Raw genomic sequence first — 72089 nt, forward strand, 5'->3', positions numbered from 1 at the left:
AAGTTTTCTTTCGATTTTTTTTTAATTCCGTCTTAATTTAACCTCAAGTTTCTCCCTTTTGTATTTCCGACACGAGTTAATCATAATCATGTAAACCGTTGTAATTTCTCGTTTTAAATTCATTTTATGACTTGCCCGGATACGTATAATCGGTTAAAACACTTCAATTCGAGTCTAATATTGATAATTCATCCTAAATCTACCAAAGATCGATAACAATGTTGCGGTTCTGACTTCACAGCCAGAGCCCAGTTTAGAACAGACGCATGAAGTGTTGCGCCTCTTCCAGAGGACGCAGTAGATGCTGCGCCTGTTCTGGGTTGGTTTCTGTCCCTGAACTCTTTCTCGCCTTGACGTAGCTCCTAATTACGGTTTAAATCGACTATTATTCCTATTATCACCCCTAATCTGACGTATTTTCGTATTTTAATTCCAATTTTATTTTCTTTTTTAATTTCTTTTTTGAAATCCCGTCTTTGAGCGTGCTTTTGACGTAGATCAAATAAACCTTGTAATATTTGTAATTTTAATCCATGTAATTTCATCGTAAGTATGTATGATTTAATTGTATGGCATTCACAAGTAATTAATCTAACATTTACTTCGACCCAATTGAGTGCTAAAACACGTGTTAACCGACATAGTCTAATTTCACATGCTAGGATTAATCTGTGTTTGTTGCATTGCATGCATTACATCGACGACATATCAAATATGAACAATTTCCCTAATCATTAGTAGAGGTCGCTAACGAGGCGGGCGGGATTAGGTGTTCGAATTAAAGAGCTTCCTAATATGTACCCTCACCCCTTACTCCAGTTATTTCTGGACATCCGTGTCCATTGGCATCTTCGAGAGTCATTCTAGACATAGAAAGCTAAGGGTAACAAGTTCTTAGTGTTCATGTCACTACTTTTTGTCTTGGCATGACACGAGGTATTCGAACGGTTTCCAATTTTTTCCACAATAAATTGGTGGCGACTCCACAAATGCAGGCTTATTCAACCTTTCACCGATTTCAATGCCTCACAAATTGGTAACGGCACATGATGTGCTTTGGCAAATCAAGGTTCCGTAGGAGAAGTGTCGCCCCCTCGAAATGAACGCGCGGGTGGCCCATGTCCACAGTCACCACTTCGTCAATGCAAATTTTATGGGAATGGAGAAGCTATAGAAAAATTTAGTCCCACCCGAGGAGTCAGACACGGGGATCCTTTATCCTCTTATTTGTTCGTCATGTGTCTTGAAAAATTGCAGCAAGTGATAGATGAGCGGGTAAGGTATACGGATTGGATATCCATTCCTATTTGTAAAGGGGATCCTAAAATCTCTAATTTATTCTTCGCAGATGATATGATATTATTTGCAGAAGATAGAGTCAATCAAGCTTTAGTCATCAAATATGTTTGGATAATTTTTGTAAGGCTTCAGGAGAAAAAAGTTAGCGTGGTCAAGTCGAGGATTTTCTTCTCTCATAATACTCCAGAGGCAACTAGAGATGAAATCACGAATGCCATTGGATTCGAATCAATACTTGACTTTGGGACTTATCTAGGGATGCCAACCATCAATGGACGAGTTACTAAAGCTACTTTCGCCCACTTGGAAGAAAAATTAAATAAGAGATTAGCCGAATGGCAAACTAAACATCTTTCCTTAGTAGGTAGAAGTACTTTGGTGCAATCGACTTTATCCACTATGGCTAATTATAGTATGCAAATGGCCAAGTTACCAAAGTCTATATGCGACAATCTTGATGGGAAAACTTGGTGTTTCCTATGGGGTGATACCGAGGAAAAGAGGAAAGTTCACTTAATTAATTGGGAAATGGTTCAAAAGCCTAAGTCTTTAGGCAGTCTTGATATTCGTTCCTCCCGACAATCCTACGCTGCTTTTTTTGACGAAATTAGGATGGCAAGTGCTTTCCCAGCCTTCGTGACTTTGGGCTCGAGTACTACGAGCGAAATATTTTAACGAAAGATGTGATATTGACATGGTCCAACCTAAGGCGAATATGTCTAATGTATAGGCACGTCTTACCGCTCAATCGGAGTTTATTTATAAAGGGACCTCGATAGCTATTGGGAATGGTAGAAAGACGCTATTTTGGGATCCTTCTTGGGCTGATAAAGGTTGCTTATCAGATAAAACAATAGCACCTATTCCTGAAGATATTCTTGCAGTTTTGGCAAGTGAAATGTGGTCTTAACATGATATGGGACGAAAATTTGATTTTGTTAAATTTTTCCACTTTTTATAACTTAAAATGGCATAAAATTAAGTAAAAATGCATTAAAATTAAGGGTTATTTCACACCAATAATCCATCCTGTTGGTGGTCTGCATTAAACGCTCTATCCTATCAGTAATTCGAATTAAATCTAACCTATACACTACCCATTCTAATAACAAACTACGTAGACCGGCAACCTGAACAACAGGTTGCCCTTGTTGTGTTTATGTTAAAGAAGTGTGTTGAACACACTTTAAACACACATTCCCATTTTCAGAAGACTTTTCATCTTCCAAAACACAACTCCCCATACGGATTCAACCTCCAAATTCTCCAATATTCATCATCTTCTACTTAAAATCTTCAACAATTTTCTTCGATATTCATCATCTGCTTTTTACCATACGGATTGTCAGCGGCAATGGTTACTGTAAGTGTTTCCTCTACTTAAAATCTTTGTCTTTTGAGTTAAGAACTTTAAAAATCGAATTTATTTGAAGTTTAATTGTGTTATACTGTGTTAATGTTATATAATTTTGATGTTACATTCTTTTATAATCAAATTTTGGTTTAAAGCTTCAATTTTTTTATGCTTTGTGAAATGGGTTTCAAATAAAATGAACAATTTTAATCATCTCATTTGTTGATTGAAGTTCTGATGTTATTATAATATACAGTAGCTTGATTTGTTTTTTTTTTTTTGTTAATTTTGGTTTATTTAGGAAAATCCTTGGGAGATTGTTACAGTAAAACTTTGGTATGGTGGTTCCTTTAGGAAAGGTCAATTGCATATGGTTTATGGTAGTAGGAGTTTTAGGACGGTGGGTGTGGACCCAGACGAGATTTGCTGGTTTACCTTAGTTGAAGAGGCTGAGAAGTGTGGTGGTTTTAGGAGAAATGTTGATGCCATTTTCTATATGAACCCTGATACTGGATTGGTAAAGGTTGAAAATGACAAGGATGTAGGGGTTATGACTAAGGTGGCAGTTGGAAAAAGAATTGTTGAATGTTATCTTATTGATGAGAGGGATATTCCTGAGGTCATGGAGTTGGTAAATGATAGTTTAATTGAGTTTAGGAATGTCATCCAATTACCATCAAAGTTGACCCCAAGGAGGAAAGAAGAAAATAAGGGTAGTAGTGTAAATGCTCATGTAAATAAGGGACCACAAGTGAAAAGCACTTCTTCTCAACCAAAGATAAAGGCTCCTGAAACCCTAAAGGCATTTAACATCATTCACTCTTCAAAAGAAACAGCCCCATCTAAGCAAACTGCTCCCTCTAAACAAACTGCCCCCTCTCAAACTTATACCACATCAAAAGTACCTGAAAAACCAATTGAAGCAACTCCCATATGTTCTGAATCTTATAACCAAATCACTGAATCATTGTATGACTGCAATGACACAAGAATAGCAAATCTGTTTGATACTTATGAAAGCGTGGCGACATTGCAAATATCTGTGATGAGGTAGAGTGGGATGATTTGAGTGAGAGTGAGGATCCTGGGTATGAACCTGAAGAGGAAGATTTCAGTGATGATGAAGATAGTTCCAGTGAGCTGAATTTAACTGATGAAGAGTTAATTGAAATAGAGGTGTTGAATGAAGAAGTAGAGAATTTCATTGAGAAAGAAATAGAGTCAGGTGACAACTCTGATGAGGAGTTGCAGGTAGCTAGGGAGAAGGTTAAAACCTGGAATGCTAATGCTTTGAAAATAGCAAGGCAACTACAACTTGAAGCTGCTTCTATCTTGTTACCTGGACAAGATAAGGGAACTTTAGTAGATCAGAAGACTAATGAAGAGAGATATGCTGATGATGGTAGAATAAGTGACTATGACAATAGTGGGGATGAAATCCACACCCCTGGTGAAAATGAAGAAGAATCTGTGCCAGGTAAAAGAAAGAAGAGGGAAGTGCCAGTAGTAGATGAGAAGACTGATTTTAGTAAGTTAAAATGGCGTGTTGGGATTAGGTTTCCAAATAGAGATGTTTTCAGAGATTGTGTAACTAGGTATGCAATAGCTCAAGGAAGAAATCTCACTTTTGATAAAAGTGACAAAGCTAGAGGTCAGAGGCTTGGGGTGAGATGTGTTCCAGGATGTCCATTCAAGTTGTATTGTAGTTGGGATAATCAAGGAGCATGTATGTTGGTGAAATCTGTTGACCCACATCACAACTGCCATAGAAACATGGAAAGGAATAGGCAACTGAAGACAACCTGGCTAGCCAAACAACTGTTGGATGTTTTTAAATCAAGGCCTCATTGGCCAGCCTCTGAAATCATTGACACAGTTAGGAAGGCATACAAGGTAATTATAAAGAAGAATTTTGCATACAAGGTGAAGTACTTTGCTCATAGAATGCTCCATGGATCCATGAAGGAGCACTACAGCAAGATGGGTAGTTATATTCAAGCTTTGACTGAGGGAGATCCAAACAGTGTGTTCATCCTTACTACAATCCCTGGTAGGGTTCCTGTTTTTCAAAGGTTTTTTATTTGTTTTCATGCTCTGAGACAAGGGTGGCTTGAAGGGTGTAGGAGAGTGTTATCTGTTGACTCTTGTTTTTTGAAAACATTCCTGGGAGGGCAATTAATAGCAGCAACTGGTAGGGATGCTAATGAGCAAATGTATCCACTAGCTTGGGCTGTAGTCGAAGGTGAAAACAATGACAGCTATGAATGGTTTTTTAAGGAATTGAAAAAGGCACTAGGAGAGGAAGATGGTGATGGGTGGACTATAATCTCAGATCAGCATCAGGTATTTCTTAATGTAGTCTACTGTTAATTTGTGGTAATTGACTCAATAATTTGTTAATAATTTGTTAATGCACTCACTGATGTTATTTGATGCAGAGCATTGTTACAATGGTGGCTCAAGAACTTCCTAAGGCTGAACACAGACATTGTGCCAGGCATATCTTTGCCAACTGGCACAAGTCTTACAAGGGGGATAAGATGAAGATGTGCTTTTGGAATTGTGCCAAGGCATACAACCAAGCTGACTTTGATACAGCATTAAGTGATTTGAGAGAGGTGGATCACAAGGCAGCTGAAGCTTTCTTAGCTTGCAATCCTACACTCTTCTGTAGGGCATTCATAAGTACCAGATCCAAGACTGATGTCATTGTTAATAACATGGCAGAAACTTTTAATGCCTACATCATAGAAGCAAGATCTAAGCATTTGTTATACATGCTTGAGGACATTAGGACATCCATCATGACTAGGTTGGTGTCCAAAAAAGCTGAAATGGAGAAGCTCACAGTGACTGTATGTCCTAGAGTTCAGGCAAGATTAGAAGAAGCCAAGGAAAAATCTGCTGAGTACTCTATTTTCCCATCAACAACCACCTTATTTCAGGTGAGACAAGGCATTGATGAGGTCAATGTTGATTTGGTTGCAAGGACATATACTTGCAAGAGATGGGACTTGACTGGTATCCCATGTAGTCATGCTGTTGCTGCCATTTTTGAAATTCATGGCCAACCTGAAGATTATGTAGATGATATGTACAAGAAGGAGGCATATTTGAGGAGCTATAATGGTTCAATTGCTCCATGTCCTGGCCAAAGACATTGGCCAAAGGTTGAAATGACTCTAAATCCCCCCCCCCCCCCCAATAAAGGTTGGACCTGGCAGGCTAAGGAAGAAGAGAAGAAGGGATCCCCATGAGGATCCCAACAAGAGTGGCAAACTGACAAAACATGGGCTACTCATGACCTGCTCTATTTGCAAGTCCACTGCACATAACAAGAGAAGATGTCCTGATAAGGACAGAGTTGTTGAACCACCAGCAAAGAGAGGTAGGGGAAGACCAAGGAGCATCAATTCACAGAGGGAAGAAGTAGCTACCACATCTACACAACCTCACCATGCTCTAACTGCTCAGCCTACCAGAATTGGAAGAAGTGGAAGGATGATAATGGCAGGCAGAGGACCAACCACCAGAGGAAGGGGTGCTGGAAGAGGAATAACCCGAGGAAGGGGTGGTGGAAGAGGAAGGGTAAACTCTTCTACTTATTCTCTACCTTCTGCATTTTCCATTTTCTAAGTTCATATGCCTCTTCTGATGGGTGGTAAACTCACTCATATCTTTTTTTTTTCTGTCATTTAACCAGGTACCTCGTGGACTTGGTGTTTTATTTGATGATAGTGGAAATGCATACACCAATGTACCAGGAAGTAGAAGAGGACCAATTAGCATCAGTTCCGTTGAGGGTCCAAGTACTCAGGCCACACAAGCATCAATAAACCACCCATGAGAAGAGCACTAATATTTTCAAGTTTTAGGATCAGTGCATGGAATGAATGGAATGACTAGCTACTGTTTATGTAGTTTATGTCGGATTATATGATAGTTTTTGGACAACTAAGGTGGTATTTGTGATGTCTGTGTAATATTTTCAAGTTTTAGGATCAAGTACTTGGTTTATTTTTAAGTTTATGGACAACCTAGTTTATTTTGTGTAATAAAAAACAAGCAGCTTCATTTGATAGTTTTCGAATGAACATGAATGGAATGACAAAAATCTCCTTGTTTTGAAAACAGTCTCCTTCTATTGAAAACCCGAGTTCATTACATATTACATTGTTGGATTTGATAGCAACTCTACACATACATCAAACTTTCTTACCGATACACCAAATTGCAAAAAAAACCCAGGAAACTAACAATGCATGCAACCGTAATTTCTCGCTTCTTCTATGCTTCTTAATTTCAGAATGTAATTCATCAACCACCGTCTTTAACTTTTCATTCTTCATCTTCATCTTTTTCAATTTCTCTACCAACATCTTCTTCTCAAATACTTCATTTTCTGAACTCGCATCCACCAATTGGAAAAACCCACAAGGATTGTTCTACAATTCAATTAAAATAAGATATTGGATTAATTAAGACTTATTAAAATTCAATTAAAAAAAATTAGGGTTATCAATTAACATACCGGCCAAAGTGGACAACCGTAGAACCATTTACCCACATTTTCTCCCTTCTTCGCTAACTTCAGCACTGCCGCAATATTGTGGTTGCATAAAACCTTGTTTTCAAGCTTTGAACCCCATGAATTACATGAGGATGCATAAGAGCTTTTCCCCATCAATTTGGGAATAGTAAGGAGGGAGAAAGGAGAAGGGAGAAAAAAAATTGCAGAGGAAGGAGAAAGGAGAAGTGAGAAAAAAAATTGCAGAGGAAGGAGAAAGGTGACCGTTGTAGATGATGAAGGAAGGAATTTGCAAAGAGAAAATAACGCACTTAAATAAAGAAGAAGAAGCATACCTGAGGCAACCGGTGAGAATATTAAGTGAGTTTGTTATTAGAATGGGTAGTGTATAGGTTAGATTTAATTCGAATTACTGATAGGATAGAGCGTTTAATGCAGACCACCAATAGGATGGATTATTGGTGTGAAATAACCCTAAAATTAATTGAGAGTTAATTAAAATTGATTGAATGTTAATTTTATGCATATTTATTTAAAAATAACCACATTCATGTTCTATTTATGAGAAAAATAGAAACTTTAAATTAATGTGATTAATTTAGGTAGTTTATTGATTTTTATTTGATAAAAATTGGTAAATAATGGTTATTTTGCAAATAAATATTGATTTAATTTTAGGGCTCGAAATTTTTGAATTTTTAGCTCATGGAAATTGTTCCAAAATGTACAAAATTTTATTTTAAGTCATTTCAATTTTAATGGTTTGATTTAGAATTAAATCGTAAAAATTGTCGCTTTAGCGATAAAATTGTGAAATCGTTTTAAATAAATTTTAAAAAAAAAAATTTTCACTTGCATGGCATTTTTGGTGTAAGACCAGAATGTTCATGGCTTTGAAATTTATTTTTCCATAAATTTTTAAATTGAATGGAATTTTTGTATGATAATTGTGAATTATTATATCTTTTTTTGTCATAATTGTGTTTTAATTCCCATATAAATTTAAGATAATTTTTGAGAATAATTATTTTGATATTAGACCAGATTAGTATGATGAGTAAGTCTTAAAATTGTTTTAAGAATTGATTATGAATTTTTATTCCGTCAAGGCAAGCTCAATGATCATTGTTGGTAAGTAAGACGATTTGGCATGTCATATTTACATAATGCATTTTTATTATTCATTTAGATGAATGGTTTTTAAAATTATAATTATGTAATTTTTTCCTAATATGGTCATAGGTAGAAGTTGGTATTTCCCGTAATGTAAGGGAATATCGACTTGTTTTGTAATTAATTGCGATTTCGTATCGCCTAATTTGTAATTAATTAATATTTTTTTGTTTTAATTTTTTTACAAATTGTATAATAGGCTATTGTTATGTATTTTAATTATAAGTAATTAGATGAAGCATCTAAAGACGGAGTTTTAATGAAGACGGTGTTTTCGGAAAGGCGTTTCGAAATCCTAAAGAAGGAGGCCATTTTTATGAAGATTCTAGGGACCAAGGAGTTGGTTTCCAAAGTGTAATAATTTAAGTTAATTAGATTAACTAGGTGGCCATATTAGGACTTGTTTGTTTTAATTCTTATATGCATTCATGTCCAATCGTCACTACATGTTTTATTTTTGTTGTTATCGATTTAATCGTCTAGCATTCACTAATTTTGTTCACTTAAAAGTGATAGACAATTAAATTGATAAGATCTCTCACACTTGTTTAAAATTGAGATTAAGCCTTACCAAATAATAGCACCTATGAATCCCTTCTTCATTAGAGGTAGGTTCGGATCACCGAGGTACACTCTTTTTACGTTGGGTAAGTAGGGTAATAAAGGTTATTACACGTGAAAATTGGTTGGACTCAACGGGATAAATATGGGTAGAATCGGTCCACCGTGCCCATATTTATTTCTGGGGCTAAAAGATAGATTTTAAGAAAATCCGTCAACCAAGAGTTCTAGTAGTAGAATCAGTCAAAATGTTGACTCACCAAATTTATATAAATATGGGTTGAATCGGTCCACCGTGCCCGTGTTTATATAAAATTGGATCTTGGAATCATTTATATAATTAAGTGGGAGATAATTATATAAATGGGAACTTGTTAAATAGTTTCACAAGTTAAATATTTCTAGACGATAAATGTTAATCTTTCCTTTATTTCCTTTGTAGTAATCACGATGACTTCTACTAGTGAAACCGTCACCATAGCTAGAGATTCATGGCTACGTTCTTTTATGGACAAATATGTTTTAAAAGCCGATGGTAGTAATTTTAAAGACTGAGAGGAAAAACTTCGATTAGCTGCCGCAGGTGATGGCAAATTACGCTACCTTGTCGATCCCTCTCCCCCTTCGCCTAGTACTAGGGCCACTGCCGATGTAAGGGAGGCTTTTTCAAATTATCAAAAGGAATCCGCTGCAATAAAAAATGTTTTGATTTTTTCAATAGATCCTGCTTTACAAAGGAAATGTGTCAAGTTTCGCAATGCACATAAAGTATTCTCGAGGCTTTCCACTATGTTTTCTCAAGCCCCGAGGATAATTCAATATGACACCGCAGTTCGTTTCTTTGAGGCTAACCTCAAAGATGGTCAACCTATAAGTTCACACGTACTTAAAATGATTGAGTACGTGGAAACTTTAGAGGGGTTGGGATGTAAAATCCCCGACGAACTTGTGGTGGACCGAGTGTTCCACTCTCTCTCGCACGTCAAGGGATTTACCCAATTTAGGGTAAATTATAATATGATGAACATGAGAAAGATTTTACATGAGCTCCATTCTCTGCTTGTGCAAGCAGAGAAGGACATGGGATTGAGTGGGAGCACGAGGAAAGATGTGCTTGCGATTAACGTGAAGGGGAAGAAGCAGTTTAAGAGGAACGCAGGTAAGAAGCCCGTACAGGTGGGAGGCAAAGGTAAGGATATTGTGAATATCTCTACCAAGCCTAAACCTAAGAAGGGTAATCCTCTTAAAGATACTTGTAATTATTGTAATAACAAGGGACATTGGAGGCGTAATTGTACTAAATACCTGGATGACATAAAAGCTGGCATTGTGAAGCTGAAATGTAATTTCTCAACCGAATCTTTTATGATAGACATAAATTATGCTTCAAATACAACTTGGGTATTAGATACTGGTTGTGGTTCTCACTTATGTAATCATTTGCAGGGCCTATGATGTGACCATTATTTGAGCATATTTAGTCCCCTAATTGAGCCTATTTTGCATACTATTATATCATTCCATGGCCATTTTATCCGTCAAAACCTTCCTATTTGCTTTCCTAGTGCATTTCGTATGTTTTGTAAAAAAGAAGATAATTAGGCGGAAATTCCCGTCTTTCGTGCATATTTGGAAGCTTATTGACGATATTTGATGGACTAGTATGAAGAGGAAGCAAGAACTAAAGACCAATCCTACAAGAATAAAAAGAAAGTGAAGAAAAGGATTCTGAAGCAGAACCCGAGCGGCCAAACAGGCAAGACGCCCGTCCAGACTGACAATCCGAGCGTCCAAGCAACAAAGACGCTCGGATTCCTCTACTACAATCCGAGCGGATTTGCAGAAAGACGCCCGTGCACCCCCTCAATAATCCGAGCGTCTTCCCTTCCTGGACGGACGGACCGCAACGTCTTCAGCCGAGATGCTCATCCCTCCAAAAAGACTAGCATTTCCTTGCTTAAAACTCAAAAATGTAATTACTAATTTAGCCTTAGTTAACCTAATGAAGCTCTAATATATATACCCCATTTGTAAATAATCATGGTATGGAGTTTTAGATTAGATTAAGCCTCCACATTAGAAATTCCTTTTAGATTCATTTAGGAGTAGATTAGAATTGATTACTCTTTAATCCTTCCACAAATCTCACATTGATCTCCCCTTAATTATTGTTCAAGTTTGTTACTTTTGGGTAATTGAAGATTATTGGGTTATTATTGGAGGATTGACAACCCTTCATCAATCAATCAAGTTTCTTCTTTTATTCTTTGCATTATTATTTTGGAATCTACATAGGTATAATTCTCTCAATCCTTGTTTTAGTTGTTGTTAATCTTTCTTACTTGTTCATCATGTTTTACCTTGTTAATATGATTGACAAGCTTGTTAGCATGTTAAACTTAATGAGTGAGTAGTCTCTTAGCTAGGATTAGTGGGTAATTAAGGGAAACCAAACATGGGATTGATTCATGCTTAATCTAATATATTTCATAATTAAATTGCTTGCTTGTTGTGACGTCAACTTTATGCACATGTTATGTTTGATGAAATGCTAAGCCTATGAATCCTTGCATTTACAACCATCTCTTACCTATTCAACTTGACTTGTAAGATATAAACCAACTCGAGTCTTGTTAGACCACGCATAGAAGTTGATTAGGAGGAAAGTAAGTCGACTTGTAGGTGTTGTACAATCTAATCGATTCGGCTTCGGGACCCAACTCTTCCTAAGAACCGTAAGATATAAACCAACTCGGTTCCTCCACAACACTAATTGCTTGCTTATGATTGTAAACATGTTTGTATGATCAACACCATGACTCCCCTATGACCCCATGATATCCTAGCACTTTTAATCATTTGTTTACACCCTTCTTTTCATTGTTTACTTTACTTTATTGCTTGCATTAGTCTAGACACAACTACAAACCCAAACAAATTGTGACACTAGCAAAAATTGAGATAGATAGACTTAGAATCCAAAGCACACCGTCCCATGGATCGACCTCGACTTACCACTAACTAGTTGTATGTTGAGTATTATAAATGTGTTTGATTGGATGTGACCCAACGACATCACACTCTACATCAAAATGGCACCGTTGCCGGGGATTGTGCTATGTGATTAAGTTCTTACTTGTTTGTCTATTTTGATTTTGATTTCACCTTGAGGAACTTGTTCCTCAAGGATTGTTCTTACCAGTCTATTGTAGTTTCCATGCTTGTAGTTGTTTCCTTGTCTTAGCTATGATGGCTCAAGACTTGACATATGGAGTGTGTGGTGAATTTTTTTAGTATGACTATGGGTTTGGGGAGTTTGAGAAGCAACTCAACACAAACCTACCTTACTACTTGTACAATTAAAATCCTAACCACTACCCCAATTTTTCTCACCAAAATCATCTCATGCAATATCCACAACAACCACCCACCCAATACCCACTTCATAATGAGTTTCAATTGCCACAATACAACCACTTTCACACCTACCCACAACAAGAAGATAAACCCATTCAAAATGTGATTCTCCAAATGATGGGAGATCAACAAAACTTCTTCAAACAAATGCTAGAGGAGAGCCAAGAGAGGGACAATGTTCTTCGAGGCATTGTTGCCCAAGGTGAGGAATTGGAGATTCAAATCACCCAATTGAAGGAATCCCAAGCAACCACCCCACACCGTTCTTTAGACATTGATCATGAATGTGAATTTGAAGTAGTAACTTTTGACATGAAAAATGAAGAATGGGAAGAGCCAATCTCCGTGAGCTCTTGTGAGTATGAAAGTATTGTGTTCGATGAGGAAGACATGAGGTTGAGTAAACCAAATACTCATAGCCTTTGTGAGTATGAGGGTGTGTCCTTTGAAGTGAGTATTGAGATGTTGGAGGAAGAAATAATGAAGAAGAATGAAGCCCCCATTTATGATTCGTATGAAGATAGCAACAATGATGATGAACCTAAAGGATGGACTTGTAATATCACCATGCTTGAAGAGCCTATCCTTGAGACATTCGAGATACCCTATCATGAAGAAGAACGTCATTTCCCTATTCCTCATGAAGACTACTTGACACCTATCATGGAGCCAATGATCGTTCAAGAGGATATGGTAGACCTTCTTCAAAAGGCCAAAGCATCGTACAAAAGCTACTTGGTGAAAAAGCTCAAAGAGAAACTTTCTCGTGAAGCTACTTGTGGAAGTCTGGCACCCACAATGACAACTTTTAAGGAACTCGATCATCAATGCCATGAGAATTCTCCTTCTACTCTTGAAGGATTGACAAGTTCAAATGCTATCATCATTACCAAAATTGAAGAAGAAGTTGGTGAGTGGAAGTCTACGGATGAAAATGAACCATACTTCATGCCTAGTGTTGACAAGAATCATGGGCTTGTTTATTGGAAGCATTGGGAAAGCTCTAGTGCCGAGAACAAAGCGAGAGAAAGAACATATTACAAGCTTCCTTGGCCAAATTTCATGCTCAAATGGAGCAACCCATACTTGTGTTTATTTGGAGCTTGTTCACAAGCTTTTGATCTCCTATTAAGAGCCTTGAGCTCTATGGACAAGAATTTCTACAATTTGAACTAGTTTGGTGGAGTCCTATCTCAAACCACCATTTGTAAGATATTTCTTGGATTACTTACTTTGTATAATATTGTACATTTTTGCATTTGTATTTGATTTCTTGCATGAGAGTAGTGAGAGAGAGTCTTCTTACATTCTTATTGAGCAAATTTTAGAAAAAGATAAGGAGGAATAACAAATCGGTGAAAGGGTATGATTGTGCAAGGAAAAGAAAGAAAATGAAGAAAAGCAGCCAAATACGGCCGTCCCGAGGGCTGGACGCTCGTCCAGGGCCCTCGTCGCATTACTGTTTAGCACTGTCTCAGAATCCGAGCGGATTCAGCACAAGACGCCCGTCTTCCCCTCAAGACGCTCGTACTTTGCACGGGACGCCCGTCTTGGAAGATACCTGAGACAAAGTTTTGAAACTGTCAGGAAATCCGAACGGATTCTTGAGGAAACGCCCGTCCCGAGTAAGACGCCCGTCCAAAACAGAAGACGCTCGTCTTCTGCCTGCTCCTGAAATTGCTGAGGTCCTGTCTCAAAATCCGACCGAATTTCAACAAAGACGCTCGGATTCTACAGGCTAAAGACGCCCGTCCCGCATGAAAGACGCTCGGATTGAGGTCTTTTTCTCGAACCATCCGGCCAGGCCCCACTCTTATCCGCTCGGCTTCCCATTTTCTTCTATAAAATCACCCTCTTTCTCCCTCATTTCTTCACCTTATCTAACCCTAAAACACTCATCTTCATTCTCAAAAACACTCCCCTCACATCAAAAGCCAACAAAAACCCCATTTCCTCAACTTCAAGATGATGAACCTCAAGGGCAAGGCTAAGAAGTTTGTGGAATCCGCCGGAAGGAAACGCAAAGGATCATCCTCTTCAACCCCGCGAGAGGTAGTGCCACCAAGGAACTTCCGTCCCATCAAAAGAGGAGGAATAGAGCAACTTGAGTACTACCCGAAGGTACTTTTCGAATCTGATGCCCACGGCAAAGAGTTTATCAAATTGCTAGGTAAAAACTATGAACCCACTCAATTCATAGATACTAAGGTGTTGGAAGTCCTTGGGATAAGGTACCACACCGAGATGTTCTTTGATGGCTTAGGGATTGGAAAACTTTTCCATGCCCATGAGGAGACGTACCTTAGTCTCACCCTGGAATTTTTGAGTAGCCTTCGTATTATCACGAATACTCGAACCAATGTGGGCATGGAGTTTAGGTTGTGCAACCTAGACCATAGCCTTACACTTGATCAATTTGCCCACATTTTCGGTCTTGTTGTGCCCACCAACTTTACCGAAAAACCTGCTGATTTCGATGTGGACCTACTTTGGATGGCTATTTCCGGGAGGAATTTTACCAATTTAAAGCAATGTTATACCTTCGCCATCCAACATCCGGTGATTCGGATCACCGAACGCTTTGTGGCCGGTACCATCAATAGGAGGTACGAACAAGATAGGTGTACTCTCATTGATTTAACATTTCTTGAGTCCTATTTAAATGTTCGGGGGACGAGGCGTTATAACCTCAACACCCCCCTTTATCCCCAATACTATAACATGGCTCAACAAGGGTATATTGACCCCAATGGTCCTAAGCCCTCTTGGGCCCAACCACAACATTTGTTCCCTAATCAAGGGGACCAGGCTTGGAATCTCGGTGGTGGAGGGTATGACCAAGGAGGAGGGTATGACCAAGGAGGGTACTCGGGCCAAGGAGGAGGGTATGACCAAGGCGGGAGTTCTCACCGGTATGGTTACCCCCAAGATGAGGATGATGACGAGTGAAAGAGGCCTACCTCATCGCCTCTATTTGTATGATACTCCTCTCTCCCTCTCTCTCTTTTGTATATACATATACATTTAGCTTGCATTTGTATTATATCTCATATTGCATTTACATTAGTTAGTTCATATAGTATAGTTTGCATTGTATTATATCTCACATGATTCATGTAGATAGTTGCATATAAACTAGAATTCATGCATAGTCACTAATGACCAAACCTATTCATTTCTACACTAGAAATAGTGTTTAAATCGGTTTGGGGAGGTTTGATCATAGGTGACCATAGTCTACTAGAAAACATGCATCATCTAGTGTATATTAGTTTGCATTCATTTGTTATATATGTCATATCGAATTGCATTTAGTTAGAGCATGCATTCATTCATATCATATCATTGCATTTGTACTTTATTCCAAAAAAATCAAAAATCCAAAAACATGTATTTCTTTTTCATTCCTAGTCCTACATGTACATTGAGAACAATGTCCAAAATAAAGTGGGGGATGGGAATTTATATTCCAAAATGCATAAAAATTGAAAAATTTCGAAAAACCACAAAAATATGTCTTTTAATTTCATAAAAACAAAACCCATAAAAATTTGAAAAATTCAAAAAACCAAAAACAGGTTCTTTAATTTAGTAGTGTAGAATTGTATATACTTGTGTTTTTGTTCTCTTCTCACATAGATACAACACTACATTTGAGGCATTAGCAAGGGAAAATGAAGACCGCTTGGTATGATCGCTCTAATCTATATTTCCCTTCCATTTCTTTTTCATTATTCATATGAGGAGGATGGGCTTACATGTCAAGGAGGATGTGGTGTATTTTATTGTTGCGGTTTATGTATCTATGTGTTGTTAAGAGTTGCATTTAGATTATATGGCATATTAGTTGGTAGAATCATTTGCATTAGGATGTATATATGTTAGTTGCATCATGGCATGTAGTTTGCATGTTAGAAAAATTTTGCGAAACCGTCTACTTGGGAAGCTTGACAAGTGTATATAGGCCTTAGTAGATGCTTTTTCTTCTTAAGACTTTGCTTGTTAGAATACTTGTAAAACACCCTAGGATGTGTCATCCTAGTATCCTTTGACCCATGGATTAAGGCCTAGTCAAGAGTACCTTGTGGTGTGATAACTCCTTGGCTACCGTTTATTCCAAGGTGACCCTTGAAACCATGCAACCATCATTCATCCATGTTCTACCATATTTTTGTCATCAAAGGGAATGGGCACAAAAAGAAATTGTTCAAATTTGAGTTCAAGAAAAGAAAAGAAAAAGTTTGCAATTGCATCAAAAGAAAAGAGGAGCAAAAATAGAACTCCTATGCTTCAAAAATAAGGCACCTCCGTTACTAATTGGGGTGACTTTGAAAATGTTCAAAAGAAAATGCAAAAAGTTGCAAGTTTTCAAGTATTGAAATGCCAAAAATCAAAAGAAATGGCAAAAAGAAAGTGTTCTCAAAATGTTATATGCCACAAGAAATTGGGGGGAAAACAAACAACAAAAGCAAACTCCCAAAGTGAAACTCAAATTCTATCGATCCCTTTATCTATCGTATCCATTTTTGTGCATGGTAGAGAGGTGACGACCCTTCTTCTTGTCTAGGCAAGAGGGGGAATTCCGCGATCCTCCAGTATTTCTAACGCCATAGGGAGTCTACTCTTGACAAAAGCATTTAATGATTGAGGACAAAGGTACCCTAGCTTGACACAATTTGGAGGTGATTTATTGGTATCCTTCTAGGCTTAGTAGTTTGAAGAAATTGCATCTATGAAGGAGTGTGTACCCTTGAATTGCTTCCCTTGTAGATAATTTCCGCCACTTAGATGAGGAAAGTGGATATTCTTTTGTTGATGCATCCATTACTTGTTTTGTGTGCTTTAATGCTTGGATGTGTCGCCATTTTGGCAAGACCCACCTTGCCTTGCAAGAAGGCATCCTACCTCACGGTTGTCTTGTTGTGAGTTGAAGGGGCGGAGTGAGACCCGCTAATTTTCTCATATCGGCTATATTATTAAGATAGTTTAAATAAAGGTCTAGTTTTTGTCACCTCTTTACTCGGGACGAGTAAAGGTTAGGTTTGGAGATATTTGATGTGACCATTATTTGAGCAAATTTAGTCCCCTAATTGAGCCTATTTTGCATACTATTATATCATTCCATGGCCATTTTATCCGTCAAAACCTTCCTATTTGCTTTCCTAGTGCATTTCGTATGTTTTGTAAAAAAGAAGATAATTAGGCGGAAATTCCCGTCTTTCGTGCATATTTGGAAGCTTATTGACGATATTTGATGGACTAGTATGAAGAGGAAGCAAGAACTAAAGACCAATCCTACAAGAATAAAAAGAAAGTGAAGAAAAGGATTCTGAAGCAGAACCCGAGCGGTCAAACAGGCAAGACGCCCGTCCAGACTGACAATCCGAGCGTCCAAGCAACAAAGATGCTCGGATTCCTCTACTACAATCCGAGCGGATTTGCAGAAAGACGCCCGTGCACCCCCTCAATAATCCGAGCGTCTTCCCTTCCTGGACGGACGGACCGCAACGTCTTCAGCCGAGATGCTCATCCCTCCAAAAAGACTAGCATTTCCTTGCTTAAAACTCAAAAATGTAATTACTAATTTAGCCTTAGTTAACCTAATGAAGCTCTACTATATATACCCCATTTGTAAATAATCATGGTATGGAGTTTTAGATTAGATTAAGCCTCCACATTAGAAATTCCTTTTAGATTCATTTAGGAGTAGATTAGAATAGATTACTCTTTAATCCTTCCACAAATCTCACATTGATGTCCCCTTAATTATTGTTCAAGTTTGTTACTTTTGGGTAATTGAAGATTATTGGGTTATTATTGGAGGATTGACAACCCTTCATCAATCAATCAAGTTTCTTCTTTTATTCTTTGCATTATTATTTTGGAATCTCCATAGGTATAATTCTCTCAATCCTTGTTTTAGTTGTTGTTAATCTTTCTTACTTGTTCATCATGTTTTACCTTGTTAATATGATTGACAACCTTGTTAGCATGTTAAACTTAATGAGTGAGTAGTCTCTTAGCTAGGATTAGTGGGTAATTAAGGGAAACCAAACATGGGATTGATTCATGCTTAATCTAATATGTTTCATAATTAAATTGCTTGCTTGTTGTGACGTCAACTTTATGCACATGTTATGTTTGATGAAATGCTAAGCCTATGAATCCTTGCATTTACAACCATCTCTTACCTATTCAACTTGACTTGTAAGATATAAACCAACTCGAGTCTTGTTAGACCATGCATAGAAGTTGATTAGGAGGAAAGTAAGTCGACTTGTAGGTGTTGTACAATCTAATCGATTCGGCTCCGGGACCCAACTCTTCCTAAGAACCGTAAGATATAAACCAACTCGGTTCCTCCACAACACTAATTGCTTGCTTATGATTGTAAACATGTTTGTATGATCAACACCATGAATCCCCTATGACCCCATGATATCCTAGCACTTTTAATCATTTGTTTACACCCTTCCTTTCATTGTTTGCTTTACTTTATTGCTTGCATTAGTCTAGACACAACTACAAACCCAAACAAATTATGACACTAACATAAATTGAGATAGATAGACTTAGAACCCAAAGCACACCGTCCCATGGATCGACCAAGACTTACTACTAACTAGTTGTATGTTGAGTATTATAAATGTGTTTGATTGGATGTGACCCGACGACATCACACTCTACATCAGCCTAAAAAGCATAAGAAAGCTAAACAAGGGTGATGTCGATCTCCGAATGGGAAACGGGTCTAAGGTAGCTGTCATTTCAGAAGGAACTTATGTACTTAGTTTAGCTTCAGGAATGCAGTTGCATCTTAATAATTGTTATTTTGTACCAACGCTATCTAGAAATATAATATCCGTATCTGTGTTAGACACGGAAGGGTTTTCCTTTGTAATTAAAGGCAAGTGTTGTACTTTTTCCCTTAATGGGATTATATATAGTCAAGCTATTTCAATCAATGGTATTTATATTCTAGACACTTGCAACGATGTTTATCATTTATATAATAAAAGACTCAAAACAGGTGATCCCGATCAATCTTATTTATGGCATTGTCGATTAGGACACATTAACGAGAAACGCATTAAAAGACTAGTGTCGACTGGTATAATTAAACCTTTTGATTTCGAATCATTTGGTACATGCGAATCTTGTCTTCTTGGCAAGATGACTCGTTCACCTTTTCTAGGAAAAGAATCTCGAGCTAGTGAGTTGTTGGGTTTAATACACACTGATGTGTGTGGTCCAATGATAGTCGCTGCTAGAGGTAATTATGACTATTTCATTACTTTTACCGATGACATAAGTAGATATGGGTATATCTACTTAATGAGGTATAAAAGTGAAACTTTTGATAAGTTCAAAGAGTTTCAGAATGAAGTAGAAAACTAATTAAATAAGAAGATTAAATCATTACGATCAGATTCGTGGTGGGGAGTATTTAAGCAATGACTTTAGAGATCACCTTAAAGACTGTGGTATTGTATCTCAGTTAACTCCTCCTGGCACGCCACAATTAAATGGTGTGGCTGAAAGGAGGAATCGAACTTTATTAGATATGGTCCGATCAATGATGAGTCAAACAGAGTTACCTAAGTCATTCTGGGGTTTTGCCATTTTATCTGCTGTACAATCACTTAATAAAAGTCCCACTAAAGCAACTGACAAAACTCAATATGAGATATGGAAAGGGAAAGTCCCAAATCTGCGATACATGAAAGTGTGGGGTTGTGATGCTTATGTCAAGAGCAAGTCTAACGATAAGCTTGCACCTCGTTCTGAAAAATGTATTTTTGTAGGCTACCCTAACGAAACTTGTGGATATTACTTCTACAATAGTAACGAGAATAAAGTGTTTGTTGCTCGTGAAGCTGTCTTTCTAGAAAAGGAGTTTATTTCTAGAAGACAGAGTGGGAGAAAATTTGAACTTGATGAAGTTCAAGAGCCACAAACTGATGTGACAAGTGCGGGAAGATGTTCCTTCTACGTCTGAATTGGTTATTATTCTGTTGAACCTAGGAGGTCAGAAAGGGTTAGTCGCCAGCCTGATAGATACCTTGGTATTATCGAGGAAGATGGTGACTATGAGGTTTTACTTTTGGAAAGTGATGAACCAAAGACCTACAAAGCAGCTATTACGAGTTCTGACTCTAAGCTATGGCTCGAGGCCATGCAATCCGAAATGGATTTCATGTACGATAATCAGGTATGGAACCTGGTTGACTTACCTAAAGATGTTCGACCTCTTCAGTGTAAGTGGATATTCAAGATTAAAATCGGCATGGATGGACATAAGGATGTCTACAAAGCTAGATTGGTGGCAAAAGGTTTCACTCAGATTCATGGTTTACACTATGATGAAACTTTTGCACCAGTTGCTATGCTTAGATCTGTTCGGATAATGTTAGCGATTGCTGTATTTCATGATTATGAGATATGGCAAATGGATGTCAAAACCGCTTTCCTGAACGGGTTTCTGGAAGAGGAAGTGTTCATGACACAACCTGAGGGTTTTGTGGATCCTAAAAATCCTAACAAAGTATGCAAACTTAAGAGATCCATTTATGGTCTTAAGCAAGCGTTAAGGAGTTGGAATCATCGTTTTGATCATGTTATTAAACAGAATGGTTTTTCTCGAAGTGTTGAGCAACCATGTTTATACATGAAGTTTAGTGGGAGTAAAGTTGTTTTCTTACTTCTTTATGTGGACGATATATTACTCATTGGGAATGATGTTGATATGCTTTCTTCTGTTAAGAAGTGGTTGGGAAATCACTTCCAAATGAAAGATTTGGGAGAAGCTCAGCGCATCTTGGGTATCCGGATCTATAGGGATAGATCAAAAAGGATATTAGCATTGAGTCAAGAAGCCTATATCGATAATATTCTTGACCGATTCAATATGAAAACCTCCAAGAGAGGTTTTCTACCTATGGGTAGTGGGATCACTTTGAGTAAGTCACAGTGTCCTACTGAGCCTAAGGATATTGAACGCATGAAATCGATTCTCTATGCTTCCGCTGTTGGATCGATCATGTATGCTATGATGTGTTCTCGTCCTGACGTCTCGTATGCTTTGAGTATGACGAGTCGTTTTCAGAAAATTCCAGGTGAGAGTCACTGAATAGTCGTCAAGAATATTCTGAAGTACTTGAGAAGGACTAAAGATTCATTCTTAGTGTTTGGAGGGGAATCTGAATTACGTATAAGAGGTTATACGAATGCCAGTTTCCAAACCGATAGGGATGATTTGAAATCCCAGGCTGGTTTTGTCTTTTTGTTGAACGGAGGGACGGTTTGCTGGAGAAGTTTCAAGGAGTCTGTGACTACTTATTCTGAAACGGAAGCTGAGTACATTGCAGCCTCTGAAGCTGCAGAGGAAGCTGTTTGGATTAGCCAATTTTTAGAGGGACTGAAGTTAGTTTCTATCGCTGAGGATCCTATCACTTTGTATTGTGATAACAGTGGGGCAATTTTTCAAGCAAATGAGCCCAAGTCTAGTAACAAGTCTAGACACGTACTTAGGAAATTTCATGTAATTAGAGATTTAATCGAAAGGAAGGAAATTACAGTTTGTAAGGTGGGGGACGGTGACAATATATCGATCCTTTAACGAAGCCTTTGTCTCAAGCTAAACATGATAGTCATGTAGTTTCGATGGGGTTGAGACGAATGCCAGAACTGTTGTAAATTATATGATATGTAATAATCAAAATATTGTATTTATTATTCCATATATGATAATTGTATTTATCGTTATATTCAGTTTAATGTCTGAATTTATACACTTTGTTTTCTCCAAATAGGTTGTAAAGACAATGTCGAACCCTATTAAGTGAACTGGATTAACATTGTATTTTGACCCTAGTTACTTAATGAGGTGACGTTTCGAAGTGACTAGATTGTAAGGCGATAGATGACATGTTCGACTGTCATATGGTCATAGTGATGGCTGGTCGATTACATAGGCAGATTGTGAGACAATTTGTCAGACAGTGACCGTTTGTAGAGTCCTTTTGTTGCTAGGTCGTGGCGAGGATTTCTATTTATTCCTTCGAGTCAATTCTTTAGACTGGTGACTATTTGTCTGAGTTGGTACGGTTTTCCGGTGGCTTTGGTTTTTGTTCTAGGTCGCACCGTAAAAGGAGGCCGATGAGCATTTACTGGGTCATTGTGATCTGTATCAAATGAAGAAAATAGGTCAACAAGATTGTCCTTTTAAGTCATATTTTATCTCAAGGCCACTCGAGGAGAGATGACTGTGAATGTGTGGCCACGCTCGGATGAGATCTATAGTAGATTATCCAGTAAGACAGTCATTCTCCTGATCGAGGAAACCACTTTATGATATGATCACGTGCAAGAACGACCTGAAAGATATCTTGCATTGAGTGGGAGATATTATTGGACAAGAGAATTGGTAACGCACACTTGTGTCGGACAAGTGGGAGATTGTTGGAGTAGTGTCCTCCACAATAAGTGTGTTTACATAATAAATCTCGTAAAAGGAATATCAGGGATTTATTTATTTGTCAGCTGGTCATCGTTAATCGGTAATGATTGGCTGACTAGAGTTTGACATTGATGTCGTGTGACGGCGGTGATCAGCTGATCCCTTTAGGTCACACCTATAGGATGACGCCCAAATAGAATAAATTAATTATTTGTATGAGATACGAGATAATTAATTTCTTGTATCATTGGACTTTTTTAGTTAGTCAGATAAATGTATTATTTGATGACGGGTTACGAACTCGGGACAAGGAGATTTATTATTTAATTATGTGATGTTTAAATAATAAATGATTAGAATTTATTAATTAATAGTTAATTAATTAATTTTATACGATATGTGTATATGTTTTGAGGTGGAATTAATTAGCTATTTAATTTTACAAGAGGTTGTAAAATTAGCTAAGTGGGATAATATTGACACATTGTATGTTGATAAAATAGTCTTATTGTGGGAAATAATCTGTATACTTCTCTTAAACTAGAAGGATTATAACGAATTTAACAATGATGATTAAAGGTCATAAACAAAATATATTAAAGGTCTGTGATTTGGAACCCCTGGAACACGCCTAAGCATAGCTTCCTGGGGTGGATATGGGTTCATGATGCTCTGAAAACAAAAAATAAGCTTCTGCAGTTTGGTGTTACAGATGATGCTGATTGTATGCTGTGTGGGCTAGGTATTGAAACTCAGGAGCACTTGTTTTTTGACTGTCCTTATAGCAGAAGAGTTATCCTAGCTTTAAACCAGGTGATGGGAGGAATTATAGCTACTCATGATCTGCTGGAAAGGAGTATGCAGCACCCTGGTTCTCAAGTCCAGAAGAGAGCTTTGTATGCTGTGCTTGTGTGTCTGGTATATCAGCTATGGCAGCAAAGGAATAGATGCAGGGAGGATATGCAGGTGCTCAGACCTGAGAATCTGAGCTCTCTGATTATGCAGGAAACTAGAGCGAGAATAAGGAGTAGAGATTTCTCGATGGTGAAACAAGATGATGTTGATTGGTTACATAGCATGACTCTTTTGTAATAATCTATAAGTCTCTTGTACTATGATATCCTATTATTAATATACACTTACATTTTACCAAAAAAAAAGTATAAGGATTTAGAATTAACCTTCGGTCCTAGCAAAATTGGCCTAAGAACAATATCAAAATTGATATTCGCCTATTAGTTCCACCCAAGACGATCTAAGATATGCCCTTTGATTATGCTAGAAATCGATCTAAAATTTTCTGTAAAATTTAGTTGTTTTTGTGTTTTGTGATGAGAGAGAGGAGGCAAGGTCAAGAAAAAGCATTAGGGTAGAAATAATTCTCTCCCTTTCTTTTTATACAGACCGAAACTTGGAGTCAATTAGGAAAGAAAAATTCTTTCTAATTTTCGGCCAAGCTAACCGAAATAAGGAGTGAATTCTCCTTATTTTCGGTCTTTCCAAAAATATATAATATGTGTTGAATTGTCATCTAGTGAGGATCGAACCCAAGACCTCTTGGTTTGTGTACCCTCACTATTACCACTATGACACATTCATCTTGTTGATATTAAATACAACTGATTATATTTAATTACGAATTAACAAATTAATTCGTCCAAGCTAACATTATATATATTTAATTAAATATAACTTATTATATTTAATTTACAAATTGACAGTTAATTCGTCTCAACTAATATTATTTAATTTTCATTAAATAATTATCTCATCAACACATTGACTAACTTTTTAGTCATTTTGGGCATCAATGTGATTATATTTCTATAACCACATTTCTCAAACACATCCTATAGGTGTGACCTTTAGGGACCAGTTGATCACCGCCATATGTATGATAATAACGTCAAACTTTCTAGCAAGCCAACCGTTATTAGGTAAACGTTAATCAACTGATTAAATATACGAAGTATGCCCTTGTGAACCTGTAAGAGATTTACAAATGTTATCACACTAATTTGTGGAGGACACAAGCTCCAACAAACTCCCACTTGTCCTCACAAGTGTATGTGCGATAACCGATTCTCATATCCTAAAATTTCTCCCACTCAATGTAAAACAATTTGCAAATCCGAATTCACAAAGGTCGTATTTTCCAAGCGATCAATATCAAGAGTGGTTTCCCCGACTAGAGAGTAACTTAACTGACAAAACGAATCAACATTCGAGCATGGCCATGCATTTCAGTTACAACTCCTCGAGTGGCCCTGAGAAATAACTATACCTGATAAAGGTTGGATATTTTCCTCAACTCAAATCCTGCAAATGTAAGCACAGTATGAAATGACCCAGAAAAAATCTACTTAGCCCCAGTTACGGTAGACCGTGAGAAAGAAACCAAAGTCACCCAAAAACTGCCTTAATCTCAAGAGACAATTGATAGTCAAAAGAATCGACTCTAGGAACACAATGGATGTCCTATCCACGACCTGGCACCGAATGTTATTAAACATTTAGGACTCCATTACGTTGTCACAAAAAGTTGTCCTACGAGGTATCGTGATAATCTCGCATCTGTGATCGATCAGTCAACCGTTTGACTTATGGCTCATTGAACCCACAATCAATCGACTGCACAATATAATAGCCGGAGTTATCAGCTCACATTGGCGATTACGGACCAAACAAATATAATGTAATTCAGTTCACTTTGTGGCGTTCAATGTTGTCAGTACAATCCACATGAAAAACAAAATATTATATATATAAAACGATGAAGTTATAAACAGTATATGAAAAAGATAATGTATCAAATCCATAATCAAGTACTACAACTCAGGAACATGTTTAATTTCCATGGAGTTAACATGCCCTACATGCTTATCATAATTCAACGGTTTGGTGAGAGGATCCGCGATGTTATCATCCGTCGCAATCTTGTCAATCATTATCTCTTCTTGCTCCACGTAATCACGGATCAGGTGAGCTTTCCGAAGTACATGTCTAGATTTGTTGCTAGACTTTGGCTCCTTAGCCTGAAAGATGGCACCTCTATTGTCACAATAGATGGTGATCGGGTCATTCGAACTAGGAACTACCGAAAGCCCTTGTAAGAATTGACGCATCCATATCGCTTCCTTTGCTGCCTCCGAAGCGGCATAGTACTCGGATTCAGTAGTAGAATCTGCTACAACACTCTGTTTGGAACTCTTCCAGCTGACCGCTGCACCATTAAGAGTGAAGACGAACCCGAACTGAGATTTTGAATCATCTCGATCCGTTTGGAAGCTAGCATCTACGTAACCGGTTGCGCATAGCTTAGTATCGCCTCCATAAGTCAATACCCAATCCTTAGTCCTCCGTAGGTACTTGAGGATATTTTTGACTGCTATCCAGTGTGTTTCACCTGGAGTCTTTTGGTACCGACTCGTCATACTCAATGCATATGCCACGTCTGGACGTGTGCATATCATGGCATACATGATCGATCCTATTGCAGATGCATAAGGAACACGACTCATGCGCTCAATCCCTTCAGGCGTCGTGGGTGACTGAGACTTGCTCAACTGCATCCCAGTCGTCATAGGAAGGTTCCCCTTCTTGGAGTTGGTCACGCTGAACCTCTCAAGAACCTTATCCAAATAAGACTCCTGACTAAGTGATAACGTCCGTCGTGATCTATCTCTGTAGATACGGATTCCCAAAATGTGTTGTGCCTCACCCAGATCTTTCATCTGGAAATGGTTCTTCAACCATTCTTTAACCGAAGATAGGAGAGGAATGTCATTCCCAATCAAGAGTATGTCATCGACATACAATATCAAGAATATAATCTTGCTCCCACTCGACTTGATATATAAGCATGGTTCTTCGACCGATCGAATAAAGCCATACTCTTTTATCACTTGGTCGAAACGATGATTCCAACTCCGAGAAGCTTGCTTAAGTCTATAAATGGAACGCTTAAGCTTGCATACTTTCTTAGGATGCTTAGGATCTATGAAACCTTCGGGTTGCACCATGTACAACTCTTCCTCCAAATAACCGTTTAAGAAGGCGATTTTCACATCCATTTGCCAAATCTCATAATCATGAAATGCGGCAATCGCTAAGATTATCCGAATGGAACGTAGCATGACTACAGGTGCAAAAATCTCATCATAATGCAATCCTTGCACTTGAGTGAAACCTTTTGCCACAAGTCGTGCCTTATAGATAGATATCCGGTTGCGCGTCTACGTAACGCTTTATTTTGTAAAGCCATTTGACCTTTGTAGAGGTTTTACCTTATTAGGTAAATCAACTAGATCCCATACGTTATTCTCATACATGGAGTCCATCTCGGATTGCATGGCTTCGAGCCATAGCTTTGAGTCGAAATAGGCCATAGCACCTTTATAGGTTGCGGGTTCATTACTTTCTAGAAGTAAAACGTTATTCTCCTCGACCATACCAATGTATCTGTCCGGAGGATGAGAGTCTCTACCCAACCTCCTAGGTTCCTCAGGAATATTAACCGTATCATCAGTTGGAGGTACAGCTTCCTCCATCTGTTCCTCGGTCGTTGGTTTGGAATCTCCGACAGCTCGAAGGTTCTATTACTCGTCTTGTTCTCGAGAAATTCTTTCTCTAAGAACGTCGCACTAGCCGCAACAAAAACTCGATGTTCGGTAGGCGAATAGAAGTAATGACCAAATGTTCCTTTTGGATAACCTATAAAGTATGTCTTGACCGATCGCGGGCCGAGCTTATCCTCGTGTCTCCACTTGACATAAGCCTCGCAGCCCCAAACCCGAATAAAGGACAAGTTGGGGACCGTTCCCTACCACATTTCATATGGAGTCTTGTCGACAGCTTTAGACGGACTTCGGTTAAGTATAAGAGCGGCTGACAAAAGAGCATAACCCCATAATGATTCAGGCACTACTGTGTGACTCATCATGGATCGAACCATATCAAGTAAGGTTCGATTTCTCCGTTCGGACACACCATTTAATTGAGGTGTTCCAGGTGGAGTTAACTGTAGAGCGAATCCACAGTCTTTCAGGTGTTGATCAAACTCATTTGAAAGATATTCGCCACCCCGATCTGAACGGAGTGCTTTAACCTTTCTACCCATTTGGTTCTGTACCCTGTTCTGGTATTCCTTGAATTTCTCAAAGGATTCACTTTTATGCTTCATTAAGTAGACATATCCGTATCTACTTAAATCGTCCGTGAAAGTGATAAAATATCTATAGCCATCTCTAGCGGTGATTGACATAGGTCCACATACGTCCGTATGTATGAGTCCTAATAGGTCACTAGCGCGCATTCCAACACCTTTGAAGGAAATTCGAGTCATCTTGCCAATGAGACATGATTCACACGTACCATATGTAGAAAATCCGAATGTGGGAATAGTCCCATTATCGACGAGTTTCTTCACGCGTTTCTCATTTATGTGTCCCATTTGACAATGTCATAGATAGGTTTGATCTTTGTCAACTACCTTTAATTTCTTATTATTCATGTGTAATACTTCCGTGGTTTGATCTAAGATATAAATTCCATTCATGGAAACTGCTTTGCCATAAATCATTTCATTAAAAGAGAAAATACAACTATTATCCTTTATTGAAAATGTAAAACCGTCTTTAGCAAGTACGGAAACAGAAATAATATTCTTAGATAAACTGGGTACATAGTGTGATTATTTAAAGATAACTCAAAACCACTAGGGAGTTGGATTACATATGTTCCCTTCGAGGCAGCAGCAACTCGTGCTCCATTCCCGACTCGCAGGTCCACATCACCTTTTTCGAGAGGTATGATGTTCTTTAGGCCCTGCAAATGATTACACAGATGAGACGCACAACCAGTATCTAGTACCCAAGTTCCGAAACTTGCATGGTTAATCTCAATCATATGAATATAAGATGACATACCAACAGGAACGACGCGGTCTGCCTTGATGTCCTCACGGTAGACGGGACAGTTCCTCCTCCAATGTCCAGTCTTGTAACAATGGTGGCACTCTATGTCACCGCCCTTGCTCTTTGTCTTGTCCTGTGAGCCACTAGTCTCACCAGGCGCACTCTTACCGTTTCCTGGCTTCTTAAACTTTGGCTTACCTACAGCTAGGTCGCCATGAGCCTTGCCCTTACCCTTACCTTTGTTTTAAATCATGAGAACATCCTGCTTCACGCTCCCACTCAATTTCATATCCTTCTCGGTCTGTACGAGAAGGGAGTGTAGCTCATGAGGACTCTTTTTCAAGTCGTTCATATAGTAGTTTGCCCTGAAAAGGGCAAAACCATCATGAAGAGAATGAAGCATTCGGTCAATGACAATGCTCTCACCGATCTTACAATTGGTGCCTCCACTTCTCGACATTCTCAATCATGTGAAGAATGTGTGGGCTAACTTGTTGGCCCTTTCGGAGTTTCGCATCAAAGAAGCGATGGTGTATGCTCATATGTAACGATTCTCGGTGCCTTTGAGAACTCGTTAGTGAGTGTGGTGAAAATCTTGTTTGCACCTTGGGCAATGAAGCGTCTCTGCAAATTGGTTTCCATTGCAAAGATGAGTACGTTTTTTATCGCACCCGCTTCCATAATGAAATCACTATAAGCGAGTGACTCGTTGACTCCTGCATTTGGGCCTGGGTTGACCGGTATTGGCTCAGTTAAATATCTGAGCTTACCGTCAGCAGTGGCAGCATTCCGTAGTGCCGCCTCCCAGTCCGCAAAATTGGACCCATCATTCTTCAGTCGAGTGGACTGATTCATTTGATCCATGAACATCTTAAGCCAGGACGAACGATCTAGTGTGGCACTAGGCATTGGGATTGCGTTATTTCCAGCCATTTGTTGTAACAGTATTATTGATAATAAACGTGTTCTACACTGCGAAAGAAGAATAAAATAATAAGCATGTGCATCGTTTTGATTTTAAGTCTAATGAACTAATGTCATAACGCGAAGACTCAAAACATTTATACAATTGACCTCCCTCAAGAATTATATAAATGACCCCAAGACTTAATTCTCTGCAAATTGATAAGCTAACCTTTTAGCTAATTCTACCGTTAGAATTCCTGGTTGATAAATATCTGTAAATTCTATCTTTAGTCCATCATAATCACGAGAAACTCTTCGGACTATGATGTTGAGGTAAACTAAGTCAACACAACTACTTACCCAACGTAGAAGGGGTCATATTAGGCCTACCGACGAAGAAGGGACTTGTGGACAGCGGGCCGCCCACGGGGGCGCTTGGTGAAGGGCTCGAAAACAAGCGTTTGCATTTTGTAAGGAGTCGCCACCAATTTTTATGGGAAATTGGAACCGTTTGAATACCTCGTGTCATGTCAAGACACAAAGTAGTGACATGAACACTAAGCAATCGTTACCCTTAGCATTCTATGTCTAGAATGACTCTCGTGGATGCCAATGAACACGGGTGCTCACGGAGATCTGGAGTAAGGGGTGAGGGTACGTATTAGGAAGCTCTTTTGATCGAACACCTAATCCCGCCCGCCTCGATAGCGGCCTCTACTAATGATTAGGGAAGTTATTCGTACTCGATATATCGTCGGCTATATGCATGCAATGCAACATCCATAGATTAATCCTAACATGTGAGAATTTAATACTAAGTCGGTTGACACGTAATTTAGCATACAATTGGGTCGAAGTAGGATTTAATGTTCATTTACATGTGAAAACATACAAACAAAGAAAGGAATACAATAAAAGAAATACAATAATGAAAATTACAATAATTACATTGGACTAGGCGATTTATGTCGAAAATACCCTTAAAACGGACAATTTGAGAAAAAGGAATAAAAGAAATAAATTACGAACAAGTCAGAAGGTGATAATACGATTATTAGTTGATTAATACGCTTACTAATTAAACTACGTCAAGGCGAAAAGGAGTTCGGGACGTAACTCATCTCGAACAGCGCAGCAGAAATCGCGCCCTCGGAAGAGGCGCGGCGATTCTTTGCGTCTGTTCCAAGGGTGAACTCTGGCTGTGAAGCCGGAACTGCAAACCGTTAACGTTAATTGGTAAATTAATGGATTGATTATGATTTTAGACTCGGATGAAAGTTATTAGCAGATTATTTACATATGATTGAGGTCATAAAACAGTAAAACATGGTTAAGACGGATTAATTATGTGAAGGGTCGATGTTAATGAATGATTTATTAAACCAACTGAACGAATTATTAACTAAACATGATGAATTGACGATGAACTAATGACTAAACAGATGAAAATATATCAACAATGAATCCCAGAAACTCAATATGAACGAATTGAATTTCTAAAACCCGAATTGAATTTAATGACGAAAAACCCGCAAATATTGATTATTAGGGATTTAAGTCGGTTTTATGATGAATTAAAACATGTTAATGATGATGGATAATATGTACATGTGAATTATCAAACTATCATGATGAAGAATTAACAGACGAACAAACGAAAGAAATAAATTTGATACGAATTACAGAGGACGGAGGAAGAAGAAAAGAAGCAGGAACTGCGGCAGCCTCACGAAGAGGCGCAAAGGCGCGCGCGCTCCTTCAAGAGGCGCAGCGATTCTTTGCGTCTTTTCTCGACGTCTGTCTACTGGAATTTCGCAAAACAAGTTTTAAAGATGGTTTTAGAAATCGATTTTAATGGTGTTTTCGACATAAACCTTACAATTGTTATACAATAATAAAATACAATAAATAAAAGGAATTATACACCCTCAGACTTACATGTTGACGGAACGAGAAGAACTAAGAAGATCGATTAGTGAATGCTCGACGCGAATGCAAGGAAAGAGTGCCCTCGTAAGAGGAAAACGATTTAAACATATTGATTAATTAGATTGATTGAGTGTAGTGGTCAAATTGGTCGGTCATGCAACGGAGAGGCTGGTACCCGGAAAGATCCGAGCTTACGTGGTCGGAAGTCCAAGCACGTAGGCGCCAATTAGTAAGAACAAAGTCTAGAATGCAAAGGGAGAAGAGAAGGGCGGACACTCGCGTGAGAAATATGAGGAACGAAAGCTCCTATTTATACTAATCACGTGAAGGAATAGGGTTTCGGAGACTCTTTGGAAGTGAATCTCGGAAGGATATAAAAAAGATACGTAAATCATGCAAAGAAGGGCCTGGGAAGAGGCGCGCAGCAGCCCATGCGTCTCTTGGAAGAGGCGCAAAGACCTCTTGCGTCTATTCCCGGAGGTTTCCTCCGCTTAAGAAAGATTTCCGTGTTTAAGTTATGGTAGGACGGAAATAATTCGATTTATCTTTAAATATTTTAGATGAATATTACGGGATATTATTTGCCAAAAGATAAAATTTGAGAAATATGGAATAGAAATATCCGGAACATTCCAGAACATTCTGACTCGGGATTTAACAGCTATCAGAAAGTGGAGACGGTTTTTGACCCGGACTCCGAATGTACTCTAATTACTGCCAAAACGACCGTATCGGCACGTAGATGACAACTAAGAGGTTGACATTAATATTTGAGCAATCACTTGACGATAATCTTACGAACTGTCACTAATCGTTCCGCGAATCAAACATGCGGCCCAATCATCACCGGGTGGTTTGCGAGAGGTGCAGAAACGAGGTGTCTACAGAGCCCCCACTTTGACTGAGGCTTGGACAAGGCAAAAGTCAAAGTATAGCCATCAGGTCAATCGAAGATTACAACCTGACGACTATGGCGACGCGAGGTGGCTCAAGGGGTCTGAGCCAAGGACCTGTCGTCGGGAACATTTTAGAGTCTGTCGACTATCGGGGAGGGTCGTTTAAAGTCCATTAGACTACGTAAGGAAGCTCGCCAGCCATAAGAAGAGATCATACCGAGATTTAATCGAACTTCGCGGGGAACAAGAGATATTGAAAACAGCAGGACGTCGGTAGAAAAAGCTGGGGATCCGCTGCGTCGGACTCAAGCGAACTCGGCGAAATTTGGAGGTTGAATCGCTTGCGTTGGTCTCAAGCGAACTCTGGTTGGGGAACATACCGACGACTAGGAACATCTTGATCGTCGTAGGGGAAACCTTGAGTGAGCGATCGCAAAATACTATGGCGAGGACAGACGACCGGGAACATCTTGATCGTCGTAGAAAGAAAGTCTTGAGTGAGCGATCGCAAAATACTACCTTGTCTTTGGATAAAAATTCGAACAATATGCGAGATATCGCTGCGCGGGATAAAATGAATTTGGACGATATGCGAAATATTGTCGCTACTGGATAAAACGTGGGCGGAACGAAAGAAAATCGTCGAAACGGACCAAAATGATAAAACGTCATCGAGGAAGAGGCGCACCAAAGATGGGCCCACAAATAACGAACTCATAACGGATTTTTGAAAATCCGCAAGGAGGGAACAAAAGGAAGAGGCGCAGCAAGAGCTGCGTCTCTTGGAAGAGGCGCAGCACCTGCTGCGTCTGTTCCCCCAATTTGGCGGTCCGCGTAAAAACGCGAAAGTCGAAGGTTTATGTTCATTTTATTCGAAACATAAATCACTCCATTCTCTCTCAAATCTTCACCATTTTCGTCGAGGTTGGATTCAAAAGCTTGCTTAAAATATGACTAATCGAGGTATGTGCTTTAATCTTGCATTAATCTTCCATATTTGTTGAATTTTGAGCTGCGAACATTTAGGGTTTTCGACCCTTTTGATCGAAAATTTGGGGCTTTTCCCCCAAATGGATTTGTCGTGCCAAATTGATACTAGAAATGGATAATAGGTGATGCTAGGAACATAACCATGTATTTACTTCGAATTTTCATCAAGTTTTGAGCCCTTGAGCGAAATTGAGACGGTTTCATGACTAGATCGTAAATTGCTTCGAAAATGGCCTTAGGATTGCCCATTTGTGATGAAATTTGATATTTGGGACCCTTGGATGATGGGTAAACTTTCTACCATCTCGGAAGTTTGGTTTGTGACAACTTTTTCAGGACACTTTTCTAGGGCATAACCGCCATTATAGCGAAATGCTGCCGAATTTTCGACTCGAACCCGGAACTAGGCTTTGACTCGGACTTGACTTGACCCAATTTGTCACATGAGTGATCGGGTTGGTGAGAACATGGCCAAGGATGGCCAGAAATGGGGGAATTCCCGGGCCTTGAAGGCTCGAAAATTTCTTAACAAAGGCTTGTCGTCATATGATGCGGCCTGGATTTGCTTTAACGTTGCAGGTGACGATGCTTCTACTTCTGGGAGGGATCCCATGGATGTAGACGCCGCTGTTGTTGAGGAGGCTTTGGAGCAGGCCTTCACCGCTGCGGTGATGGCTGCTGCAGACGAGGTTCCCGAGGAGGAGGCCGCTGAGGAGGAGGAGATTCTGAGACGGCCCCACCTCGGACGAGGGGGTCGTCAGCTGAGAGGAGCTCCCGCGTGGGCTGAGACCTGGGAGAGTAGGCACCTTGTGTGGGCTGCAGAGGGTCACTTGTCCTACAGGACGGTGAAGAGCTTGGTAAATAGGAATTCCCTAACTCATTACCTACCCTTTTCTATCTTTGTTCAAATTTCTTTCAAATTTACTCAAAACTAAAGATAGCTTTATTTCGAATCGTAATAGGAGGCTGGGAACATCCGGTCGTTCTCGGGGTATACGACAGCGATGGAGCATTACGAGCGGCTGTCGGCGGAGGAGAGGGCCATGATCGAGCGTGGAGCGTTTGGTCCTTTGGTTCAGGTCTGGAGGGATATCGTGAAGAGGAAGTTGCGGGCCAACCTTAGCCTGGTCCGCGCTTTCTTGGATCGATTTTGGGATACGACTTCCACGTTTCACCTGCCTTTTGGTGAGGTGGGAGTCACCTTGGAGGACTACGGCATGATTTCCAGTCCGCCGTGCGGGATCGAGGAGATGGTGTGGCCGGAGAGGCGGCATGAGGGCGGATTCGGCCGAGGCGAGGAGGTTGATCGGTGGAACCGTCGCCGAAGGAAGGCTGTTGCGGTGCCGGGTTTGATACCCAGTTCCTACGTTCGAGACTACTTTGCGGGGAAGACCCCGGAGCTGGTGACGATCGATGGGAGAGAGACGGCTCCTCCTCCTTGTCTTGACCCGAGCGGAGGACTCGTCTCGTGGCTTTGGTGGTTCTTGTCTTCGATCTACCTCGGAGACAAGGGTGAGAGGCTGTCGACGAAGCTTCTTCCCTTTCTTTCGACCGAGTTCCCTAGGGCGTTGGGGACCGGGTCATCTTTGCTTTGGTTTTGCGGTCCTCATCCGCTTTATGAGGGCCATGGTTCGTCCGGAGTTGATGGAGAAGGGGACTTCTCTGGTGCCGTCGGACTGGGCTCTTGTTGGAGGTATGAACCTTCCTTTAGGCCAAAGTCAATTTCTTTCTTTATCGACGACCGACAGATCGTCATTGATTATTATGCTTTGCAGGCGTGGGTGTACTCTTACTTTCCGGGCCTCGCGCCCAAGAGGACGGAGCCGTTGGAGAGGGCCTACCCCGTGGTGAGGGATTGGGTCATGTGCCGGACGAAGAGCAAGCGTTCTTCTCACAATGTCTACCGGCGGGATGTGAACGCTCTTCAGCTCAGCAGCGTGAGTATCCTATTTGTATGCACTTATTCTTCTCATACTTTGTTTTTAATTGATCATAGGAATGACCTTTGCCTTCATATTGTCGTAGCGGGTGCCGGCACTTGGGCGGAGTACGCTGGAGCGCCTCCCTTCGTCGCTGAGGTCCTTCGACCTAGGAGCTCGAGTCGGCTGCTGTTGTGGACGTCGATGGGTCCTGTGTGGTATCTGGGCGAGCGGTTAGCTCGTCAGTGCTTTCGGGGCGCGTTGACGGTTCCCGTCGATCCTCCTAGGACGATGTTTAGGGAGCCTTCTGAGGCTGAGAGGGAGGTGGACTTGGCTGGTGCTAGTGGCGACGACCTTCTTCTCCCTGACGAGGATTACTCGGCGTTCCTTTACGGGAGGTTGGCGTATTGGCCGGTAGTGGTGAGTATCTTTTGTTTCTTGTTGGATCTTGATTTTCGAGAATCGCGACGAAAGATCATCGATTAACGAGAGCCATTTTTTGGAGGTTGAGGCGGCGGGCATCGAGCCCCCAGTACCCCGAGACCCTCGAGTACACCGACGCCACCGGGAGGACGACGATCTCCGAGTTACGTGACTTTGACGTAGCTGTGACGGATGCTGGCCTAGATGACTGGCAGCATCTGATTCGGAGGGTGAGTTCTTATTTTGCATAGTTTTCGTGTAGGAACACATTTGATTGAACTTGTCCAGTTTACTGAGAATTCTTTTGAAATGCAGGTCGCGCCATCTCGGTTTGTGGCACTATGGAGAGTGGCCAACCGGCTACGAGCTACGGCCATCGAGGCACTCGTCGGCGGTCGAGGTCGTCAGGTATGAACCTCATTTGTTTTTCCTTGATCTTTGGTTTTTCAGTTTTGTTTGAATTGATTGACATGAGCTAATTTCTTGTTGTCCACAGGCCGGTCGTGAGCTGGAGCGAGAGTTGACCCAGTCTCGGGAGGAGACGGCTCGTTTGTCGAGGGAGCTTGAGTTTCGGGACGCCGAGATTGCCGCTCTTATGGCGAGGGTTGCCGAGCTGGAGGGTGCCCAGCAGTAGTCTGCGTGGTTTTGTAGACTTGATTTTGAACATTTTTGGACTTGTTTGGGGCGCAAGCCCCCGGTTACTCGGACTTTTGAATTGTTTGGGGCGAAGCCCCGATTACTGCACATTTGGACTGTCGGGGCGAAGCCCCGGTTGCTTGTACATTTGCTTTTTTGTTGTATATACGACGGCCTGAGTGCCTTTTTTTTTGCTGGGTTGTGTTGTTTGTACTGCAGTTAGCTTTTGAACAGGTTTGGTAGACAACGGCTTACGCCGTCATGCTGCCGAAATTTACATAGAAAATCACGCAACACATACATTTTATATTCACATAAGGCCTTAATTAGCGCAAAATGAGACTCAAAAGGAACGCAAAAATGCAAAAATTTTGCCGGAAATGACCGGACGGTAGGGAGGGTTACCCCCTAAAAAAAGAAAAAAAGAGAAATCTATAAGTTAGAAAATGGAGAAATATAAATATTGAATTTTATTAAAATGAAAACAAAAGAAAATTAAAAAAGAAACGATTTAAAGTGTGCTGAAATGGCGGAGGTGTCGATGTCGCCTCGAAATGCGTGCCCGCGAATTTAGGAAACCTGAAACATGGTAAATTTCTCGGATTTACCAAAATAAAATCCCGCAAGAATAGGAAATTGCGCGTTTATAGAATTAGGAAATATCCAAACGCGGAAATCACGAAGTGAGGTGGGAAGAGGCGCAGCATGAGCTGCGTCCCTTTGAAGAGGCGCAGCTGGTGCTGCGCCTGTTCCCAGGCTTGTCTGTTCTGACGGATTTTTGGAAACAGTAATTTAGTACAAATAGGAACGTCGACGAAGCTTTAAATCATATAATTCTTCCTTCTCTTCTTCGTCGCCTCACATAAAATTCTCAAAATAAATTTTCAAGAGAAAATTATCATCATGAATGCTTTGGAGATCCGCTTGAAGGAATGGACCAATGAATTCTCGAACATTGAGAAGCACGATATGGGTGCTTATAACCTTGGGTCTTTGTTGAGTTTGAAACTCATTAAGGTTGTAAAACCGTTCTTGGATGCTTGCCTTGATTATTGGGACCCAAATTATCATGTTTTTGCGTTCCCAGGAGGTGATATTTGTCCTTTTAGGAGGAAATTGTCGCTATTGGCGGGTGGGACCCCGAACATTTACCCGCCATCCCTTCTACTGCTCAAGGGTATAAGAGCAAGTTTAGAGATTTGCTTGGACTTACTAGACTTGAGGTGGATCGCTTAGTTACCCCGAAAGGCGTGAGAATGTTGGACTTTGTAGACCGATTCATCAACAGGGCCGACCCTACTGTCTCTTATGTTGCTAGGAGGAGAGCATTTGGCTTCTGTTTGCTTCATGTTTATGTCTTTCAGGGACATGTTGATGAAGAAGCTGCGAGGTGATCCCCGTCTATTGGGTCTTATTGAGCAAATGGAGTCGCGCAGAGCCCGACTTGTCTATGCTTAGGGGAGATTATCTTGGGCTTGGATAATAGGAAATCCAACCGCGATCTTCCATTTTTGGAGAGTCCCGTTATCCTACAGGTAAAAGACACCCTTCTTTCTCTTTTTTTTTTTTTTTTTTTTTTTTTTTTTTTTTTTTTTTTTTTTTTTTTTTTTTTTTTTTTTCTTCGTTTTTTTTTTTTTTTTTTTTTTTTTTTTTTTTTTTTTTTTTTTTTTGGGTGTCTAATACCTGTTTTTTTGGTAGGTTTGGCTTATGGAACGGCTCCGATTGCTCGAGCCCCCAGTTCATGCACTTTCCTATCATGCCCGTATGATTTCGATGAGGACACGGCTGTACATGGTGGACTTCACCCGGGTCTGCGACTATTGGAAGAACAAGCTGAAGAATGATGATGGCCCGCTGATCGGGTGGGTCGTTCCGTGGTGGCACCTCAAGTCATCCTTTGGAGTGTCTTCTTTGGATCCTACTAGGTCCGTGCGCATTCCTGGATTGGAGTTTATGGTATGCATCTTTCCTGAGAGATTGATGAGGCAAGTTGGGTTGAAGCAGATGATCCCTAGGCTTGACACCGTTCCATGATCGCTATGGCGCTTACTACGAGAGCCGAAGAGAGTGGGCTATGAAATGGGCCCAAAGAAACATGTGGTTCTTGAGCTTCTCCGCCAATGCCTTGTGGGTGTCGGACTCTTATCTGAGGTGGAGAAAGGCTGCAACTTCGGAAGAGCGCGAAAGACTGAGGAAGCGCGAGCCCGTTGATTACAAGGTGCACGAGGGAGAGAAAGAGAAGGAGAAGCATCTGACAGAAGGAGAAGAAGAAGCCGGGTTTCAAGTCATTCATCCTTCAAAGAAATCGAAGACTACTCTGTCGCGAGAGATGGTGGTTGGCAAGAATGGAAGAGTCGGGCCTCGAGAAAGACCGTTGGTGATTAGGTCTGAAGTGGTGCAAGAGCGCCCGGCTCGAGGTCGTGACAAGAAGTATGACAAGAACGACAAGGGCAAGGGAAAGATGGAGGAATAGCCCAAGTCTTATTATTACTATTAGATTATTATTATTATTGTTGTAACAAGAGGAGGGATTTTTAGAATCCTAGCCTATCTATTTTTATTATTTGTCGTACTATTATTATTAGAAATTGAATGAAATAAAAAGGTTAAATGGTTATGAAACCGTTGGTATTTTCTACTTATTACTCTTGTCGAATTTCAAATGCGATGCAAATGTCCTTCTATTTACATTTTAAATATAATGGTGGGTTGAATCCCGTGAAGGATTGCCTACGTATTCACTTAGAGAAAGCGAAATCAAACCCTTGCGCGTAGTTCGAGTAAATGTAAAAGAATAATTGTTCGAAGAAAGAGCTTGTAATGAACATAGAAAATAAGCATGAGCTTTTGCTTACTCTGGAGGTGCGAATTTTAGTTTGTTTGACGATATGAGGATGACAAGTTTGCCAAGATGCAAGAGTATAGTGACATTCAAATGGGCCAGGGCCACTTATTTAGTGCCACAAGAGCGACACTTAGGTTTACGCGAGGCGCGTTTTTATTCTATTCTAGGCATAGTATCGTTTCAGTTGGTCGAGATTTGTGGGGTTTGAAAACTCATTCCCATCTAGGTCTGTGATTCTAACCGCGCCTCCTGGGAGTATGGATTTGACTAGATATGGTCCGGCCCAATTAGGTTTGAATTTTCCCCTTGGGTCGACAGGTAAAAGAGCTCTAACCGATTTGAGTACTAAGTCTCCTTCTTTGATGTTTCTTGGCCTAACCCTTTTGTTGAAAGCTCGTTTGATACGTGCTTGATATGTTTGGACATTATGTAAGGCACGTAGCCTACGTTCATCCAGGAGGATGAGTTCTTCGTATCTATCTTTCTTCCAATCGGCCTCCGGGATTTGACTCTCTAGTAGGATGCGCAGGGATGGTATTTCTAGCTCAACTGGTTGTACGGCTTCCATGCCGTAGGTCAAATAGAAAGGAGTAGCCCCAGTGGGCGTCCTAACTGATGTACGATACCCCCACAAAGCGAAGGGTATTTTGCTTGGCCAATCTCTGTAATTGTCAGTCATTTTCTTGAGGATTGTGACGACATTCTTGTTAGCCGCCTCTACCGCGCCGTTAGTCTGTGGTCGATAGGGCGAGGAGTGATGATGCTTGATCTTGTACTTGGCTAGCAATTGTTCGGTTTCGGCTTGGAAGTGGGACCCATTATCGCTAATGATCTCATGTGGGCAACCATATCGGCAGATGATGTTATTTTGTATGAATTTGGCTACATTTTTGGCCGTAAGAGCGGTGTAGGAAGCCGCTTCTACCCACTTGGTGAAGTAGTCAATTGCTACTAGGATGAAACAGTGACCTCTGTTCCGGTGGGGTTATTTTCCCAATTATGTCAATTCCCCATGCGGAGAATGGCCAAGGAGATGTCATCGTATAGAGCAACGAAGGAGGGACATGTTGTACGTTCCCGAAGATTTGACAGTTGTGGCAATGTCTCACATATTTGATGCAATCGGATTCCATTGTGGTCCAATAGTACCCTAGACGTGTGATTTTCTTTGCCATCATAGGTCCACTCATGTGAGGACCGCATTCTCCGTCGTGGACTTCTTCCATCACTTTTCGTGCCTGTGAATGATCAAGGCAACGTAGGACTACACCAAGAGGTGTTCTTTTGTACAATTCTCCTTGCATTAGGATGTATTGGGAAGCTAGTAGGCGTATAGCGCGTTGTCCCCTTTTGTCCATATCTGGTGGATAGGTACCATTGAGCTTGAAATTTAGGATTGCTTGGAACCAGGGTTCCTGTGTGATTTCTTCTTCATCGGTAATTTGATGGACATAAGCCGGCTCCGACCGTCGTTCGATACACAAAGGCATTTCCATCATGTAATCTGGCGTGTTTATCAAAGATGCAAGTTTCGCAAGAGCGTCTGTAAATTGATTTTCTTCTCGAGGTAGGTGTAAGTAGGTTACGTGATCAAAGAATTGAGCGACTTGGTCTATCCTAGCCTGATAGGGTGCTAGGCTTTCACTTCGGATTTTCCAGGATCCCGTAACTTGGTTGATGGTCAGTGATGAATCCCCGTGCACTCGGAGGTTTTTGATGCCTAAGCTTACTGCCGCTTGTAGTCCAATCAGACAAGCCTCATACTCTGCGGCGTTGTTCGTCACCTCGAAGTCGAGTTTGACAGCAATCGGTGTATGCTCACCTTCAGGAGAAATGAGCAACACTCCTATCCCAAATCCTCTTAGGTTTGATGCTCCATCAAAGTATAGATCCCAAGAGTCTACGTCTGTTTGAAGTATAACCTCGTCGGGAAATGACCAAGTGTCTATGGTTTGTGCGTCGTTGATGGGATTTTCTGCGAAGAATTCGGCGACGGCGCGACCCTTTATTACTTTCAGTGGCACATATTTGAGGTCAAATTCCGAGAGCATCATGGTCCATCTTGCCAGGCGTCCGTTGAGGACAGGTTTCTCGAAGAGGTATTTGACCGGATCCATTTTGGAGAATATCTTGACGGAGTAGCTAAGCATGTAGTGACGTAGCTTCTTTGTTGCCCACACAAGAGCGAGGCATGTCTTTTCGAGTTGTGAGTATTTGCACTCGTATTCCAAGAACTTCTTACTTAGGTAGTAAATAGCTCTTTCTTCACTTCCTACGGTTTGAGCTAACATGGCACCCATGGCGGTTTCGGTTACCGTGAGATATAAAACAAGAGGTTGATCTTGTTGTGGTGGCATGAGCACTGGTGGTTTAGCCAATATCTCCTTGATTCTGTCGAACGCCTTTTGACAATCATCGTCCCACATGGTGTGGTCTGTTTTCTTGAGTTTCTTGAAGATAGGCTCGCAAATCATCGTAAGTTTCGATATGAATCGACTTATGTATTGCACTTTTCCCAGGAATCCCCGACTTCCTTTTGTTTGAGGTTGTGGCATTTCGATCGAGCTTTGATTTTGGAAGGATCTATTTCTATGCCTCGTTGGCTAACGACGTATCCTAGGAGTTTGCCGGATGTCACCCCAAATGTGCACTTTTGAGGGTTGAGTCTCATGTTGTACTTCCGTAGCCTTGCGAAGAACTTGCGAAGGTTCGCAATATGTCCCTCTCTTTCCTTGGATTTGACGATCATGTCATCTACATATACCTCGACTTCTTTATGCATCATGTCATGTAGGAGTGTAGTCGCGGTGCGTTGGTATGTAGCTCCGGCGTTGATCAATCCGAATGGCATTACTGTATAGCAATAGGTTCCCCATTGGGTGATGAACGCGGTCTTATGCATGTCTTCCATGGCCATTTTGATTTGGTTATAACCCGCATATCCATCCATGAAGGATAGTAATGCGTGGTCTGCAGTATTGTCCACTAATATGTCGATGTGAGGTAGAGGGAAGTCATCTTTTGGGTTTGCTTTGTTCAAGTCCCTAAAGTCAACACAAACTCGGATTCTCCCATCCTTTTTGGGTACGGGTACTATGTTAGCTACCCAGTCAGAATACTCGGAAACTTTGATGAACCCGGCTTTGAATTGTTTGTCAACTTCTTCCTTAATCTTTAGAGCCCACTCTGTTCTCATTCGTCGAAAGCTTTTGTTTCACGGGTTTGAAACCTGGCTTAATCGGAATCCTATGTTCGGCGATATCCCTGTCGATCCCCGGCATGTCTTTGTAGGACCAAGCGAAAACGTCTTTGAATTCATTTAGGAGGTCTATGAGGTCGGCCCGTTCGGTAGAGCTCAAGGTAGTCCCTATCCTAAGTTCTTTGGGTTCTAGTTCGGTTCCTACATTGATGGGTTCGGTGTCCTCATTACAGTCCCCCTTCCCCTTCCCGTAGTATTTCTTTGGCTACGTAGGGAGGTATTTCGGTCAAGTCTGGGTCTTGGTCATCCTCAGTATCATCATAAACAGAATTGCACTCAAGATAACGCAAAGAGTAAGCAGAACCTGATTTATTCATATTAAGATTCGAGTAAAGTTGAAACAAAGAAGCCAACTGATCCATGGTCAGTGGCGGTAAAGGGACAGTAATTGGGGCATTTCCCGAACTATTGTGGCTACTTGAAAATAAGCTAGGAGAAACGAAGGGAGTGGGGATGACGACAGGAGTAGACTCTCTAATGACTTCTCTAGACTCGACTCGACTCCGACTCGATTCCGATTCGAACTCGTCGTCTTCGGTTCTTCTTTGAACATCTCTCCTTCTCAGTGGTGAGCTTGAAGAGTCTTCCTTGATTGTTGGTCCACTTGATTGACTTTCTCCATCCTTTTCTCACGCTTTGTGTCGATTTCGTGATCAATGCGGTGGGGTTGAAACGATCGTCTTGAAGTATCGTAGTAATGATCTCATCTGCGCGCCCCGACAAATCGGTCCTCTCCAAACGGGAGGCTCACAGCTTGCTCGTCTAAGCAAGGTGCTTGACGGGTTTTGACGGTAGGAACCGTTTCTGGAGGGATGAAGTAGCAATCGTGAAAGATCTCGATTCCGGCTAACTTCCTCTCGAGGTAATGCCAAGGTTCGGGAAATCCATGGAAGAGTTCCGAACTTCCTTCTTGAACGAAGTATCCATTCAAGGTAGGGAGATATGGCCTCATTTGGACTCCTACATACTTGCGATTTTGGACTTGGGCAAGCATTTCGAGAACTTCTTCTGTTGTGGGTTTGTACCCTAGTCCAAGTGGTATTCTCGATGAGTTGCCTTTCTTGTATGGCGCGAAGGTGTTCTTCCGAATCGGGTTCAAAGGCATTCCAGGGAAGTATCCCTGATTTTTGAGTATGTGGTTGACCACCAAGTTAGAGTAGGGATTATAGTATAAGGGTGCCAACTCACTTTCTATGACATTTACACTTTGGAAGCCCCCAAGTTCGTATATGGGATCCGCAAGGACTTGATTATTTGATTGCTTCTCGATTATGGCCTTGATGGGTGACGAAGTGATCGTCACAACTTTGCCATTTAGTGGGATCTTGATCTTTTGATGAAGGGTGGATGTTCTTCGCTTTGGAAGCATGAATCCAAGGCCTTCCCGAAGTATGTTGAATGAAGCTTCGATGTCCACTATTTGGAAGTTAACCTTTCGTTCGATTGGTCCCGTTGCTATGGTTAGGTTAGCAAGTCCTACCACTTTTCGTCGTGTACCGTCATATGCACGTACACCTTGATTTGTAGGGGTCCAGTCCGACTCTTTCATGCCTAGCTTGTATGCCGTTTTGAGGGGTATGACGTTGACCGCGGAGCCATCATCTACCAAGGTCATTGGCACATTTTTCTTTAGACGGATGAGTGATGTACAGAGCAAGGTTGTGACTGGCGCCGAAAGGTGGCAAGTCTTCGTCTGAGAAAGTAATAGGATTACTTAGCTTGGGTGATTCTTGGAAGACCAAGTTGACTACATCTTCAGGAGTAGAGTTATGTGCTACATTTAATTTGGCCAAAGCTTGCAGTAAAGCTTGGCGGTGTGGAAAGGAGCTTGCCACTAGTTGCCAGACTGAAAGATCAGCCTTGGTTCTTTGTAATTTCTTGAGCAAATGATCAGCGGGGTCATCTTCGTTGTCATTTGGTGTGATGACGTTGGTTGGACCGTTTTGAGTAGTGCTTTGGTATGGACGACCCGAGCGAGTTAGGTGATCCACATCTTGGTCTTCACCATTTTGGACTATTTCCTTAACTAAGGAGTTTTCGATGAGATACTCGTCTTCATCATCATCGGCCCAAACCCCATTAACTGCGGCTAGTTCCCTTATTCTCATGATATCACTTTCTAGTCGTATGATTTGATTGACTAGTTTATCGACCACGGCGACTACTTCTTGCATAGTGGCATTTTGAGAGAAGATCAATGGTACGCGCTCTTTAGGTGTTGCATTGGGATTGCGCAAGATCATTACCATGTTTTCTAGTTCCCACACTTGCCTATCCACACTCCTTGCCCATGTGATGAAGTCGGAGATTGTAGGGGAGATAGTGGAGTAGAGCTTTTCTTTCTCAATTGCATGAATGTCGTTTTCGGTGGGAGAGATGAGGTGTGAGCAATCTAAGGTAGATTCGTCACTTGTAATCACTAGAACTCCAAGAGGATTCTCAGTGTTGTTGGGCTTACCTCCTGGTGGGATTGGAAGTCGACCATCTTCAATCATATCTTGTAGCACATGTTTCAATTTGTAGCATTTTTCTGTGTCGTGCCCTTTGCCCCTATGGTATTCACAATAGGAATTTTCATCCCAGAATTTGGACTTCCTTTCGGGTTCGGGAGTAGGTCCAATGGGTTGGAGTTTGCCTTGCTTCATTAGCCTTTTTAGAGCATTGGAGTATGTATCCCCAAGGTTTGTGAACTTCCTTGGTGGGCTAGTTTTCTTGGAAGGCTCGAGGAGGTTAACTTCGTCGGTCTTGCTAGTAGAGCCGTATGAACGACTTGTGGACCCTTGATATCCTCGACCTACCGTTTTGGACAAGAGTCCTTTGCGGATGTCATCTTCAATTCGTGTCCCTAGTACGGTTAAGTCTTTAAAAGTCTTGATGTTTTGATATCTCAAATGGTTGGCATATATGGGCTTGAGATTGTCCACAAACTTTTCCACAAGAGTAGCCTCATCTGGGCGTTCTACTAATTGAGTACTAGTCTTCCTCCACCTACTTAGGAAGTCGGTGAATCCTTCTTTGTCATTTTGGGTAAGAACCTCTAGAGTACGCATATTGACTTGGATTTCAGCATTATCCGCATATTGTTTAGAGAACTCGATTGCGGCATCTTCCCAAGTAGCGACTTTCTTGTTATCCAAGGTGTAGAACCATTGCTTCGGGATGGTGTCGAGAGATGAAGGAAAGATCCTTAAGAACATCTCGGGTTTGATGCCTTTGATAGACATGTAATCCTTGAAAGCTCGGATGTGGTTTAAAGGGTTCTCGTGCCCCTTGAACTTAGGGATATCCGTCATGCTAAAGTTAGTTGGCAACTTGGAATTGACGGCTTCATACTTGCGATTGTTTTCCCTATAAATGTCATCCCCCTTAAGGTACATCAATTGTTCCTCTAGGTATTGGAGTCTTTTCTCAGCTGCAGTCGTCCCTATGATAGGATTCTCGTCTCTAGACTCGTCATCGGAAAAACGTAGTACTTCACTTTTGAGGGGAGGCAACCTTCCCTCTACATCAAAGATACGGCCTTCGATGAGCTCAAGGCGGTCATAGGTTTGGTTTTGGGTAATTTGCATTTGGGCTATCGCGGCTAGGATTCGATCATTACTCTCTTGAATTTCTTTGGAGGTTCGTATCATCACTTGATCCGGGCATCTTGGAAACTGGATAAGATATCGGCGACGAATCAAAACACGATCGACCATTCTATCACACTTGCTAAAAGAGGAAAAGTTTTGACTCGTGAAGTGGGTGTGTGCCACTTGTGTTGAGTGAGTTTTGAAGAAAGACAAGGTCTTTGAAAATGTGTGTCCTAGTCAACTGTAGTGTAGTTGTAGGAGTGGACTCGAAGTGAGGTTTGAAATGGGCTTGTGGCCCGAATTTTGACACGACAAACGGACAGAGTTTTGACCGGATTTTGTACTAATTAAAGGCCCTATTTCGAAATTCTTGTTTTGAAATTGGGTTTTGATTTTTTGAAAATTCGTCAAGATTTGTTTTGAAATGGTGATCATGTAAGGTTTACATATTTATACAAGCATTATAACGGGATCTTTGAGTGCTTTTAGAAGGGTTTTGGTTTAAAGGGTGGGTTGCCATACCGAACCATCAAACCCGAAGTCCGTGGAGAGGCTCGTGCCAAACAAGAGTAAGGCCGATTCCTAGTCCATTTCCTCAAGTAGTGAAGGCCCTTGATACAAACAAGAGTAAGCATCATGGTATGGATGACGTCAATCGCTATCCATCCTTAGGCCCAAATAAGAATTAGGACCGTTTAGACGGGACGATTGGTCGAATGGGTTGGGTTGGGCCTAGGAAGGCCGATTTAAACGGTCTAGGAAGACCGAGTTATGAAAACCGACAATTGTCTTGTACAAACTTATTCCCTAACCTTGTTCAAGTTTCACCCTTAGCTACACGTAAGTGTATTTCCCAATGAGTCGCCAAGCGTGGACAGCGGGCCGCCCACGGGGCGCTTGGTGAAGGGCTCGAAAACAAGCGTTTGCATTTTGTAAGGAGTCGCCACCAATTTTTATGGGAAATTGGAACCGTTTGAATACCTCGTGTCATGTCAAGACACAAAGTAGTGACATGAACACTAAGCAATCGTTACCCTTAGCATTCTATGTCTAGAATGACTCTCGTGGATGCCAATGAACACGGGTGCTCACGGAGATCTGGAGTAAGGGGTGAGGGTACGTATTAGGAAGCTCTTTTGATCGAACACCTAATCCCGCCCGCCTCGATAGCGGCCTCTACTAATGATTAGGGAAGTTATTCGTACTCGATATATCGTCGGCTATATGCATGCAATGCAACATCCATAGATTAATCCTAACATGTGAGAATTTAATACTAAGTCGGTTGACACGTAAATTAGCATACAATTGGGTCGAAGTAGGATTTAATGTTCATTTACATGTGAAAACATACAAACAAAGAAAGGAATACAATAAAAGAAATACAATAATGAAAATTACAATAATTACATTGGACTAGGCGATTTATGTCGAAAATACCCTTAAAACGGACAATTTGAGAAAAAGGAATAAAAGAAATAAATTACGAACAAGTCAGAAGGTGATAATACGATTATTAGTTGATTAATACGCTTACTAATTAAACTACGTCAAGGCGGAAAAGGAGTTCAGGGACAGAACTCATCTCGAACAGCGCAATAGAAATCGCGCCCTCGGAAAGAGCGCGGCGATTCTTTGCGTCTGTTCCAAGGGTGAACTCTGGTCGTGAAGCCGAATCGCAAACCGTTAACGTTAATTGGTAAATTAATGGATTGATTATGATTTTAGACTCGGATGAAAGTTATTAGCAGATTATTTACATATGATTGAGGTCATAAAACAGTAAAACATGGTTAAGACGGAAATAAGACGGATTAATTATGTGAAGGGTCGATGTTAATGAATGATTTATTAAACCAACTGAACGAATTATTAACTAAACATGATGAATTGACGATGAACTAATGACTAAACAGATGAAAATATATCAACAATGAATCCCAGAAACTCAATATGAACGAATTGAATTTCTAAAACCCGAATTGAATTTAATGACGAAAAACCCGCAAATATTGATTATTAGGGATTTAAGTCGGTTTTATGATGAATTAAAACATGTTAATGATGATGGATAATATGTACATGTGAATTATCAAACTATCATGATGAAGAATTAATGAGACGAACAAACGAAAGAAATAAATTTGATACGAATTACAGAGGACGGAGGAAGAAGAAAAGAAGCGAGAAGCTGCGGCGGCCCTCACGAAGAGGCGCAGGCGCTGCGCTCCTTCTTCAAGAGGCGCAGCGATTCTTTGCGTCTTTTCTCGACGTCTGTCTACTGGAATTTCGCAAAACAAGTTTTAAAGATGGTTTTAGAAATCGATTTTAATGGTGTTTTCGACATAAACCTTACAATTGTTATACAATAATAAAATACAATAAATAAAAGGAATTATACACCCTCAGACTTACATGTTGACGGAACGAGAAGAACTAAGAAGATCGATTAGTGAATGCTCGACGCGAATGCAAGGAAAGAGTGCCCTCGTAAGAGGAAAACGATTTAAACAGATTGATTAATTAGATTGATTGAGTGTAGTGGTCAAATTGGTCGGTCATGCAACGGAGAGGCTGGTACCCGGAAAGATCCGAGCTTACGTGGTCGGAAGTCCAAGCACGTAGGCGCCAATTAGTAAGAACAAAGTCTAGAATGCAAAGGGAGAAGAGAAGGGCGGACACTCGCGTGAGAAATATGAGGAACGAAAGCTCCTATTTATACTAATCACGTGAAGGAATAGGGTTTCGGAGACTCTTTGGAAGTGAATCTCGGAAGGATATAAAAAAGATACGTAAATCATGCAAAGAAGGGCCTGGGAAGAGGCGCAGCAGCCACTGCGTCTCTTGGAAGAGGCGCAAAGACTGTCTTGCGTCTATTCCCAGGAGGTTTCCTCCTGCTTAAGAAAGATTTCCGTGTTTAAGTTATGGTAGGACGGAAATAATTCGATTTATCTTTAAATATTTTAGATGAATATTACGGGATATTATTTGCCAAAAGATAAAATTTGAGAAATATGGAATAGAAATATCCGGAACATTCCGAACATTCGACTCGGGATTTAACAATGACTATCGAGAAAGTGGAGACGGTTTTTGACCCGGACTCGAATGTACTCTAATTATCGCCAAAACGACCGTATCGGCACGTAGATGACAACTAAGAGGTTGACATTAATATTTGAGCAATCACTTGACGATAATCTTACGAACTGTCACTAATCGTTCCGCGAATCAAACATGCGGCCCAATCATCACCGGGTGGTTTGCGAGAGGTGCAGAAACGAGGTGTCTACAGGACTCATAGATGTTTGCCCTTATAAAGACTAATCTCAATTTCCGTTTTAGAGGAAGATCCCATCAACTTTATTTTAATTCATTTTAAGTGAACTATAATCTAGCATGCGAGAATGAATAAACTAAGGTGATGGCTTATAGACTGTGACATCTGCATGTCCATGAAAACTAACATACAACCTATATGAGTCAATTTTCATGCATTTTAGTAGTAGGTGGTTTGGTTTTAGGCGAAATATGATGCATAAACTAACATGTGAATGAAAAGCAATAAGAATGAAAAACGTAAAAACAGTAAAAGTCCTAGTGTGGCCTATCCTATCAAAATGAACAATAAATACAAGTTTGGAATCCATCCTTGGACCCGAGAAGCTTGTCTTGATGTTCCATCTTGATCCATGTAGCGGGAGTGAGCTTCAATCTCCATCTTTAGTCTTCTTTGAAATTACAATAAATAAATTACATAATTGACCTATTAATTACATTCTAATTTCAAAAACCCAAAACTAAAATAAAGGAGATTCGATATCTCATAATTACATAAGAAATCATGTTTCCTTCATTACGAAAACATAATTTGACTAAGGCCACACTAAGTATTACAAATTACAACCGATTGCAAAAATAAATACGTAAATAAAATTCATTCATTCGATTCATTCAACAAAATTAAAAGCATCAACTAAAATAAATTAAACATACATAACACAATACATTAATTATGTTGATTAATTTATCCAAACCACCTATTTAAATTAAATTAAGTGACAATTCCGCAATTTAATCACATTAATTTCATACTTAATCCATATTAAACTTGTAATATGAATTTTATCCGTCTAAATTTTAAACCGCTTTAAAATAACTCGGTATCTTTAAACTGTGAACCGATTCACAATAACTAATTGGCCAAAATAAAAATAAAAACAAAAACCAATTAAAATTGGTCTCGGCTGAAAATAAACAACAAAAAAAAAAATTTTTATTATTTCAGCTCCTATACGGCCGAAAAAAAAAACAGCCTTCCCTTTTTTTTTGGCAATTTAGGAAAAACAAAAAAACTTACCATATTTTTTTTTTCGGCAATATGGCAAAAAAAAAACAAGAAAACAAAACTTTCCTTTTTTTTCGGTTTACCAAAAAAAAACACAACAAATTTTTTTTTTTTTTTTTTTACGGCAAACCCTAAAAAAACGTCCTCCTTTTTTTTTTTCTTTTGCGGCAATATGCCCTAAAACAAGATTTGATGACTAAATTGTTTACCTTTGCTATTAGAACATGATTAGCATATGAAATAATAAACATGATTAATTTATATGCCAAAAACTATATAGCAAAAACAATCTTTTTATCATAAACATGATGATTCCATTTAATTTTAACTTAATCTGCATTAAATCAAAACTACCAATTTTTCATATGATAATTTTAACTGATTATAAACTATAATATGAAAAATAACATGGAAAAATATCATCAAACTAAAAGAACAAAAAAACGGCAGAGGAAAAAAAAAACAAATCGGCACAAAAAAATTTTGCCGAACTAAAAAAATTCGAAACCCTAAAATTTTTTTCGAAAATTCTCATTGTTCATATACAAATTTATGAAAATCATCAAGATTAAAAACGAGGCCTAGTGCTCTGATACCACTTGTGGGAAATAATCTGTATACTTCCCTTAAACTAGAAGGATTATAACGAATTTAACAATGATGATTAAAGGTCATAAACAAAATACATAAACAAAGTATAAGGATTTAGAATTAACCTTCGGTCCTAGCAAAATTGGCCTAAGAACAATATCAAAATTGATATTCGCCTATTAGTTGCACCCAAGACGATCTGAGATATGCCCTTTGATTATGCTAGAAATCGATCTAAAATTTTCTGTAAAATTTAGTTGTTTTTGTGTTTTGTGATGAGAGAGAGGAGGCAAGGTCAAGAAAAAGCATTAGGGTAGAAATAATTCTCTCCCTTTCTTTTTATACAGACCGAAACTTGGAGTCAATTAGGAAAGAAAAATTCTTTCTAATTTTCGGCCAAGCTAACCGAAATAAGGAGTGAATTCTCCTTATTTTTGGTCTTTTCAAAAATATATAATATGTGTTGAATTGTCATCTAGTGAGGATCGAACCCAAGACCTCTTGGTTTGTGTAGCCTCACTATTACCACTATGACACATTCATCTTGTTGATATTAAATACAACTGATTATATTTAATTACGAATTAACAGATTAATTCGTTCAAGCTAACATTATATATATTTAATTAAATATAACTTATATATTTAATTTACGAATTGACAGTTAATTCGTCTCAACTAATATTATTTAATTTTCATTAAATAATTATCTCATCAACACATTGACTAACTTTTTAGTCATTTTGGGCATCAATGTGATTATATTTCTATAACCACATTTCTCAAACACATCCTATAGGTGTGACCTTTAGGGACCAGTTGATCACCGCCATCTGTATGATAATAACGTCAAACGTTCTAGCAAGTCAACCGTTATTAGGTAAACGTTAATCAACTGATTAAATATACGAAGTATACCCTTGTGAACATGTAAGAGATTTACAAATGTTATCACACTAATTTGTGGAGGACACAAGCTCCAACACTTATGACCACTTAATAGTTAAGTAGTCATTGGTAGTTAATTTGTATTATTTAAGTGTTAAATAATAAAATTAATATTTAATTATGTAAGATAATTAAATATAAGACTTATAAGCATTTGTGAGGCAAATGTCGAAAATCAAAATGGACCCAAAATGATCCATATGGACTGATTTTTTAGGGCATTACAAGTGTTCATTTGGTAACATTTTCCACTCATAATTGTGTCGCCCCCCCCCCCCAATTGCCTATAAATACCACCAAACTCCACCATTTTTTGTTGTTGGAAAAATTGGTCTTTTCTTTGTGTTTTGGAAGGCTCACTTGGAGCTTTTAAAGACCATTTTTCTTCTTATTTTGTTCATCTTAAAACATTTAAAACACATATAAAATAAACTAATAATATTATCAAAGTAATAATATAATTAGTACATCAAAATACAAATAAACAAAGTTTACTCACTTTCAAATGATCCAGATTTGGAAGATAGCCTATATTGGAATGGCACTTCCCATGGGAAGTTTTCGATTCAATAAGCTCTCGCAATTATTAAAGACGCAGATATCCCACCCGAGACAAATCCAATAACCTGGCATATCATATGGAAATTACCGGTCTAACAACGTATCAGAATGTTTTTCTGGCTCGCTGCTCTTGGAAGATTATTGACTAATTATAACAGGGTGAAACGGAAATTAGAGGATGAGACTCCAGACCGTTTGCTTCGTCTCTGCCCTCTGTCTGCGAAAATATGGGCACAGTTAGGAGATTGTGCATCTCTAGACTCTTCCTATACGGATTTCTTTTCCGTATGGATCTAAAAAAATGCGAGTAATCGCTCGTGCTCGTCATCTTCCAATTGGTCTATGAAGTTTGCGATAACATGTTGGTGGATTTGGAGGTGGCTGAATAATATGGTGTTCGGTAGAGCTGATGAAAACCCAACTGACCCCATACGATTCTTGCACCATCATTTGATATGTCGAAGAGAGCATTCGATCCGTTCTCCTTGTTCATTACAAGCCCAGGTGAGTCGCAGGTAGAGCGTTACATTAGATGGTATCCCCCTCCTCATGGATGGGTGAGTCGCAGGTAGGCAACCCTGGTCCTTCTGATTGTGGGGGTTTATTGCGATGACACGGGTAATTTTGTCATCGGCTTCTTCTTCTTCTCTTGCGGTGTATGTACCTCGATGCGAGCTCAAATGAGGGTGCTTGTGACGGGTTTGGAGCGTGCTAGGAATATGGGTTTTACCAAGGTTTTAGTTCATATAGATAATAAAAGCTGTGTCGGTCTTGTTCGAGGGGAGCAGCTTCTACGCAACAATCTCCGCCAAACATCTTCTTGGTATGGATGGTTGAACGGTTCACATCGACCATGTGTTTAGAGAAGCCAATAGAGCAGCGAATTGGCTAGCTAACGCGGGAGTTTATTCCTCAACGGCTACTTCATTCATTGATATTCCACCAGAAGGCCTTAGCTCCATTCTTAGAAAAGATTCACTCGGGGTCGCATTTTCCCGTATTGTTCCTAGTTAAGTAGTTGTATCTTTCGGGGCTTCGCCCCTCTTAAGCACCAAAAAAATAAAAAAAATAAAGGAAAGACTTTATTACCCCAAAGCAAGTTGGGTAGGTAGGGCGGCATCAATGCACCATGAGGATTATATATATCACTAGTAGAATTTAGGTGATTGACATCGGTCGTAAACGGCAATTGGCCGATGCCAATCAAGGCGATATATATAAATGACCAATTTCTTATTGGCGCCGGTTCACAACTGATGTCAATTTTGCCAAATTGACACCGGTTGCACCTTAGCAACTGATACCAATATTATTCTATTGGTATCGGCTGTAGCTAACCAACCGATGTCATTTTATTGGTGCATATATTTAATGCTAGGACCAGTAATTTTGTTCCATACATAACATTTAATTCAGTCATATCTCCCCTATAATTAAACAATCACAACAAATACCAGCAGTTAAATCCATTTACTACCAATAAACAAATCAAATACAATCATCTAACAAAGTTACATCCTTTGATTCACAAGAAAATAAATACACCCAACCCTTCACTATTTACTTTCTAAATAAAAGTTCTACCCTAACATCAAGTCAAATATATCGTGTGGGTCGGATGACAAGTGAATGACGCCGAATATATTATATTTTAACCGGTTATTAGAGGTAAAGGTAGAAAAGAGAAAGTAAATAATAATTCTTATGCATTATAGTCATTTAGAAATGTTGTACGTCTAAAAAAATAGGTCTAGAGAATCAAATAGAACATTCCAAAATAAAATACGTAAAAGTACTCTGTATATAATAAGAAACTCCTTTTAAAAGCATGTCTACTATCCCATATTCCCGTATGAGGGTTGTTATGCATCTTCTCCCTTTACTCTCTCAAAATCGATTAATTTAGTATATACCATGTGGGGTTAAAACGCAAGTAGATGAAATCAGATAAACAATATTTTAATTGGTTGTGAGAGGAGAAAGGTAGAAAAAAAAAGTGGAAAAGAGAAGGTAAATAATAGGAGTATTTCTTTTCCCGTAGTATACATGGACATTGCGTCATTGCCACAAATGACAATGGTATAAAATGACAAATACTTTTGTGAATAATAGTCTCATTAAGACCGACAATTTTAAAAATTAGCAATAATAGTCTCTATTAATCAATACTATATATTAATTTCAGAAATTAAGGAACTTCAATGTAATTAAATAAATCTATACAAATTAATTATATTATATAGTTTTTAATTAATAGCGCCATGTGATGGACCTGAAAAACAGACTTCAATGTAAATATTATATAGTTTTGGGTTGAAGTATAAATCTATAGAACATCAGAATATGGTGAGTTTCCTTAAATCAATGGGTGCTGCTTTATGTCGCCTGAGTTTTACTAAATATCGCCCGAATTTGACATAAAATTTCCAATTCTACCCTTGATTATTTCTTTCTCTCTTATTGATATCTTACGATAAGCTGCAACTTTACAATATCTATGATTCTAATTAGACTTTAATGATACGAATTTGATTGCTACACTTTCTTTTATTCAATTTCCACACATTTTTTGAATTACAGCTCATAAAAATGGATTGACAATTTTATGTCATTGCGAATGAATTGGATTCTACCGTACAGATGTCCGTAATCGATGAACGCAAAATGTTTTCAGAACAGATGAACGGAATCGATGAATGCAAAATTTACGGTGTTCGTGTGAATCACATGACACATTCATGGTGGTGTCGTGTGTAATCCACAGCGCTTCCCTGGTGAATCTGTGTGGCGCGCTCGACAAGTCGCACGTCAGTTCGTGTATCACGCACAATCTTGCCATGGGACTTTCATGTATTTAGCACGTCATAGCCATGGTTGCGTCGTGAATGATGCACGGACAACCCACAACAACCCAGTTAATTGTGAACATCCACTCCTCACAAGCCCAGTATAAATTAACTTCAAATGTCAATTTGTTACTTTTATTCTCGCTCCTAGTTACTCACTTTATCAAAGTTTCAATCATTAAAGCCATTTTTACTCTAATTTGGTTGTATTCTCAGATTAAGGTTGTCTCCATGTTGACACGGTGACACCTTACTAGTTTGAAGATAGATTGTCGAGTGATGGGAGGTATTATCCTTGTTTATGGTTGTTTCAAAGTTTAATTTAACGTATGTGTAAACTTGATCCAGTAGAAAGGGCCCTAATTCATTGATTCTTGTCAAGCATCTTGAATTGATTTAGTAATATTGGAGAGAAATGCGGATTGGAATTATGATCAAGTCAATGCAAATTGTTATTGTTCTTGATTTTAGATGTAGAATTGTAGATGAAATTTTTAGTGTCCGTGATTTAGAGAGGGAAGGGAGAGTTTGGATGTAAGACAGTTAACTGGAAAATGATGGTGAAGTTGGTGATGAAGGGAATTAAGGGTAATATCGACTTTTAGTCGGGCGATTTTAGTAATTTTCGGGCGACAAAAAGAAAAAGTGAAAATCAATAGGCCCTACTTATGGTATTAATTAGTATAAAGATGTTAAACACAAATATAATATAAGTCGTTATATTTTGGAAACTATTAAAAGGTAAATAAATCATTTTAGATTTCCAAAAAATATAATATTCCCATAATTCATTAGATTTGTAATTTAATTAGTAAATAATAACATTGCTCTTAAATAATATTCTAATCTAATATTTCAGATCTATTTAAGTATATAACTTTAATACAACTATATAATCATCAACTAATATGATAGTAACCACCCATGTGAGTAGTAAAAGCAACAATAATAGAAACAGTAGTGAAAGTCATACTTTTAGCAACGGGAATAGTGAAATTAACAGTAATAAATGCGGGAGTAGTGAAAGAAAAAATAATAAGGGCGGGAGTAGTTAAAGTAATAGTAGTCACAACATATGCAATGAAAGTAACAATAGAAACAACGGAGAGAGTATGAAAAATTAATTAACAATTCGATTTTAGAAAAATATTAATTTATTTAAATATATGAGTTTGACAAAACTAACGGATTAACCGTAAAAATAGTAGGAGTAGTTAAAGAAACAACAGTAACTGAAAAAGTAGTGAACGTAATAGTATTAACAGGGGATGTAGTGAAAGTAATAATATTAACAGCGGAAGTGGTGAACGTGTCTCATAATTTGTTGATTAATTTTACATCAAATCATAATTTCAAGATATAAATTGTAAATGTATGTGTTAACCAAATTTAGCGAATCATATTTCATATAAAATAAATTTTAAATGGTAAATAAAGGTAGCCCGGGCGTAGCCGGACATCAAACCTAGACCTGGCAAAACGGGTCAACGGGTCGGGTTCTGGCCGGGCCAATTCGGGTCTCTCGTTGAATTCGGGTTAATTCGGGTCGGGACGGGTCTTTTTGGGTTTCGGGTCTGTTTCAGGTTTGTTGTCGGGTCTGTTTCGGGTCAAGCAGGTCGGGTTGTTTCTGGTCGGGTCATTTTCGGGTCAGCGAATAATAGAGAAATAGCCATCTCAAGTCTTTTTGGTTCAATTAGAGTTATATTTTGTCGGGTTATTTTCGGGTTTGGTGGTTTTGGATCGGGTCATTTTCGGGTCGGGCCAGTACGGGTAAAGAAAGCTTGTGTAATACTACGGATTTTATAGGCTAGTACTCGACCGAGTATGGCCTACTCGGTCGAGTAAAGTGTGTTGGGTATTCTGTTTGGCTTCTGCCCAGGAATACTCGGCCGAGTATGGGTAATACTCGACCGAGTAGAGGGTACTCGGCCGAGTATACTTTATACTCGACCGAGTATCCGGTCTGACAGGTTTAATTCCGCGATTGGTTAAGGTGATTAGAGATTATTATAAATTATACTTTTACGGTTTCTGAATCATTTTACCAAAACTAAACGACGCTCACTTCTCTCTCTAATTACCCTAACCATTTCTCAAGGGTAATTGATCGGTCGCAAGTCTACACTTCCGTCTCTTGTCTCAATTTACTAGTTCGTTGTAATCTGCTAATAGGTTGTCTTTTAGGGTTTTGCCCAATTTGTGATTTAGGGGTTTAGGGTTTGTTCATCATATGTGTGTTGATTGTGGATTATAATTGTTGTAGGTGACGATGTGGTAATTGTTGTGCAACTATATGATTGATTGCAGCATAGCGGATTGCGAAAAGGTAGGGTTTCTCCTACTCAGTACTGTTAATTGATTGAGATTTCATATGTTTTATAATTGTTGTTATCTGCTGATCATCGGAGGTTGGGTGTTGTGGTGACGATGTTGGTGTGGTTGTGTTGTGACGGTTGTGGTGTTGTTGTGTTTGTGATCTTGTGTGTGTGATTGTGGTGGAGTCACTTGCGGGAGTGGCTTCACACTCTAGTTCGCCCTCCGTGGAACCCGTCATGGGAGGGGATGTGCACATTAAGGGACAGGGATTGTTAGTCGCTCGTTGAAGAGCTGGACTAGGTGGGGATGGGCTGCGGTCACCCACTGGCGGCGAGGATTACCTGTTGTGATGGGTAATCTGGCAGGGCTACACACTTCGGTGTGTAGTCGGTTACTGTGTGAGATCGGGAGACCGGGGATGGAGGATGATCAGTCGGTTACATTATTTGTTTGTCTTATCTTGATTGAACGGTACTGACCCGTGTTGTTGTTTTGTAAAACCTGCGATGATCCATTCGGGGATGGTGAGCAGATTATGACAGGTAATGCAGATGTTTAGCTATGGGACAGTCATGGGGAGTCATCACTTGAGTCTAGCTTCCGCTATTACAAGTTTAGCTGTCTTTGATTTCAGTTGTATTGAGACCTTATACTTTTATTTTGAGTCGGCCGAGTTTTATGTAATCGCTAACTCTTTATACTTTAATAAATGTGTTTTTGGATTGTTGCTTTTGATATATACTTATTTCGGGCAACCGAGATGGTAACAGCCTTTCATGCTAGGGTAGTCCTTGGTAAGGTACTTGGTATGAGGGGGTGTTACAGCTCGGGTCATGTTCGGGTCGGGTCGGGTCAGGTCGGATTTTCGGGTCACATTCGGGTGATGTAGTTCGGGTCACTTCGGGTCTCGGGTCAGCTTTTTCGGGTCGGGTTGCGTTTGTCAGGTCTAATCAAACCTAGTGATTATTATTTTGATAATCTCTATGTATTTTACTTTTATTTTATCTATTATATTTGATCCATTTTAAATTAAGACGTATATTTTCATTTTAAATAAAAATTTGTGTTATGTAAAGACATTGTCTATCTGTCTGTAGATAATAAAATCAGTTCCAAAACTATACAACTGGATGTACAATGAGCATTGTACATCCAAGGTTATTTTAATCTTTTTTCAAATATTTTTTGCTAAAAAAAAGGGTAACGTAATTCAATTTTCAATCTAATCCTCATTCTCTCTCACTGTTTCCCTATTTTTCTAACTTCTCTTCATCTTCCTCCATCATCCAGTTAATGAATCATCTTCTCCCTTAAATTATTACTTCGTATAATTAATTGACTATGCAGAACTCAACATATCATCTTGAAGGAAATTTTTTATCCAAAATTTATAATGCATGAAAATAGTTGAAGCTCGTATTATTTTTACATTAGCTCGTATTCTTATCTGAATATCTCGTATTCTTATGTGCTCGTATTTTAAAGCTCGTGATCATTTTAAGCTCGTATTTTTTTTACATTAGCTCGTATTCTTATCTTAATAGCTCGTATTCTTATGTGCTCGTATTTTTAAGCTCGTGATCCTTTTAAGCTCGTGTTCTTTTTACTTTAGCTCGTATTCTTATCTTAATAGCTCGTATTCTTATGTGCTCGTTTTTTTTAAGTTCGTAATCCTTTTAAGCTCGTATTCTTTTTACATTAGCTCATATTCTTATCTTAATAGCTCGTATTCTTAGGTGCTCGTAATTTTTTGTTCGTATTCGTTTAATAATAGTTCGTATGATTGGTGTAGAAATTTACCTCAAAGTATTGTTAGATGCATTTTTCCTTCCTGATGATGATATAAATTGTTTCTCGTTCACGAAAAATTGTTAGATGCGTTTTTTCTCCTTGATGATGATGTAAATTGCTTCCTTTCACCATTTTAGAATCAAAATTATGGAGAAGAGAGATTTGTCGACTGTCGTTTAAGAAAAATTTAGAGAAGGGAAAGAAGAGTGTTTGTCGACTGAAGAGAAATCAGAATTAGGGAAAAAAGAGATGCGTAGAATTTATTTTTATTTTTATTGGGCTTAGATAGATATATATAATACATGGGTCTGTTGTACAATGCTACTGTACAATAGGATGTAGGATCCTATTTGTGTAATAAAATGGTTATCCATAAACACAGGGTAATTATAAAATCAGTTGATCTTAGTTAAGACCGTTTTAACTTTCAGTTAGTCTTGTTGAAGACGGGTCGGAGCAAGTGGCGGGTAATGTCACTCACAAAACGGATAGGGGGGACAAGGTGGGGGCACCCCCATGTGCTTCCCTCTCTCTTCTATTTGGGTCATTTATGAGAGAAAATGGTATCCGTCACTCCAAAGTGACGGATACGTGTCATCTTCAATAAGATTTTGCGTTTAACTTCAGATGGCTCACCTCACTCCTTTTATTTTTGTTTTGTGAAATCTGTTTGTAAATAAACACAAATTTGGGTTAAAAAAAACACAGCCACGCTCATAATAAAGGGTCTCTTTTCTACATCTCTTAATTTTTGCTTTACCCTTTGTCTCTTCCCCTGTTACAATCACTTACCCAATAAAATATTAAAATGCATCTCATTTCAATGTTAGTCTCACACGCAAAACAAAACCTCAACATCCAACCTTTTTCACTCTTTCTCCCTTCCCACTCAAACATACATTCCAGATTTCATCTTCTACCTCTCATTGTTGATGTAGATGATGATGATGATAATGGAAGAAGAAAAACAGAGAAATTTGATGAAATCAAGGGTTTTTGGGGTTACAAATTTGAAGAAAAAATTTCAGAGATTATGATTGTGAAACAAGAAAGGAGTTTAATGTTACTCTTAGATGGGGTTTGTATTGTTAACATGTGCCCTTAACGCACATTTTAGAAAAACCGATTTATAATTTATAAATGCCATTTTATGGGTACCAAAATTCATCTTAATTGTTTGTTAATAGTTAGCTATTATGGGTGATAAGTGTGGTGATATTGGCGGGTTTGGCTCAATCTATGATTTATTTGTCGAATTTCCAACTTTTTTTTTTTTAATTTCCATTATGTTGTCCCTTTAATTGTGTTTTTAGTTCATATAAAGTCGTAGATTTAGAAAGATTGTTTAACTAGTATTGTTAATTTTCATTGTTTTGTTTCTTTTGTTGATGTAATGGATCATATATGTAATCTTGTTTAATCAAGTTAACTTACATTTGTCTTAATTAATTGTTTAAGCTCATTATTGATTTATATAATTAATTTAAAGACATTGTCATTTTGTTGTTTGGCATCTATTCAGTTTTTACCATTCTCGTGTGTTTTCTTACTTGTTGGAAGTAGCGAGGATTACATTGTTAACATGTGCAAATATTGCAACAAAGTATTTTGTAGTATTCCGTTACATACCATGTACTATACAACCATGCAGTCCATGCTCATATGACGAAATTTAACTCTTAAATTCCATCTATTTGGATGTTATGTGTGTTGTTATCGGTCCAGACCTGGCAAGTGGGTTAATCGGGTTGGATTTGATTCACATTTTTGGGTTATTTCGGGTTTAAGGTCTGTTTCGCTATGTTGGTCGGGTCAAGTTAGTCAGGTAATTTCGGGTTTTGGTCATTTTTATGTTAATGATTAAGAGAGAAAAAAGTACGTTTTGGTAATTATCATTTACGGAGAATTATTAGTTTAGTTTTATGATTGATTCTTTATTTGAATCTAAATAATAGGTATAAAGTGTGCTTTTAAACTAGTCATTTCAAGTCTTTCTTGTTTAATTAGAGTTATGTTTTGTCGGGATATTTGCGGACTAGGTGGTTTCGGGTTGGGTCAATTTCGAGTCAACAAAGCTCAGTCATGTTCGCGATGGGTAGGCTCAATTCATGTTTCGAGTCACATTTGGTGGTGGTAGTGGGTGGCGGTGAGTAGTTCGGATTAATTTCGAGTCTTTAATAAGCATTTTCGGGTCGGTGTAATCGGGTCGGTTTTTGTTTGGCCAGGTCTAGTTATCACCCTCAACTCTTGCAAAATGAGCATTTTTTTCCTTCTTATTCGTGCTTCTAACTTTTTCGAGTGCTATCGACTTCTTCCTTCCGACCTTCTTCTCTCACATTACTTTACTTCCACAAATTTAAAAAATGTGGGTAAATAAAGCGTCTTGCTTGTGACGGATACTGCTGAAGACGGATAGTGTCCCTCTCACAATAAGGCAACTGGGAAGGCAAGTGGGGGGAAAATGAAGCACTCCACGGATAGTGCCACTTGCATATTGTGAGAGGGACACTATACGTCTCCAGCTTGTGACGGATATTGCCCGTCTTCAATGAGAACTTGTGAGTGTTGGAGCTTGGGGTTGCTCCAAATTGTAGGAGTTGGAAATTTACACGTAGAGGTGGTAAATGGGTCAATCGGGTCGGGTATATGTCGGGTCAGTTTGAGTCGGGTCATTTCGGGTCTGTCATACATTTCGGGTCGGGTTGGGTCGGGTCGGATCATTTCGGGTTTCGGGTCAATTTCGGGTGACCTGTTGTCGGGTCATTTCGTGTCGGGTCACTTCCGGCCATGGGACATTTTGGATCGGGTCGTTTTCGGGTCAAATGGTCAATGACTAAAACACTTTAGTTAGTACAATATTGATTATGAAATATTATTTTGAAAATTTAACTATTTATTAGGAATTGTTGTAATCAATGAAACTCTATTGTGATGCGTATAATATTAATATGACTTAGTATTTGTCGTTTCGGGTCATTTTGGGTCACATTAAGTCACTTTGAACGTCATTGCTCTTTCATGTATAAGTTTTACTCTTTCAAATACTTATTTCCACAACTTTTCCATACCTTACCCTTGAACAAACAACAAATTCTCTCTTTTTTTTCTCTCTAAAAATTAAGCAAATCTCCACCAAATTACTCAATTTTAATCTTAATTTTCATAATCAAGTATTGATTCTTATTCATTCATTACTTCATTCTTTAATCAAATTGTAAATAATCATTTAATTGTTAAATTAGGATTAAGTAAAATTAGAATTTGTGAAATTAGGTTTATGGGAAAGAGGGGTTGCAAAGTACAACGCCGATGGCGGCGGTGGGCAGGTCGTCTGGTCGGCGTCGGCGTGTAAGGGGTCGGGATCTCAGATAGTTGGAGGCATGTAGTTGGGTAAGACGTCCAGAGGACTTACAGGCTTCTCGAGTAACTTTAAAATGCCATCGTTCCTTTATTAAATATATGTGTATGTCGTATCGCTAGGTGTAATGATAAAATGACAACGGAGTGAATCACCGTGAGACTTAGGTAGGTTTGTTGGAGTAGCGTGTTAGCGAGTATCAATTGTGTGGTGAACATAGCTAATGTTTCACTTTTTCTTTCTAATATCTTCAACCTAATATCAAGTCCTTTCTCTGGGTAGTCTATCAGTGTTATCTACAGAGTACTATTTGTGGGGTAATATCCGTATAATACCCTTTAAATATAGGATTATAACGTAAAATTTACATGTGATTATAGTCATAAAACGAAAAACATAATGAAACGATTAAGCAATAGAAATAACCTTCGGTCCTAGTGCAAAGTGGCAATGAGAGATCAAGATAGATCTCCTCCTAATTGTTGCACCCAAGATTGTCCGAGAAATGCCCTTGTGCTAGAGAGAATCCCCTAATTGCCTTGCAATATTGAGGGGATTGTTTTGTGAGTTTGTGTTGGATGAGAGATCCGAATTTCGGGAGGCATAATTCCCAAAACCCTAAAAATTTTTAGCAAATGAAATTTGGTTAGACAAGAGGAGAAACTCTCCTTTTGTCTATGAGAGGCTCGGCCAAACCGAGTGAGAGGAGAGCTCGCGGGCTTTTTAATTTCCTCTTCACTTAAACTCGTGGTCCGGTCCAAAACTCGCTAAGTGTATATGACGCGGTTTCATTATAAACTGTTATCGGTTATCGGAAATTAAGGCATCAACTAATAATATGGGTTAGTTGAATTATTAATACATGTCCGACAAAACAGTATTGTATAATTATATTCAATATACATTTAATTAAATATAAAACGTTTATATTCAATTTTACGAATTAATCGCTTAATTCGTCTTAGCCATTTTTATTTAATCCGTATTAAATAAAATATCTCAACATCACATATTAGACTAATTACTAGTCAAATAACTCGGACTAACTGGTTAGTCAAATTTGGCATCTATATGACTGTATTTTCATACCGTCACATCTCTCAAACGTATCCTATAGGTGTGACTTTTAGGGACCAGTTGATCACCGCCATCTGTATGACAATAACGTCAAACTTATCTAGCAAGCCAACCGTTATTGATAAACGTGGACCAACTGATTATGATACAAAAGTATACCCTTTGATCCTTTTAGAGATTTATAAGTCCTTGCACTAACTGTTAAGGACACCAGCCCCAACAAGCTCCCACTTGTCCGTACAAGTGTATGTGCAATGACGTTATCCGCACTAACTGGAGGACACAGCTCCAACAAACTCCCACTTGTCCGTACAAGTGTATGTGCGATAACCGATTCTCATATTCATTTAAAATTTCTCCCACTCAATGTAAAACAATTTGCAGATCTGGATCCACAAAGGTCGTATTTTACAAGCGATCTGTATCTAGAGTGGTTTCCCCGACTAGAGAGTAACTTAACTGATAAAACGAATCCGTATCCGAGCATGGCCATGCATTTCGATTCTGACTCCTCGAGTGGCCCCGAGAAATATCGAGTACCGATAAAGGCTGAATATTTCCTTCAACTCGAACTCCTTCCGATCTAAGCACGCATGAAATGACCAGAAACAATCTACTTGGCCCCCTGTTACGGATGACCGTGAGAAAGAGACCAAAGTCACCCAAAATCTGCCTTAGTCTCAAGAGACAGTCGATAGTCAAAAGAATCGACTCTTAGGATCACCATGGAAGTCCTATCCACGACCGGGCACAGAATGTTATAAAACATTTAGGACTCCACGTCGATGTCACAATTGTGTCCTACGAAATATCCGTATAAATCGCCTCTGTGATTGGTCAGTCAACTGGTTGACTTATGGCTCGTTGAACCCACCATCAACCAACGTCACAAAATAATTGCCAGAGTTATCAGCTCATGTGGGCAATTAAGGACTGAAAAATATAATGTTTGTTCAGTTCACTTTGTGGTGTTCAAAATTTGTCGTACAAATCCACATGAAAAACAAAATATATATATAAAATATCAAAACGATGATGTTGTATAGAGTACAAAAGCGAATGGAACTAATCCATAAAAGAGTACTACAACTTAGGAACACGTTTAATTCCCATGGAATTAACGTGCCCTTCATGCTTATCTTGTCGTAATGCTTTAGTGAGAGGATCGGCTATGTTATCATCTGTAGCAATCTTTTCTATCACTACTTCCTTTTGCTCCACGTAATCCCGGATTAGATGAGCTTTCCGTTGTACATGTCTAGACTTGTTGCTAGACTTAGGCTCCTTAGCTTGGAAGATGGCACCACTATTGTCGCAATAGATGGTGATCGGGTCATTCGAACTAGGCACTACAGATAGCCCATGTAAGAATTGACGCATCCATATCGCTTCCTTTGTAGCTTCAGACGCGGCATAGTACTCGGACTCGGTCGTAGAATCTCTTGTGTGAGTTTGTTTCGAACTCTTCCGGTGATCTGCAGCGCCATTAAGAGTAAAAACGAATCCGCATCGAGATTTCGAGTCATCACGATCCGTTTGGAAGCTAGCATCACAGAATCGGTTGCGCATAGCTTTTGTTCGCCTCCATAAGTCAATGCCCAATCTTTAGTCCTCCGTAGGTACTTAAGAATGTTCTTGACAGCCAACCAATGTGGTTCACCGGATCTTTGTTGGAATCGACTTGTCATACTCAATGCATATGCCACGTCCGGACGTGTGCATATCATGGCATACATGATAGATCCTATTGCCGAGGCATAAGGTATCCGTGCCATGCGCTCTTTCTCTTCCGGTGTCTCGGTGCCGAGACTTGCTCAAATGCACCCCTGGAGACATAGGAAGGAACCCCTTCTTGGAGTTAGTCATCTTTGAATCTCTCTAGGACTTTGTCTATGTAAGACTCTGATCGAGAGATAGCATCCGTCGTGATCTATCTCGATAGATACGGATGCCTAGAATTCTTTGTGCCTCTCCCGGATCTTTCATCTGGAAATGGTTTTTCAACCATACTTTCACCGAAGTTAAGAGAGGTATGTCATTCCCAATCGGGAGTATGTCGTCAACATACAATATTAGGAAGACAATCTTGCTCCCACTCGACTTGATATATAGACATGGTTCCTCGACGGATCGAGTAAATCCATTTTCTTTTATCACTTGGTCGAAGCGATGATTCCAACTCCTTGATGCTTGCTTAAGTCCATAAATGGAACGCTTAAGCTTGCACACTTTCTTAGGATGTTCGGATCGATGAAACCTTCGGGTTGTACCATGTACAACTCTTCCTCCAAAAAGCCGTTTAAGAAGGCGGTTTTCACGTCCATTTGCCAAATTTCATAGTCATGAAAAGCGGCAATCGCTAAGATAATCCGAATGGAATGCAGCATGACTACGGGTGCAAAAATCTCATCGTAGTGCAAACCTGGCACTTGGGTGAAACCTTTAGCAACTAGTCGTGCTTTGTAGATATCTTGTTGACCTTCCACAGAATGCTTTATCTTGTAAAGCCATTTGCATTGAAGGGGACGAACCTTAGCAGGTAAGTCAACAAGATCCCACACGTTGTTCTCATACATAGAGTCCATCTCGGATTGCATGGCCTCAAGCCATAGCTTTGAGTCAGAACTAGTCATGGCACCTTTATAGGTTGCGGGTTCACTACTCGTTAAGAGTAGAACGTCATCTATATCATGTTCCTCGACCATACCAATGTATCATGCGGAGGAATAGAGACTCTTCCCGACCTCCTAGGTTCCTCGGGAATATTTACCGCAGCCGGGATTGAAGGAATTGGTTCCTCCAATGGTTGCTCGGTGTTTGGTTCTGGAATCTCCGACAGGTCGAAGGTTCTATCACTCTTTGCATTCTCGAGAAATTCCTTCTCTAAGAATGTCGCACTAGCCGCAACAAAAACACGTTGTTCGGTTGGCGAATAGAAGTAATGACCAAGTGTTCCTTTAGGATAACCTATAAAGTATGTCTTGACCGATCGCGGGCCGAGCTTATCTTCAGGTCTCCACTTGACATAAGCCTCGCAGCCCCAAACCCGTATAAAGGACAAGTTAGGGACCGTTCCCTTCCATAGTTCATATGGAGTCTTGTCAATGACTTTAGACGGACTTCGGTTAAGTATTAGAGCGGTGACAAAAGAGCATAACCCCACACCGTGAGTCGGGCAACACGGTGTGACTCATCATGGATCGAACCATATCAAGTAGTGTTCGATTTCTCCGTTCGGACACACCATTCGGTGAGGTGTTCCGGTGGAGTTAAGCGTAGGGCGATCCCACGGTCTTTAAGGTGTTGATCAAACTCGTGAGAAAGATACTCGCCACCACGATCTGAACATAGTGTTTTTATCTTTCTACCAAGTAGGTTCTGTACCCTATTTTGGTATTCTTTGAATTTCTCAAAGGATTCACTTTTGTGCTTCATTAAGTAGACATAGCCATATCTACTTAAATCATCCGTGAAAGTGATGAAATACCTATAGCCTTCTCGTGCGGTGATTGACATAGGACCACATACATCCGTGTGTATGAGCCCTAATAGGTCAGCAGCGCGCATTCCAACACCTTTGAAGGAAATACGAGTCATCTTACCGATGAGACATGATTCACACGTGCCAAATGATTGAAAATCAAAGGCCGAGATAGCTCCATTTTTAATGAGCTGTTTTACGCGTTTCTCATTAATGTGTCCCATGCGGCAGTGCCATAGATATGTTTGATCTTTATCACCAACCTTTAACTTTTTATTCATTACGTGTAATATTTCGGTGGTCTGATCTAAAACATAAATTCCATTCATGGAAAATGCCCTGCCATAAATCATATCGTGTAAAGAGAAAATGCAAGTATTATTCTCTATTACAAATGAAAAACCAAGTTTGTCAAGTGCAGAAACTGAAATAATGTTTTTCGAAAGACTGGGTACATAATAGCAATCATATAATGATAACTCAAATCCGCTAGGAAGCTGGATCACATATGTCCCCTTTGAGATGGCAGCCACTCTTGCTCCATTCCCAACACGCAGGTCAACCTCACCCTTTACGAGAGGCTCGAGATTTCGGAGGCCCTGCACATGATTACACAGATGAGAACCACAACCAGTATCAAGTACCCAAGTTCCGTAACTTGCGTGGTTAATCTCAATCACATGAATAAAAGTAGAAGAGAGAGAAGACATACCAACAGGTTTAACACGACCTGCCTTTAAGTCCTCATGATAAACAGGACATGTACGCTTCCAATGCCCAGTCTTGTGGCAATGATGGCACTCCATGTTTTCATTCTTGCTCTTTGTCGTGCCTGATGAGGTGCTCGACTCACCAGGCCCACTCTTACCTGAACCCGACTTCTTGAACTTCGCCTTACCTCTCGCTAGGTTTGCACGAGCTTTGCCCTTACCCTTCCCTTTGTTTGTCACAACGAGAACATCCTGTTTCATGCTCCCACCGAACTTCATGTCCTTCTCGGTGCGTACGAGGAGGGAGTGCGGTTCATGGGGAGTTTTCTTCAAATCATTCATATAGTAATTCGCTCTAAATTGCGAATAACCATCGTGGAGTGAGTGAAGTATGCGGTCGATCACAATGTTCTCGCTGATCTTACAATCAAAGGTCTCGACTTCTCGACATTCTCAATCATGCGAGAATGTGTGGGCTAACAAGGTTGGCCCTTTCGGAGTCTCGCATCAAAGAAGCGAGTGGTATGCTCATAGGTCACGATTCTCGGTGCTTTTGAGAATTCCTTGGTGAGCGTGGTGAAAATCTTGTTCGCACCATGGGCTATGAAGCGTTTCTGCAAATTGGGTTCCATTGCAAAAATGAGTACGTTTTTAATCGCACCCGCTTCCATACAGAAATCATTAAATTTGGTGATTTCAGCAGCTCTAGCCGTGGGACCTGGGTTTGCCGGGAGGGGCTCTAAGAGATATTTGAGCTTCCCGTCAGCAGCGGCAGCATTCCGTAATGCCGCCTCCCAGTCCGCGAAGTTTGATCCATCATTCTTCAGTCGAGTGGACTGATTCATCTGATTCATGAAGATCCGAAGCCAGGACTCACGGTCCAATGTGGCACTTGGCATTGGGTTATCAGTAGAACCAGCCATTTGATATTAGCAGTTTTAAAAGTTCGTGATCTACATTGAAAAAGAAAGAAAAACAAAACGAAATAAGCAACTCATCGAGGTGATTTAAGTCTATTTTAAAATTCATTTTAAATACGTAGACTCTTGCACTTGCATAATTGATCTTCCTCAAGAATGATACAAGTGATCCCAAGACTCAATTTCTGTAAATTGATAAGCCAACTGTTTAGCTAATTCTTTCGGAAGAACTCTTGGTCGATAGATTTCTGTAAATCCTATCTATAGTCCACCATAGTCACAGGATCGTACGAGTGACCATAGTGTTGAGATAAAATAGGTCAATCGGTTCCAACTTACCCGACGTAGAAGGGGTCATATTATGCCTACCGACGAAGAAGGGACTCATTGGAGTTTGACCTATAAAGACCGTTCTCAATTTTATTTGTTTATACGAGGAAGATCCCATCAACTTAATTATAATTCATTTTAAGTGAACGAATAACTAGCGTCTACGTGAATGAATCAATTTAGGTGATGGCTTAGCATAATCGTGTGACATGAGAATGTCAAAAGAAAACTAACTCGTGACCTCTATATGTGTCAGTTTTCATGCAATTATTAGGTGGTTTGGTTTTTAGGCGGAATATGATGCATGCTATCGTTACAATAAATAAATAAATGAATGCGATACGTAAATAAAAATTCCTAGTGTGGCCTATCCTAGTAAAAAGAACAAAATACAACTTTGGAATCCACCGTTGGACCCGAAAAGCTTGTCTTGGTGTTCCATCTTTGTCCATGTAGCGGGAGTGAGCATCCGGTCTCCATCTTTAGTCTTCTCAAAAATTACAATTTAAAATTTACAAATATAAACCTATTTACATTCTAAATAAAAACTGTAATTAAAAGGAAAAAATGGAGATACGAGATCTCAAAATACAACCAAGACCGTGTTCCATCATTACGGTAACACGTTCTACTAAGGCCACACTAAGTTACAACCGTTTGCAAAATAAATAAATACGTAATTAAAAGCATTCAAAACAATTAACAATAACGATAAATAATGCATCAACTAAAATTAAATTTATTCGTGACATAATTCCGTAATTATGTTAAATTTATCCAAACCACCAAAGATAATTAAAATTATGTGACAAAACCGCTTCATCAACTTAATTTTAATTCGATATAATCCGTTACTTTAAATTGTTTTAAAGTAATTTAATTGTTCGTGGGTGAACCGTTTCACCATCAAGCGAGAGCATAAAAACCGTTTTATGCAATAAAGGCCGAAAAAAAACTTAAAAAATTTTTTTTTTTTTTTTTTTCTTTCTGTACTGCTGTACGTGAACAGTACCAGAACCAAAATTTTTTTTTTTTTTTTTTTTAAAATAGCTGCTGTGAGCCGTGAGCAACAAAGGAATCAAAAAAAAAAATCGGCTCAAAACGTGAGCAACAAGAGATCAAAGCAAAACGGTTTGATAAAACACAATTGCAATTTTAATCTAATCCGTATAGAAATCAAATTACAATTGTTAATCTTCAACATATTGCAATAATTATCGGTTAAAATTACAACATGTGAAGAACGATTGAAAACAAGAGATCAAACGATCTAACAAATTGTGTGGCACGCATAACGATGCAAAAAAAAAACAGAAAACAGGCCGTGAACATGAAGGCCAACACGGTTTTCCAAAAAAAATTTGCCGAGACAAAAAATTTGTACCACACGAAATTTTATGCAATCATTTTAATGGATCTTTAACATATTGCGATGAATATCGATTACAAAACAATATGCAAAGATCAAAAACGAAAACAATACAAAAACTCAACCAAAACCGTGTACATGGACACGGTTCCCCAAAAAAAAAACGCAGCAATTGAAAATTGCCGAGAGGAAAAAAAAATGCAGCCGTGACATTTTTGAACAAAAATTATCGATTCAACAATCGTTTGATGAAAAACACATATAAAAATTTACGTGGCCTCGCTCTGATACCACTTGTGGGGTAATATCCGTATAATACCCTTTAAATATAGGATTATAACGTAAAATTTACATGTGATTATAGTCATAAAACGAAAAACATAATGAAACGATTAAGCAATAGAAATAACCTTCGGTCCTAGTGCAAAGTGGCAATGAGAGATCAAGATAGATCTCCTCCTAATTGTTGCACCCAAGATTGTCTGAGAAATGCCCTTGTGCTAGAGAGAATCCCCTAATTGCCTTGCAATATTGAGGGGATTGTTTTGTGAGTTTGTGTTGGATGAGAGATCCGAATTTCGGGAGGCACAATTCCCAAAACCCTAAAAATTTTTAGCAAATGAAATTTGGTTAGACAAGAGGAGAAACTCTCCTTTTGTCTATGAGAGGCTCGGCCAAACCGAGTGAGAGGAGAGCTCGCGGGCTTTTTAATTTCCTCTTCACTTAAACTCGTGGTCCGGTCCAAAACTCGCTAAGTGTATATGACGCGGTTTCATTATAAACTGTTATCGGTTATCGGAAATTAAGGCATCAACTAATAATATGGGTTAGTTGAATTATTAATACATGTCCGACAAAACAGTATTGTATAATTATATTCAATATACATTTAATTAAATATAAAACGTTTATATTCAATTTTACGAATTAATCGCTTAATTCGTCTTAGCCATTTTTATTTAATCCGTATTAAATAAAATATCTCAACATCACATATTAGACTAATTACTAGTCAAATAACTCGGACTAACTGGTTAGTCAAATTTGGCATCTATATGACTGTATTTTCATACCGTCACATCTCTCAAACGTATCCTATAGGTGTGACTTTTAGGGACCAGTTGATCACCGCCATCTGTATGACAATAACGTCAAACTTATCTAGCAAGCCAACCGTTATTGATAAACGTGGACCAACTGATTATGATACAAAAGTATACCCTTTGATCCTTTTAGAGATTTATAAGTCCTTGCACTAACTGTTAAGGACACCAGCCCCAACAAGCTCCCACTTGTCCGTACAAGTGTATGTGCAATGACGTTATCCGCACTAACTGGAGGACACAGCTCCAACACTATTTT

Source organism: Silene latifolia, chromosome 9, assembly GCF_048544455.1.
Source record: "Silene latifolia isolate original U9 population chromosome 9, ASM4854445v1, whole genome shotgun sequence".
NCBI lineage: Eukaryota > Viridiplantae > Streptophyta > Magnoliopsida > Caryophyllales > Caryophyllaceae > Silene > Silene latifolia.